This window comes from Squalius cephalus, assembly GCF_949319135.1.
Source record: "Squalius cephalus genome assembly, chromosome: 8".
NCBI lineage: Eukaryota > Metazoa > Chordata > Actinopteri > Cypriniformes > Leuciscidae > Squalius > Squalius cephalus.
This window is the reverse complement of record NC_137129.1, coordinates 3,432,012-3,504,100: the sequence shown is the minus strand read 5'-3', so window position 1 is coordinate 3,504,100 and position 72,089 is coordinate 3,432,012. Positions and strand designations below refer to the sequence as shown.

Sequence of the window (72,089 nt, the reverse complement as noted above, 5' to 3'; positions counted from 1 at the left end):
TCTTTCCACACAAAAACATCCATAAGCTCACATGGCAGTCACCTGATGGTAGGACCATCAACCAAATCGACCACATCATCATTAATGGTAAATGGCGCAGGTCACTGCAAGATGTTCGAGCCTACCGAGGTGCAGATGCCTATAGCGACCACTACCTAATCGCTGCCACCATTAAACTCAAGTTGAAGAAGTTAATCCCACAAGGCCATCGGCAGAAGAAACTGGACATTGCAAAACTCCAATACCCAAAGAAAAACAAGGAGTTTGTGTTGGAACTCAGAAACCGCTTCAGCACGCTAGAGGCTTCCTGTGAAATAGAAGAAGAACCCACCATAAACCTCATAAACAGCAAATGGAATGCTATCAAAACCATATACTCTGAAACAGCACAAAAAGTCCTGGGCTTTAAACAGAAAGGGGCCAAAGAATGGATATCCGCTAACACTTGGCTGAAAATCGAAGAGAGGAAACAGCTGAAGGCAAAGATGCTGAACACCAAGTCCCAACGACTCCTCGAGAAAACCAAGATGTCCTATAAAAACAAGGACAGAGAGGTGAAGAGGAGTGCTAGAAAAGACAAAAGGGTCTTTGTTGAACACCTGGCAAGTGAAGCCGAGAAAGCTGCAGCCTATGGAAATCTGGGCACAGTGTACAAAATCACAAAGCGACTCTGCGGCAGATGCACAAACCAAACTACCCATGTTATGGACAAGAATGGCAACATCTGTACATCAGAGAGTGAACAAGCAGCCAGATGGGTTCAACACTTCCAGGAAGTACTCAACCTCCCTGAGCCTGAACAACCAGCCAACATCACAATAACAGAGGATATCCTGGAAATTAACACCAACCCCCCTGACTTTGCTGAAGTTAAAGCTGCCATCCAAACCCTGAAAAGGGGCAAGGCATGTGGCATAGATGCTATCCATGCCGAGATGCTCAAGGTTGACATTCTAACATCAACAAGAGTGCTGACGGACCTATTCCAAAACATCTGGAACAGTAACACCATCCCTGAAGATTGGTCCAAAGGCCTCATTGTCAAAGTACCCAAGAAAGGCAACATTAAGAACTGTGACAACTGGCGTGGAATTACTCTTCTGTCTATCCCAAGCAAGGTGTTCTGCAGAGTCCTTCTCAACCGCATGGAGACAGCCATTGACACCAGAATTAGACAGGAGCAAGCAGGCTTCAGGAAGGGAAGAGGATGTATGGACCAGATATTTGCTTTGCGTAACATCATAGAGCAGTGCTTGGAATGGAATACACCCCTCTACATCAACTTTGTGGACTTTAGGAAGGCCTTCGACAGTGTCCATCGACACACCCTCTGGAAGATACTGCAATCCTATGGAATACCATCAAAGATCATCTCAATCATAAAAACATTCTATGAACATTTTAAGTGTTGTGTCATTATGGGAAATCACCTCTCTGAGTGGTTTCCTGTGCAGTCCGGAGTGAGACAAGGGTGCATCATCTCCCCTATCCTCTTCCTGGTCGCCATAGACTGGATCACAACCAACACCATAGCAGACAGACCCAGAGGCATCCAGTGGACTCTGCTCTCCCAGCTGGAAGATCTTGACTTCGCCGACGATCTTGCTCTCCTATCAACCAACCAGTACAACATGCAGGCTAAAACTGATAGGTTGAACAACTTTGCCAGTCAAGTTGGGCTCAGTATTAACACCTCCAAAACACAAGTGATGTGTGTCAACTCCATCCCCACAGCACCCATCCTTGTTAATGAGGAACCACTTGAGTGTGTGGAAAATTTCACCTATCTGGGCAGTCTCATCAGTAAGGACAGTGGGGCATCTAAAGATATCAAAGCAAGGCTCGGAAAGGCTCAGGGTGCCTTCTCCCAACTCCGCTCTATATGGAGATCAAAACAATACAGCCTTAAAACGAAGATGATCCTATATAACTGTAATGTAAAGTCTGTTCTGCTGTACGGTTCAGAGAGCTGGCCAGTTATCAAAACTGATATGAGGAGAATGGAAGTGTTCCATAATGGATGCCTCCGACGAATATGCCAGATATTTTGGCCTAATAAGATCTCAAACAATGAATTGTACAAGAAAACGGGAAGCTGGAGTATCACCAAGGAGATTACACGAAGACGCTTGAGATGGCTAGGACACGTGTTAAGGATGGAGCAGGACAGCATCACAAAAGTTGCCCTAAGATGGACACCACCTGGTAAAAGAAAACCAGGGAGACCCAAAACCACCTGGCGCAGAACTGTGACACAAGAGCTGGAACAGATGAACCTGTCATGGGGAGAGGCCCAACATGCTGCCAGGGACCGAATACAATGGAGAGTGCTCATTGAAGCCTTATGTCCCATAGGGGATGAAGAGAAATGATGATGATGATGATGAATCCAATAAGATATGTTTGACAGATAAGGGAATCTTACAAAACATACATAAATTTGGGTCTTCACCTTCAAACAAAAAAGCATGGGTCAAACTTGTGTGACCCACACGACATCTGGTGTAGATCAAGTCTAGTTTTAAGAGTGATAAAAAGTCTGTTTGTTATTTCCGGATGGGTTTCATACAACTTCTATTCTTGCACATATTCCACTCTTCCTGCCACTTATTTAATATGTATTGATTAATAATCGGTCTGATATCAGAGGGAGGAATTTCACATTCATTAACCTCCTGATTAAGAGCTAATAATAAATGATCTTCATGTTGGAGAGAATTGTGTGGCTCTCGCCTCAGACTTGTTTAATTCTCTAAAACTTAATGGAGGTTTAAGTGCCACCTCTTAAAATACGCCTTGGGGACTCAATTGTGTGTAAAACCTGAGGCTGACCTGCGAACTAGCATTATGTATCTGAAGCCCTGTGAACGGCATTGCTTGTGTGGAATCAGGTGTTTTTCTGAGATGCGTTTCTTCTGTACGAGTGTCTCTACAGGCGGAGAGCAACATGACGAGTGAACGCAGAGCTTTTAGCAGCTTGATGCCGATAGACATCGTCTCGGTCAGCGTGATACCATGTAATCATCACATATGATACTGCTGACCTTTCCCAGTTTCTAAACCTCTTAGAACAAGTCGCCAATTACATTATATGTGGCGTGTGACATTCAAAAGGTCAATATAAAGAATGTGAGCCTGGAAGCAGCGTTAGAGGCTTAGATTCAAAGCAACTCGCAAAACAACTTTGTTCTAACCATTTACTAATGGATCCACAACAGTCCACTGAAGTCCACCAGTTTTCTGGGGGGAAAATTCATCAGAATTAGGTGAGTTTCTACTTGAAACAACAAATACATATCTGCCAACGGGGTCAGAAAAATTCCCTTTGAATTATGTTTCTTTCTCTTCTTCTGCTGTTAGATATTCTGCTGGAGAAAGACACTACAACGTCTGATTTACAGCAAAATAATTCTATGATTCTATCCGTACGTAAAGTTTTTATGGAAACACTGGAATGTAAAGCATCTAAAATGTATACGAATTGTATTTATGAACAACTTTGTTGGCCCCAAACTTGTAAATGCATATGATAGTAAAATGTAACTTGAAATATTTTTATAATTTCAATTTCAATGTACAGGATTCCTGAAGATTTTTAGGCTCCTAAAGTTGTTCATAAGTAAGTGCCTTTGTTTTAGATGCAGTCATATTGTAGCGATATTGGGCGATTCCAGAATTTTATAAATGTGTGTGTGTGGGGGTGTGGGGCATTTTAGAATATTTTAGAAAATATTAACCACGATTTAAAAAATCTTTGCAATGCCCAGTACCCTAATATAGATGGTATTAAATGTGGCACTACACAAGAATCATGTATTTTGCATGGATTGGACCACACAGTTTTGTTCTAATAAATAAAAAACATCACATAGGCATTAATTAGTCATTTAACATGCTTTATTCTCAACACAAACATTGAATATGTGTGTGTGTGTGTGTGTGTGTGTGTGTGTGTGTGTGTGTGTGTGTGTGTGTGTGTGTGTACGTTCTCTGCATGAAATCTGTCTCTGACATGGTTTCTTCTTAAAGAAACCTTGGATGTCCTGTTGCTGTGTCTGACTTTGTCCTCTTTTCTTTCTCAACCCAGTGATTGACAGTGCTCTGATCCAATGGCGTTGGGCATTGTCAGGTTGACAGTAAATCTAGCCCAATGATGTTTAGGGGCGGTGCCACCCCGTGCCACCCCTCTAGACACGCCCCTGGGCTCCGCCCTCCTACGTACTTCTGCTCAATTTTAATTTTCCTTCAGTACGTCGTCTGGGTTTGCGGTATATTCGCAGGTTTTCTCCGGCCAATTTTTACCTGTCCAATCAGCAAACAGAGGGAGTGGCTGAGAACGATGACGTTGAGGTCGTGCGCTAGTTTGAGTTGTAGTTCAGTAATGGCGGCGGAGAAAGATGCGAGCGAAGCCATTCGGTCCGTTGTGGCAACGCTGCCGAATATCCAGAAGTTAAAGCCGTAGCAAGAACAATGTTTGCTGAGTTTTGTTGGTGGCCCTCCTCCCCATGTTTGATTTTCCAGCTCGCTCCGTTAGTGGTGAATGAGTTGGCTAAGGCGAACACTAGCGATTGGTTATGGTAGATCTAGAGTGGCTCTGGGTAGATCCAATAGTTTTAAACTTCAACAGAGTACCCGCCTTCAAGGAAGTTAACGCTTGTCAATGGAGAGTGGCCAGACTCTCTGTACACATGAAATGTACGAGAGTCTGGTAGGACCATGTGCGTTTATGACATGTTATGAATACTAATGAGATCAAGCTGCTGGTTCAGAGAGTCAGACAATATAGCTAATGCTCAGTTATGACCTGTAGAACAATGCAAAATGTCGAGTGCATGCCACTCTTTATTAGCGAACATTGCATTTACATGCAGAGAAAAAAAATCACAATTACTTCTGTACTTGCTATTTAATATATATAAAAAAACACATTAACATCACATACACTTTGTCTGGTTATCAAGTACAATACTGTGCATGCAAACATGCCCACTGTAAAAAGAAAAGTCAAAAGTTTTTGGCCATCAATCTCAGATTTCATCTGTTTTGTCCTTAATAACTATGCTAGCACTCGCCACCTATCTGTGACAGGTTTATATCCTCTCCTGCTTCTCCTTTTGGATCCTCCCAGTGCTTGCTAGTACAGAGAGTTCTGAAAGTTAGACTCATGGTATGAATGTCATGAATTTTCACTGTGCCACTGGCCGGATTGCTACGAGTAATTGCATTCCACTGGAAGCTCCTGACGCTCATTTGCTGCCTGTGGCAGATCTGGAGTCCAGATCGCAGTCCATCCCTGCCATATATCGCCCTCCCTTCTCTTCTAATGCACAATAAAACCCCAGAAATGATCCGGATGTCGACGCTGATGGCTGCAAAATCCCTCCACTGAGTAATGCTGCAGCACACACCAAAGTATATTACATTGATTATTCCAACAAGATGCTCTAGAAACGTTATGCCTTGAAGTTTGTTTTATAAGAGAAAAATGTGATGAATGTACTAATGAATCAGATTTCATTAAGGTTTACTTACTGCCAAGTATGCACACTATACTCTCAGTCGACAGAAAGGTCATGAATAAAGCAAACAAATAAGACATCCTGCTTATGTTGATCTAGATACATCATCTGTGTGTAAAAAAAAAGACTTACAACATTCATATCATCATTCTGTACTGACATTTTTATCAAGGGCAACCATTTGTGTGTCAGACCGTGATACGGCCCGATGCAATATATACAACAACACAATGCCAAGGATTCTGCCGAGAGAAGCAAAGGCTGATTTCGGAGGCAATGAACCTGTTTATTTGGCCTGTCAAAATCCTAAAACACGGCTCAGGGCTCATTTGGTTATTACGGCAATCACGCTCTTTAGTATTCCAGCAGTCGGTGAACTTTCCCAGCGCAGCTGAGGCTCCGATCTCTTTATTTGCTCTTCTCTCCAGAGAGCGTCACAGGACTTGTACTCTCTCCTCCATCCAGACACGCTCACCAGTGTCTTTCCGTCTCCCCTGCTCCGCCAACAGATGTTCAGTTATACTGATGACCCTTTCTTTCTGCTGTTTAATTACTCTTTGTCCTCTTTTTAATGAACCAGCCCGTGCGCTCGTGCCGCAGAGACGTCCCGCAAGAACACCTGAGCGCTTCTGCGGGAGTGTGTCTCTGCAATCGAAATTTGAGAATCACAGTATTCATTGATGCATGCAAGAATAAATACGAATCATAAGAGTTTCATAATGGAAGCTATAAGCACCAGGCCTTCGACAGACAGGTTATGGAAGCTTTTGTTGGGACTTTCTGATGTGATTGCGTGCAAAGAGTGACTGATGATATGAGCTCCTGAAAGGTTTCTGTTTACGCTTGATAGCTCTTCGAATTTATACTGACACCTAACGGCACGGATGCATGAAGTTGGCTTATTATGATGATTACGATGATGTTTGTTTATCTTCTGATTTTCATATATTTTTCACAAGCTCATACATTATACTACGCTGTACAAAATAAACCTGTGAAATTTGAAAACTGTATATGTCATTAACTGATATAATGTTAAAGAGGATCTATTATGCCCTTTTAGAAAGTCTTGATTTTGTTTTTGTGCTCTACTATAGTAGCCTAGATGTTTTCCTGCTTGAATGTTGATTATTCTCCTCATATTCTCCATTATTCCAGCTCCTCTCTTCACAGTCTGTCAGTAACGCTCTGTTTAGTTCCTGTCTCTATGAAGCCCCTCCTTCTGAAAAACACACTGTGCTCTGATTGGTCGGCTGGAGCAGTGTGTTGTGATTGGTCGAGCGCTTCGAATGTGTTTGGGAAATGTCCCGCCCCTTACATTAACCACCAGTTTAACACACTACTAACTAACTCAACCAGGCCCCGCCCCTTTATTCTGCGCATTAATGATTTAAATGAGGAATATTGTGACGTGTTTGTTCCCAAAAGAAAACTCAAGGCTACAATGGAGGCGTTTCAGGGAGTTCAGAAACACTGACACTGATATAGAGAATAACTAACTTTGCTTTGTAACTTTGCAGAGCTTTTTCCTGTTCAAACAGCAGCATTACACACTAAAGAAAACTGAACATGTAAAAAGCATCATAGGTCCTTTTTATTATTCCATCTACAGTAATAAAATCTGTTTTGTACCTTTATAATATACTAATAACCACCATAATAATACAGGTGGTAAAAGAGACACATAATTAATTAAAGCTGAGATAAATACTAATATATGTACACACACAAATACAAAACACCATGACAACACCTAATGCAAAAATAATGCAATAAACGTTAAATAAGCAACATAAAATGTAACTTAAACAAAATATACAGTACCATCAAATGTAAAGTGTCACGCAGGGAATTATGGGAATGTCAATTTACAGGTTTTACTATAGTATTTTTACATTCTTTACCATTAAAATTACATTTAGTTTTACAGTGTACACACATTAACATGCAGTAACTGATCATCTCATTTTCTATTTTTAATTAAATGTAGATATTTCTGATGTACAAAAAATGTTCCGGGGTTGAAAAAGAAAAATACTGAGATGTTGAAAAATAATAATAACTTCAGATGAAATCCAGCCTTCAGCCATTGTGTGTAACAAAGCAGCGAGAAATAGATTCACTCTGTTGATCAATATTAAAGTCCCTGTTAGGTTTTTCTTTTCTCCTTTTTTTTTCTCCATGTTGAAAGCATGGAAAATATATGTGCAACCTCCATATTACACAGTAAATATAAATTATTATCTTGTATAAATACTTTTAATGATCAAGTATGTAAGCTGATTGGTGGCAACATATCATATATATACATATACTGTATATATATCAACAAATCAATATATATCAATATATATATATCAGGCAAATCAACATATATATATATATTATATATAAAATAATTTTGTAAGATTTGCAATTTCAAAATTCCCATCCTAGAGTTCCTTCCCCTAAACGCTGCGTTGAACCATAAATTGCCATGTTGAACTGCTTATGTTTTGATGGTCACTGAGCCAGTCTTCAGAAGTCAACCTAAAACTGGTTCATTTACAGTCTCTGCGTATTAAAACTGCAATATGAGAAAGCAGAGAATCCACACTTCACAGTTATAAGCTTCTTAATCTGCCCCACTTATTTATTCTGCTTGTGTCTCAGTCAGCTTTAAAAATGCAGTGGGAATACTTAGATATTCATCATGGCAACAGTAATAAGTTTCCACATTATTAATTTCCAATAAGGGTGACCCTGGAATGGGAGAGTAACTGAGATCGCAGTCCTGCAATCTGCACTGTGCCCTTGAGATAGTCACAAACCTCATGTTGCTTGAAGGGAACTGTCCGTGTAATTAGTTTACTGCAATTTGCTTTGAATTTAAACGGACTGTTAACGTTTTGAAGACAGAAGCTTTTGTTCCAGCGGTGGTCTTATGTCCTGATCACACCAAGAATGATATAACGATCATGATAACTATATCAACATCCATATAGTTATCATGATGTCGATTATTATAAGTGTGTGCTGCAGTTTTGTCATTTGTCGCTTTAAATGCTCCAGAGCACGAGATGGATTCTGATTGCCAGTCAATGTTTTTTTTATTGTTCATCGGCTGTAAAAAAAAAAAAAAAGTTCTGAAAGTGATTCCATCTGTAATGTTATCATTATAGTTGTGATGTGGACACTGCATTCTTTTATAATTAGATTTTTTTATATATATTATTTTATATATAATAGAGAGAGTATATATACTGTTATCATTTTAGTTTTTTTATATTTCATCTATAAATTCTTTAGTACTGTAAATCAGTCACAAAAAAGCAAACTACAGCTACATGCTTTATTTTACTATACAAAAACAAAAAACAAACAGAAAAAGCTCACAAGATTGATATTTCATTGGTTCTCTCTTGTTTTTGCATGTGTTCATAATTTCTTTGTATGACAGCATGGCAGAAATGATGTCTGCACAATTTGACATGTTTCATTGCATTATCAGAAATAAAACAATCGACTCCAAACACAACTATGCAATATGCTTTAACATGTTTTTAATAACATTTGAATAAAGGGTGAAGATGTCAGTTTTCCTCGGCCGGACATCACTACTGGCCAGTACTGTACAGGGATGAGATGTCAGTCAGAGTCAGCTAAACTTGTCGGCCATTTTGCATGATGGAAACACATTCTGCCTAAAATAAAATGCATAAAATGAACTCATCTTATTCATTATAATACTGAATATAATTTAATATGTTCTGGCACCGGCTCAGATTTCACCAAAGATCAATGGATACATTTTGCCACATTTTTTTTCTAAAATGTTTGTTAAACAAGTTTAAATATAAGTGATATTGTATGCACGAATAAAAACTGTATGAAATGCGCTGCATTTAGAACAGCGTTCAACCAATATTAAGTATGTATTGTGTAAACACAGTGGTTGTGAAGTGTGTTTTACAAAACTGCACAGGATTTAAGCGAACCTAGAAATATTAACCCATGCACTTAAAATAAAAAATAAGCTAGTAAAATGAACTGGCATAAATCTAACCGTTCTCCTGGGTTAAATGGGTTAAAATAACCCACAGTTGGGTTCGTCCATATTCGACCCATCCGAAGGTTACAAAACAACCCAAATTGGGTCACTTTCAAGCCAGCGTTTTGTAGAGTGAATTCTTTGTCTTGTTTCTGTGCTAGAAAGGCATGTGGGTGCATCCAGTGTGTAATGAAGGAACTGATCACTCTGTGCACACGCCGTCTCGTACGCCGCTGAGAGAGCCTTTGCAATTACTGCTTCCAATTTCTGGCAGCTGCACTGGTGTAGAGACAAGCTTTTAAAAGCCACTTGGACATTCCGTTTAGGGAGGATTGTAACATGAGGGCTGCTGGCGCTACGAGCTTTCGACTTGGGAAATATTTTTATTTTCAGTATAGTTGCTGCACACAGACCAAATCACAATTCACAAACTGTACTAATCATGCAGCGTATAGTGTGAAAATACTTTAAATATCGTAAGGTATTTCCGGCAGATCTTCAAAGTAGGAATCCGAAATGCAATTTCACATCGTCGTATTATCGCAGCTCAAATGTACTTCTACTTTGTTTTTGTTTTTTTATGTAGATCTGGAAAAATCTAAGGTGACAAATTTTTATTGAACACTGAGTTGAACAAGAGGACAATTCTCGACTGTTCACCAATAATGCTGAATGACATCTAGAGGATGAAACCATCACATAAGAACCAAATGAAAAAGGTTTGGAACAATGTGTTGATGAGTCCCTGACATGATATCTCCAAAGAGATCCACAGGTCACGTCAATAACGGCAGAGTGACGAGCAACACAAAGAGGCGTATTGATCCCAGCCTTTCTTCTGCTGGCCTTCCTCAACACTCAGTCTCTTTGCTTTTCACATATCAATGCTCTGCTGTCATATGCATGTGCACATGGATTGTGCGGCATTCACAACTCAACTAAAAATGCCACATAAACACACATTTACTGTGTGTATGGATTTATTTAAGGAATAATCGAATTATTAGAACATAATGCACACCCAGTTTGAAATGCGATATGGAACTGTAATGCGGTCAAAACCTGCCTGGAACTACTTTAGCCGTGCGTTTCCTTGAAAATAAATGCATACAAATACATTATACATATATCAAGTAAAATCATGTCAAAATAGCACAGCCATCAAAATAGAAGTTAATTAGCCAGCTCATGCAAAATATTGAAACATGCCCACCACAGTTTTGCATTGGCTGTATGGCTAATCAACTTCTATTTTGATAGCTGTGTTAATTATTTTACGTAGTATTATATCTGCCTAACTGGCTGAGAAAAATATTCTACATATCAGTGAAATCATATGCATATTTAGGCAAAAAAAAAAAAAAAAAAAAAAACCGTGTTGGACATAATGAGATTCCTCTCTTGTGTGACTATACTGAATTTATTGAATTACAATTAATTATATTTCTTTTCCTGCCATTCAAATTCAATTACAATAAGGAACATCCTGCATGATGTTGCCAGTAATTCAAATTCATATTCAAAGACATTTACTCACATCTAAATGATATCTCAACAACAAAAACTCTGCCTTTATACCGTTTGTCTTTTTACATTCATCTCACGAGCACCCAACAAACAATACAATAAGCCACATGATCTCCGACTGCAACAATGCCAGAATATTCAGCTCATGCCTTTGCCATCTCTCCCTGCATTAGCCGTGCGGTGTTTAAAAAGCCCCGGTGCCGTCCGGGTCCCTTCTGCCACTCTTCTTTGGAATTACTGTTATCAGGTGCATATTCATTTCAGCTACAGAATGAAGGGAGGAGAGATGGAGTGATAACGGCGAGGAAGTGGGAAAGAGAGGTAGAGATATGAGCAGAAGTGAATATGTGCATTCTAATGAAGCACACAATAAAACGGTTCACATCCAGAGAGGTTGACATTTCCTTGACCTTCAGCCTTGGAAACAGCAGCCGACTGAAATGAAGAGAAAGAAGAGAGTGCTAATGAGGATGACACCGAGAGAAATGGCTCCCTTGGGCCACGTGTCAAACCTACAGCACACACCCCTCACCCTCATGACACTGATGCACAGCAACATGAGGAGATGTGATCAATGTGGAGACCTGGACACTCAAAGGGTGACAGCTTTATTTGAACTCGTATCAATAAAAGTGATTTGTCAAGATGGATTCGGATTTTTGGTAAAGCCTTTATCCGTTTGACCCAAAAGGGCAAAGTTTAGCTGGTTGACATGGACCAGTTCGCCCCTGCTGGTAGATGCAGAAACTACACCATTATACTGGCAAAAAGCATCTTTCTCAATGCCAGGCACTCAAAAGTGGCTGTGCATTATGATGAAATAATTATTTTAGAGAAATACCATAGTAAATGCCCATTTATTTCTTAAAAGTGGACTCATTACTGCCTGTATTAGTGAGCATCAGAAGCCATTGGAGTAACATCAACTCCCCTCTTCGATTGATTGGCTAGAGGAGGAGCTGTCAATCTAGAACTAGTGGACCAATGGTGACGCTTCAGCCCGCCCTAATTTACATGAAACTCCAACTGCAACATTTGGAAGAGCAAGCACAGAACATGGAAAGAAGAGCGCAGAGAAAAACAGCACAAGCATCCAAAAAAAATAAATATGAGCAGAAAATGCAAGAGAGCTCAAAGTACAGAGTAATAAAACCAAGGAAAACATAATTTTAAAGAAAACTTGAACATAAGTTTAAGTTTTGGCAAAATATTTTTTAATATGTTTCAAGTTTTTATTCATGCTTATTATTTTTTTATTCACGCTTATTATATTTTGATCCGTGACCACGTTGTTTGCTATTCTGATCATTTTGCATTATTTTTTTCAGTTGCATTATGTTTTTACATTTTTGAATCACGCTTATTATTTTTTGATCCATGGCCACAATACATTTGGCGGGATACTGATCCCATACAGGCACTGCAAGTCCGCACTTCAGAGTTCCACCTTTTGCATTTTACGTTATTAGAAAAAAAAAAAAACATTTAGAAAATCGATTTTTGACATTTATGAATCGATTCAGAATCGTCCACGTCCGCATCGCGATGCATCTAAGAATTGATTTTTTCCCACCCCACAGCACAGGAGCGTTACTAAGGTCTTGGGGAATAGTCGTTTTCCTGTGAATTATTAGCATTTACATGTCAGGTGACTGGCTCTCAAAAAAAGTAAGTAAAGATGAAGCCAAGATGGGAACATGCTGGTCATGTACTGGTGAGATGAATGTGAATGTTAACGGATAGCTTTCAATAGGCGTTATATACCGCCACAGTTCTAAGGATGATGTGAAAAGCTTTAAGCCTGGCTCATGAATATTAATTAGGTTATTTAAACTTTGCCCAGTAGATTTAACTGATTAACTGAAAGATGGATGGATGGGTGGATGGATGAATGCATGGATGGATGGATGGATGAGTGCATGGAAGAGTGGATGGATGGATGGATGGATGGATGAGTGCATGGAAGAGTGGATGGATGGATGGATGGATGGATGGATGGATGGATGGATGAGTGCATGGATGAGTGCATGGATGGATGGATGGATGGATGAGTGCATGGATGGATGGATGAGTGCATGGATGGATGGATGGGTGCATGGATGGATGGATGAGTGCATGGATGGATGGATGGGTGCATGGATGGATGGATGGATGGGTGGGTGCATGGATGGATGCATGGATGGATGGATGGATGGATGGATGGATGGATGGGTGCATGGATGGATGGATGAGTGCATGGATGGATGGATGGATGGATGGGTGCATGGATGGATGCATGGATGGATGGATGGATGGATGCATCCTGTAGTTTTATACCTAAATTCTGCTGCCGTAGAGGTTGCACTAAAACCTCAGACAAGTTGGGAAACTTGTATTGAAACATGTATTTACTTATATCCCTCATTAAGCACATTAACATCAATACGCATCATTGCAATGAACCTGTGATGACAAAATGCTGGAGCTCAGCCCTCCTGCAGCACTCGTTTGGGTTTCTGTGCTGGATTCAACTTGCCTAACTGCTTAGAAACATAAAATGCACAATAAGATACATGAATAAAATAATAAAAAAAACATTTCTGTGCACAAATTAAATTAGGTTTATTGCTCAAATCAATTTGGTATTAAAAAAAAAAATACACACCATCCCCTACAAAAATGTAAGTTTACCTAATGTACAGGCAATATACATGACACGACTGGTTTTTAATTAGGAATTATGACTTGCACTTGCAGAGCAGAATAGAAAACTAAATATGTCATGTGCCAAATAGACTCTGGCCTTCGGGCCTCTAGCTGTCAGTTTTCATTAGTTTTATCATCTATCATTCACTGTGTTGTATGAAAATACATATTATCAGAGGTCTGAAGCAGGGACCATCATTGCTACTATTCTGATTGCAACATTTTATCAGCGTATTTCACCCCTGGTTCAGTAGAGAAAATAATATTCTTTGAACTACAAACACAGAGACATTTTAAAGCAATTACACATCTGTATTCAGTTTCAAACAGGGTAACAAGAAATAAACAACACAACAGCCTAAAAAAAAGAACTTCATGTCAACATGTCGGCGTTGAAAATGGAATATAGACAGTGTCGAATACCATTGCTGTTGTTTTGTCCTCGTATCCAATCCATCATCATTACGAGAGAAATAAGAGCAGTGTTTGGGGAGACAGAGAGATGGGAAACATTCCATTGTAATGCAGCAAAAAACATGCGCTGCTCTCCAAATTTTCCATTTACTTCTACCCAGCGGGCACGCATGCCTGAGTCCAAGGATCAACAAATAAAGCCCATGTGGGCAAATTTAAGTCGTCACTTGGAGAAGCCCTGCAAGGCATTTATGAAGCCACAGCCAGACTTATAGACAATCATTTATTTGCCTAAGTGCAACACAAGCTCGGCACGCACTAGTGTATTGGTTTATCATCGGCGGCATCCATGACAGATGGCATGTTTTATTGTTTGTCACGTTTAGGGGAATGCATTGTCTGCATTTGGAAACACTCTTTAATATACGCCTCCTGCTGGTAAAGTCATGCACGAGGCCTGCGCGACCTTGTTATCTGCAATGAGAACATGATCTGGTGTTTTATTATAGTGGTAATTTTAGTCTTTGTCATAGTTTACTACAGATTAATTGTTTTATGCACAATAATGCTCTGTTTATTACTAGAGTTTCAGCAACACAGCCTGGGGATTTCATTCAACTTCGGATTCTTTTTCTTTAGTTATTTATCAAAGCAACTTTATCAACCTGATTTTTTTTATCATCTCAACTAGAGGTCCCTGGCTAAAATTTTAGATTTTGATCTTTTTTTTTTCTTTTTTTTCTGGTGAAACAAATACATAAATGAAGAAGCCAAAATATTAAATGCCATGGATGTATATTTACTGGGTAATTCAGAATTTTGTAGAGGAGAGTCAAAATGACAATTTTCACCTGCGATTTGGAGCCAAATGACTTTAGAAAGACGGCAGCATCATTATTTTATTTTCACACAGAGATTGGTAGGTCTCTTAGTTAAATCTGTTGACTTTAGCAATATTTGTTGCATTATATGCCAACGGTGAAAGTTGAAAAAAAAATTAAGAAAATGGCAAAAATCATTATTGTGTTTTTCCCCCCAAGTTTGCACGCCTGTAACTCAAGAAATATTAAAGATATCTTAATAAATATCCTTTTAGATTCTGGTTCTTAACAAACATTTATTTTGGTATCTTCATTCTAAAGGCCCAATATGGTTCAAGCCCAGAGATGTGGAGATCTTAATGCGGCTCCATGAGTAAAATGGCCAATTGTACACATATTTAGTCGTTAAAAACAAAGTGCGGGTCACTTTGCGTACAACTGAAACTTTTTTCTTTTAAAGAGGAATGTCTGAAGAACACAGAATGTTGAAACTAGAAATGTATCTAGTTTTTTTCTATCAACACAATTGCATAGAATATACCTGTCTGAGAGCCATAAATGTTATTTTTCCAAAGTTTGCATGCCTGAAACTCAACGGTAAATAATTTATAATAAATACTGCAATATTCCATAAAAAAACTATATATATATATATATATATATATATATATATATATATATATATATATATATATATACATATACATATACATATACATATACATATACAGGTGCTGGTCATATAATTAGAATATCATCAAAAAGTTGATTTATTTCAGTAATTCCGTTAAAAAAGTGAAACTTGTATATTATATAGACTCATTACATGCAAAGTGAGATATTTCAAGCCTTTATTTGTTATAATTTTGATGATTATGGCTTACAGCTTGTGAAAACCACAAAATCAAAATCTCAGAAAATTAGAATATTCCATGAAATCACACAGTAATTACACAGTGATGCCATGGTCATTGAACCAGGTTTTGGTTCTTTTGGCAGTGTGGGCCGGTGCAAATCCTGCTGGAGAATGAAGGAAGCATGAAGTGCTCTGGAAATGTCCTGGTCGACGTCTGCGTTGACTCTGGATTTAATAAAGCACAGTGGACCAAAGTCCTCTTTTCTGATGAGAGCAAATTTTGCATCTCATTTGGAAACCAAGGTCCCAGAGTCTGGAGGAAGAATGGAGAGGCACACAATCCAAGATGCTTGAAGTCCAGTGTGAAGTTTCCACAGTCTGTGTTGGTTTGGGGAGCCATGTCATCGGCTGGTGTTGGTCCACTGTGCTGTCCACTCAACGCAGCCGTCTACCAGGACATTTCCAGAGCACTTCATGCTTCCTTCAGCAGACAAGCTTTATGGAGATGCTGACTTCATTTTCCAGCAGGATTTGTACCGGCCCACACTGCCAAAATAACCAAAACCTGGTTCAATGACCATGGTATCACTGTGTAATTACTGTGTGATTTCATGTAATATTCTAATTTTCTGAGATTTTGTGGTTTTCACAAGCTGTAAGCCATAATCATCAAAATTATAACAAATAAAGGCTTCAAATATCTCACTTTGCATTTAATGAGTCTATATAATATACAAGTTTCACTTTTTTAATGGAATTACTGAAATAAATCAACTTTTTGATGATATTCTAATTATATGACCAGCACCTGTACATACATATATATGTAATCATTTTGATTTCATGGTGACTTTAAATATAAAAAATAGATCACAATACAAAAAGGTTATATTGGCCAATAACCAATATGGCAGCGATATATTGTGCATCCCTAAAAACAGTCACAGTGCAGATGCAGATGGGCCTCGTCCCAACAAACACGCTGACACTTTAATATCTGTTTTTCTCTTGGATTCACACTGCAAGTGGAAAGGGTCTCTGTGTTGCCTGGGTAACCGGCTGTCTCGAGCGCAGCGCTTCATGACCGGTCCCAGGAGCCGAGACCGGTCAGACTCGGTCCCATCTTCTCCATGGTTACGTACCCAAGGTCCCTATTTAATGAGAGCCAGCCTCAGCGGAGAGATGGCCCACATGTCACAAATAATCCCATCTGAAGAGCACTGTGTGAGGAAAGGGGAAAAAGCCACAAATCCAACTTATGTGATTCTGCCAAGAGAAGTGCACTGTTTCACTCTATATCAGTCCTCTCTCAGCCCTTCGCATCTGCAGTCCTAACACACACACACACACACACACACACACACACACACACACACACACATTCTTAGCTTTAAAAAGTGGGGAACATATCAGCCGAAAACCTTTGTCTGCACTTGATTGTACTTTTGATTTTAGATTTTTTTTTTTTTTTTTTTTTTTTTGAGCAGCTGTGAAAAAAGCCCTAAAACATTGAATGTAAATTTGACTTATATTATACATAGTTATACTAAGATATATTTGCTTCAGCTCATCATGGAATCGTTAATTATTCAGTATAAGCTGCCATCACCTGATCTGATATATTTACAAATCTATGGGAAAAAATATCAAAAATGTATTTGTAAATAATAATTTAACATAAATAATAATGTTATTACTATATTATCATTGGTACAGTTTGTTTTACAGTGTCCTTGCCACATCTGTTACACGTACTAATGACAGTAAATGATGTATAATTACATGCAACTAAACCTAAACCAATCCCTATTCCTAACCCTATAGTGTTGTTAATTAATATTACTCAGTATTTAAATTTTTAATTATACCGTAACAAAAACACATACTATATTATATAATAATAATAATAATAATGTGTAACCTTATTATTAATAACAATAAACATTAATACAAATAATAAGTCATATTAATATATACAGTACGTATATGGGGGACCAAAAGTCTGAGACCAGAATGCTTTAACACAAAATCACAAATGATACTATCAGCATAAAAATGAAAAACTGAACAGAAAAAAAAAAAGATATTATTATTTGTTTGGCTCTCTGTTGTGTTGAATGACAGAAGCACTTGAGCTTCATGAAAACTTGATAATCATGTGATTCAGCATTTAAGAAAATGTATGAAAAGCAACACATAAAAAGTGCAGATCTTATTCATTTCCAATATCTTTTTTTTTTTCTTTCTTTTTTTTTCCTTAAAATGTTTACAAATTGAAACTTAAACAGGAAAAATGTCCAATGTGGTTTCAGGCCTTTGAGCTCCATGCATGCGATTAAACCTCCAGTAACACGAGAGGAAGGACAAGTAGAGGAGATTTGAGCTAATGATAGTGATTTCACTGACTGCACTGCCAGCAAAGTCTAAAATGAGCAAATGGGAGACCGTTTCTGTCATCTATACCTGTGGAAATGAGTAAATGACTGGGTGCAAACAGAGTCTTGCATGGATCATTGGACACCCTTGAAATCTGCACCTCCCTCCCTCTACCTTAGACAGGATCCTTTAAGCTCTCTACAGTTAATGTGTCTTAGACCTTTATCTCAGGAATCTATTCACTGTCTCGGAGTAAATGCTTTAAGGAGAATCGGATTCATCACACAAGCTACAAACCAAACCAAGTTCCGGTTTAGCTTAGTTCCCAATGTATCGATTGCTTGTGCTGATCACAGCTTGGACAGATTATGCAAAAATACCAGGATGTCAATCCATTCCCTGTCAAGGCATGATTTTACCTAAAAACAAGTATTTAGTTTGTGTCTGGAGAGAACAAAGTCTATAAAAAGAAAGTGTCAGGCACTAGGAAAAAGCCTAGTGATCATATGGGGGTCATGGACAATCAGGACTTCCAGGACTTTCATTTAAAAAACGTACCGTCTTGGCTAACGATTTTGTGTAATCAATGGACTGGAGGAAAAAAATAATTCTTTCATGCAATATTTTTTGTATGAAAAACTGTGCTCATCAGAGTATGCAAACCATAATTTTTAAACATTAATAGCACAAAGTTTTATCAGCTCTGTCACTTTATAGTTGGTCACAGAAGGAGGATAAAAGCTTGGTTTTGCAGATCTCTTGTAGAGACATTTAAAGGTTCAAATGAAATGCATTTTTAAATATTCAGATAAAGTGGTTTTGCACATGCCTAAGGTGCTTCAAAAGGGTTGAGATGATTTTGGAATTACAAAAATATATGTCCATATCACATTTGCAAAATGACAGGGTTATTCAATTAAAATTTCAAAGCAAATGTTTATGAAACTCATTAGAAGTGACACTGTGGAGTTCGAATATGTCAGCATAAAATGACTCATTAGATGAAGCATGACATCATTACACCAGTTCAAAGTGAAGCCGCTAGCTTGAAGCGCACGACAGAAAGTCTCCCAGCACACACAGCACAGCATTAAAACAAGCATGTGCATATGAGCAAAGGGCATTGAAGTCCATGTTGCTGTTAAAAAACAACTTATTTTTTAAAGATTCAAATCTACAAGTGTATGAACATAAGATTATGACACCAAGAAAAAAACTTCAAAGATGTTTTTTATTCTACCAGACCGTCAAGTGCGTTTAAAACCACAGCAGACCTCTCATCGTGTAATCTAACTTGCTCTCTATCTCGCTCTCTTTCCATCCACTCCATCTAAGATGGCGTTTTATTCATCACAGTGAAGTGCATTATCATAGCTGTCCAACCGAGGTAATTTTGGTCATTTAATGTTTAGAGAGAAGATAACTCAGCAATGGTATTTTTATGGAGCCGCAGCACTCCTCTCCAATCAAAAGAAAAGGTTAATGGGTTAAATATCTGGCACACGCTGGGCTCGAACGAAGGAGAATCCTTCAGAGTCCGGCCTCACGTTAAAATATTCCAATTAATTCTTCAGCAGCCAAGAAAAAAAAAAAAAAACACACACACAAAAGGATTAAAATAAATGAAAACATATAATGTATTCCTCAGCATTTATCTGCTTATTTCATGACAATCTCCAGTGTATTCTTGTAATTCTGATGTGGGAAGAGCCTTCTCAGACCAATCAGGTCCATTTTGTCCACTTTATTCAGAATTTATATGTAAGGATGCAGATCCTTGCTACACCAGGTTGACATATTTTAATTCTCTATGGCTAATTTAGGGCTTCGCATTAGTCTCTGTTGTTCCGTTCTGTCAGGTTATGACAATTAAAGGCAATCTTACAAGGTGGATTAAATTCAGATGCATGCTCTGGCCAGAGGATTCCTCTAATCCCCTATTAAGACCCCTGAAAGAAAAGCTTGTCTTAACAAGGGATTTTCTGCCTCAGGCTCTTAAGATACTTAAACATAAGTTAAACGTTCAGGGCTTTCAGCAGAAAATGGGCTATAGCAATAAATGAAGCATACTGTACATACCTATGCATTCACTCATCCATAATGTTCTGGGAATATTAGTTTTCGGTTCTAAAAAATTAAACCACTAAAGCACATTTTTAGGAGCTGGTTCACCAACGAGAACCATCCACTAATGTTAATGTAATGTTGAGTTTGCTAGGGTGGTATAGCCTACTGTATGTGAGCATCTGCCTTCTCTCTATCTCTCTTTTACTATTACGCCAAGGTCTAAACTTACTTTAGTACTCACAAAAGCTCGGACATACTGCCTAAAATCTCCTTTTGTGTTTGACGGGAGAAAAACAACATAGGGTTGAGTATATGATGACAATATTTTAATTTACAGGTGAACTAGTAATTGGGTTATTTGTTTAACCCAACCGTTGGGTTACACATATTGGGTCAATATGTTGGGTTATTTTCCAAAAATATTGGGTCATTTTTTTAAATCGTTTGGTAATTTCCAGAAATAAAAATAAATATTTAACTCAACTGTTGGGTTATTTTAACCCAACTAAAGTTTAACCCAATGCATCGGGTTAAAATAACCCACAGTTGGGAAGGTGCTATACCAACCCATAATTGGGTTATTTGTTGGGTTATGTTTAACCCAACATTTTTAAGTGAGTACTTACAATCTTGCAATTTACTGTAAATGTAGTTTACAGTTCAGAGTCGTTTCAGCCTTTATGAAATGTAATAATCATTTGCTTTTAACATATCAAAACATTAAGACTGATTCTCCAGATGGACATATTACATAAGGAATCACCCACACATGCATGTCTAGTCTGGCACTTCAGTGCATTTGCATTCTATCCTAAATGACAAGACATTTAAGACTTCAAACAACAAGCGCCATATGCTAGAGAGACAAAAAGGCCACTTTGAAGCGAGCTGGAGTTGTTGTTCTGTTTGAAGGTAGTCTGTACACAGGGGAGAAAGGGAAGGAAAGAGGGACTGGCCCTCACAGGGGTCACCTGGGGGTCACGAGCATCAGCTGAAGAAGAATGTGCTGTTTGGCCTTCAGAGGAATCACAGTGACACATGATGCTCTCACAAACAAGCTTCTCTCTTCTTCTGCCAGGAACACGGAATGAAAAACTTTTTTTACAAAAAAAAATACACTGAACGTTTCTCATGAAATGTTTCCCAATAGAATTATATGAACAAACAAATAAGTCTGTACTTTTAATCGAGTTCATGTGTAGAGCCCCTGGTGATACTTCCAGCAAAGTTTCATGTTGTGTCGAGCCTTCTTAGTGTTTTAAAAATAGCGATTTTTGATGCTATCATAGACGAGCCCCATTCACTCCCATTCACAAGGCATTTAACCTAAAACGAAAATACAGTCAAACTTAAAAGTGGCGTTTCCATTCTAATTATGCTTTTAAATGAAAGTTTGCCTTAAGTAGATTAACAAAAAGACCCTAGGTTGCATTTTGGCGAGAGTTACCCTTTAAGGGAGCTCTGTCCCTAATTAAAATATTTCATTTGTTTATATCCAAAAACGTTGCTCCTTGAAAATGTCAAATTAAGATGCATTTGGTAGAAGCAGATAAGAAAATGTTTCATGCACTCCACAACCATGCATCATGGTGCAAAGATCTCGAAGAATGAAAATAAGAGAATGTGAGAATGAAATATAGCCTCAGTATGTGGTTATTACACTCTGCGATACTTGATTCTGATTGGTCAGTTGCAGAATAATGGTCTTAATTAATACTTATATTCCGCAAGGATGCATTACATTGATTAAAAGTCACAGTAACGATTTTTACACAATCACAGACTTTCATTTAAAAAAAAAAAAACACTGTTATTTTGAACTTTAGAGCCCTGAAAAAAAAAAAAAAATGTTTTCCACAAACATACTGAGCAGCACAACTGTTTTCAACATTGATAATAATCAGAAATGTTTCTTCATCATATTAGAATGATTTCTGAAGGATCATGTGGCACTGAAGACTGGAGTAATGATGCTGAAAATTCAGCTTTGATCACAGGAATAATCTACAATATATTCAAATAGAAAAGAGCTATATTGAATTGTAATAATGTTTCACAATGTTTCCTTTTTTACTGTATATTTTGGGCAGGCTTGGTGAGCATATAAGAGACTTAAATAATCATTTTACTGACACCACATTTTTGAACGATTTCGCCTTAACCCAGAAACCATGTAAACAACAAATGGAACTGGGACATGAATTTACATAATACAAAAATGCAGAGAAAGAGACTTCGCTTCTGCCTTTCAGAAGACACGGCCCTGATATACAATCATGAAAAGGTCAGGGATCCATCGCCTCTAATCTTTGATTTTACTTATTATAAATGTTGATGAGAAACATGTCAAGAGAACATGAGACCCACAAAACACACACATGTCATGACAGCATGAACAGTACAGTATGAAATCCATTAGAGTCAAGGTTTTCAATGCATAAAAAGAGCTCTCAGGGATAAGGGAAATAAAGGAGCCGTCTTGTGTGCTTGATTTCATTCAGAGCCACTCTCAGTCATTAGCACGGCATCTGAACTCTTACTGAGCGTAATTAATGAGGCTGAAGCCGGCGTGTGAATGGCGAAGCTCTCAGCTTGACGTCAGCTTCTTCCCCGCAGCGGCCGAGGTGCTCACGTCGCTCACTATTTACACCAGCAAAATGCTAAATTCTAATTAGCTGACAGAGATAATTAGTATATTAAATCATGACGCTTTTTTCGCTCTCTGACTCTTTCGACCGCAAAGTACATTTGCAGTAAACACATAAGTCTTTCAATCATGACAGACTTGAAAGGCCGAAAATAAATGAATAAATAAACACGCCATTGACTTCTAAAGCTCTGAAAGTCAGCGTGATGTTTAGCCCTCTCACCTCTGGAAACAGCTGGAACGCTGATGTCAGCACATCGTGAGCCACAGGGGAGATCACGCTTTAACTCAACACCTGTACTTTCAATATGCATGCCATATTCATTTTGTTTTGATTTCAAAGTTTGAGAGGTTTTCTGGTGCAATGCAACCCATGGAGTTTGTCATTAAATTTGCTTTAAATCATAATTTAGTTCTAAATTCAATATACTGGCAAGTTGCTCAACTGATAAAAGGCTACTTGTTGTCCTTTAATTTGGCATATTTATGTTGCAAATCATGCACTCCCTCCTATAACTGCAAATATGAAACTCAAACTCACACTGAATCTTTTAAAAATACATATAGGGATTTGCATTATTGGTTATCGCCCAATATTACATCATTTTTTTTAATGAAGTGGTTTCATTTCATATTGGATATATACAGTAGTGGCCAAAAGTGATGTCCAGAGGGGATATTTGTTTCTAATGACCCTACAAGTTTGATTAAGCCATACAATTTGAGGAAAATGCTTTATATTTTAAATGTAAGGGAAGAACAAAACACGAAACTTGGTTAAGGTATTTATCTGACAAAATGATTAGGTAAAAAATGCTACAGGTTTTATTTTACTATGCAAAAAAAAAAAACATAATCAGTTATTAATGTTTATCTGGTTCTCTCTTGTTTTTGCATGTGTTCATAATTTCTTTGTAACATTTAGATCACATTTAAATCTCAAAATAATAGAAATTTTTCATACTGTACATTATAATGTCTAATGTCACGAGCACTAAAACAACTGACAGTCTTAGTTTTTAACATCCAATTTATTTTGGGGACTATATAAAATAAAATAAAATACAATTTGAGACTTAAACTTGCAATTGCAAGAAAACAAGTCAGAATTACAGGTTTCTGACTTTATAACCCACAATTGCAAGTTTATATCTTACAATTCTGAGAAAAGAAGTCAGAACTGTGAGATATAAACTCACATTTGCAAGAAAAAAAATGTAAATGATCTTTTAAATTGTTACATTCTGTGGAGGAAACAACCTCCAATAGTGTTATTGCCATTCTTACTCCATAATATATTGTATATAAAAGAAAAAAAGTCCATTAAATGAATCAGTTATTGCAAGGAAAAAAAGATTATCTGATTCACATGAAAAATTGTTCCCTTCAAATCTTATGACACCAATTTTTTTTTTTTTTAACAAACAAACATGTTTAGGTGATATTTTGCTCCATAGACAGTGAATGTAGGGCATGTTCTGTCAGAGAGACACACCTAAAGAGGCACAATGCATTTCTGTCCCAGAACACCCTGCACCCATGGTAAAAGCACAGCTAATATCTGCTCTAATGATCCTGTATCACCAAAAGAACAAGCAGGGAACATTGGCATTTATCTTCTGATAGAGGAACAGAATAGAAAACATAATACAGCATGCGGAGACGTTCTCATCTAATTAACCTCTTAACACGGCCACAGTACGTTTTGTGCCCAAGCTTCATCTATCTCAATCCTTGATCAGAGATCAAGGCAAATGTGACTTCGGTCTCCCAAAAGGCAGTGGATACACAGAGATATGACACATGAAAGCTAGGGATGATCTCTCAAGAGAAGAAGAAACCAGGTTAACATCTCAGCTCGTGTAGCATTAGCTCCCCAGACTGAACACGGAGGCGGTTGGGAGACATTCATCAACTCGCAAACAAACAAATGACAAGTTCTGAGCTTCAGTAGATCCAGGGAAATAAACCGGATCTTCAAAAGAGGGTCCGTGACTCCTAGGGACTTCCACAGAAGTACAACAGGGGGTCCGCCCGGATACAGTCTGATCTCAAAAGAAATGGAAATAAAATATGCATTAAACAAGTTAACTTCAGCCGTTTGAATGGCGTCTATCCAGTTGCAACGATATCAATTTTCATTATCCGCTATAATTATGGTTTATATGAAAGACTCTGTCAGCACAGAACTATCCGCATCTCTAAACACCTCTGTGCTCGTAGCAAACTCACATCACATCTGCTGAAATCTTTATTTAGCTTTGCTGAAGTAATAAAAAATGAGTAAACAAATGTGTGAAAAACAACTGATGGAACAAAGCAGAAACCAACGAGACAAATCACGGGGGATTTGATCACGGCGCTGACTTGCATTCTGAATCAAGTATTTTCCAGAGAAAGCCCAAGAGAAGGATGCACCGTCCCAGACCTTGATTTTAGAAGAGTTTGACAAGGCAGGGTTTTTACACTCATTGCCCTCCATGCTCAGTCTCCCGAAGAGTCCGGGTAAAGTGATTTATTTCAAATTTAAAACAGCTTCTTCAAACAGCCCTGAAATGAAATCCCGCAGCTCCTCAGGTCCTTAACCCTGTCTGTTTTGTTCCGCTCAATTGAGGTGAGCCACTCTTCATCTCCTCAGTACATGCATACGAGACATTACAACATAAAAAAAAAGACTACAGCTGCCATAATTTCCACTTTATGTGAAAAGAAATGGTGAGAAAATTTCCATCAACAGTGCTTCTTTTTGTCTAATGAATGATAAAGTGCACTCATAAAGGGAAATATAGTGCTTCTCTGGACTGTTGCCCTCATGTTTGAGTACAATAACACTGGTGTTTGAGGGTATGATCTACAGACTGAATACTAGTACAGTAGAGGCAAACAGAACATGCTAACAGCCGGTCCCTGACGCCGTGGAGCACTACAAATAATGCACGAAGAAAAGGTCACAAAACAGTTTTCACGATGCAAGTCTAAACACAGGCCTTTTGATGCATAAACACAAAGCACCGCCTTGAATAAATGGGCCTGCCATAAAATGCATAAATGCAATTAATATTAATTATGTCTTTGTGTGTGTGTGTGTGTGTGTGTGTGTGTGTGTGTGTGTATGTGTAAAATATATGGTTTATCAGATGTACATATTTTTATGAAAATATGAGCAACTTCATTCAACTCGGGTAAAATTTCACCTGAGGGAAGATCATTAGCATGGAATTTGCATTAGAGGTAAGAGAGAACGACAAGTTATGTGAATTTATGTGAAGTTATGCAATAAATATGTGAACTGATTCTTCATTTTTACTTCAATGTGATGAATGTAGATCCAAGTTTACATCAATATTTGCAAGGATTATACAGTTCTACTGATTGAATTGCATTACAGCTGTTTTATGCATGCAATAAAATCATAAAATCAAACATTTGAAAATGAAATGTGTTTTACACAATATTGTATATGTACTGTTGGCATGCATGTCACTAGTTGTTTTTTTTATATATAATATTTTGCCATAATAGCTGTATATTATACACTTGACACTCATGAACACGATGGATGGATGGATGGATGGATGGATGGATGGATGGATGGATGGATGGATGGATGGATGGATGGATGGATGGATGGATGGATGGATGGATGGATGGATGGATGGATGGATGGATGGATGGATGGATGGATGGATGGATGGATGGATGGATGGATGGATGGATGGATGGATGGATGGAAGAGTGGATGGATGAGTGCATGAATGAGTGCATGGAAGAATGGATGAGTGCATGGAAGAGTGGATGGATGGATGGATGGATGGATGGATGGATGGATGGATGGATGGATGGATGCATGGTCCCTGTAGTTTTATACCTAAATTCTGCTGCCATAGAGGTTGCACTAAAACCTCAGACAAGTTGGGAAACTTGTATTGAAACATGTATTTACTTATATCCCTCATGCATGTTCAAGGCAGTTCATCTGAAGCCTAAAGATAAAGATTAAAAATATAATATTTTATGGGAAAAAAATAACATACAATATTGTATATGTACTGTAGGCATGCATGTCACTAGTCAACTTGTCATGCATGCAATTTGCTTGGATGCTCTACTCCCAAATGAACTTACAGGAAAGCCTTGCAAACCAAAGTCCAGTCCAAAACTGCACTGGTGGATGTCCATGGCACAAATCTGTGTGATGTATGAGCACCATGAATAACCTAGAGATTGTGCTCATGGGTGAACAGTCACAATCCTCCCGTCACTTTCTGTACAGCTGCGCTCTAATCGAGGCACTGTTCAACAACATGTGGCTCCATTACAAATTCATGGAGAACTGCTTTATCATACTCAGCATGTGATAATTGCTGTGTCACATTGTGCAAAACTTGAAGTGCTATGACCCAAGGTGTTCACTCTATATATTGAAGTTTCAAGAGGCATTTCAAGCCTCAAGAATGGGAGCAGTGAGGGTCCTTCAGGAAATTACACCCAGCGTCTGAAGAAATGTTATATGTGATGCAACTCTCACTATTCAGATTTCGTAGTTCAGTCTAAAAGACAACACAAAGGCTCAACAACAAAGGTTTTTACTTTAACTGACCTGAAAGAAGGGGAAAAAATCCTAATAATTTAATTAATTTGTTTGTTTGTTTATTCATGCAAGCATTGTGCATTTATTTACTATAGTCGTTTTGTGCTATTTTGTGTTTCTTTAAAAATGCACAAAGTCGATACGAAACAAAAACTCATTTTGTAAATGCATGTTATTGATCTTTTTGTGAATGAATCACCTATGCATGTTTTTTTATGACGTATGCCAGACTTCTCCAATCATTTTGTCCTCATAAACGATGTATTCTTACTGACTGCAAACTTGCATTCAGACCTGCCTCCGTTCAAAAACCCATGGATAGAACCAAGTTCCCGCCTTACATTTTTTTCCGATAATTCATTTCAATCAGATGTACGTCACAATATAGAAGAAAACATGTTCATATTTCCATTACTTCACAACTTTAAATATATTTTTTGTATAATATTTTGCCATAATAGCTGTATATTATACACTTGACACTCATGAACACATGACATTAACCCATGTATGTTCAAGGCAGTTCATCTGAAGCCTAAAGATAAAGTATTAAAAATATTATATTTTATGGGGAACATAATTATAATTTCAGCAACATCAACAACGTCTTACAGATAAGCCTATAGCACCAAGACAGATGCATGTGAGAAAAGATTGTGAAAGCATGATGCATAAATGTCAAAATGCATAAATGCTTTATCCTGATATTTCAGAATGCCATAAAGATTAGCCTGATAGCTTAACTTGCTTTAACTAATTAGCCAATATTTGGTAACACTTTATTTGATCCTGACAAAGTTGTAAATATATTAAAAAAAAATTGTAGAATGTTTTACAAGTAAATACCATTTCATTATTTCATTAAAATATCACATGTAATGCAATGTGTGAAGACCCGTTCACACCAACAACGAGAACTATAAAGATACGTATGGCAACAATTATATTAGCGTCCACACCAACGCATGCACTGCAGTTTTGTCATCTACACCTTTAAATGCTCGAACTCTTTAAATTCGGGTGGATTAAAATTGGCTGTCAAAATTCAGCTGGAAAAAAATTTAATTAGAATGATTATTAAAACTTTATAGTTATCGTTAAAGTGAATGGATCTTTACATACTGTTTCTTTGTAATTGTTTGTGAAATTTACTAGCAATTGCTAAGTGAAAATAGTTTCAAAATAAAATAAAAAATCAATATGAATAATTCCAAGCAATTCAATCTAATCCAAACCAAACCCAAACCTTAACCCTATACCAACCCAATTTTCGAATCCAAGTCATTATCCAATCACAGCCAGCCTTCACAGAGGGCTTTCTGGGCAGTTCACTAAAGCCCCTTTCACACAGAGATTCCGGAAAATACACGGATAAAGTGACCCGGGTTCGTTTGATTTTGGTTCATTCACACTGCCAGTGATTTTCCGGGATCAGAGACACACACAACCCGTAAAAATCCTGTAAAGACACGTGACATCGACGTGACATGTAATGTCTCAGCAGCTTCTCAAGTTTGCTTATGAGCTGCGATTTCTCTCTCTCGAGAAACCACTCTTGTGCATTTTTTACTCTGATTCGATCAAAGCGCATTACGTACCGTTTCACAGCTGGCAAACGATCCCGGCTTCAGCGTCATCACTACGACACGGCATTGATGACGGCTTTTGTTCACACAGCGCGCGTTCCGGGATTGAACACGCCAATGTTACTAGGTCCCCAACCCGGCATCGATGCCGGCATCAATCCCGGGTCGTGTTTGCGTTCACACAGAAGACGTTCTGGCAATTTCCCTGCAATTTGCCAGGATCGTCACACTGTGTGAAAGGGGCTCAAGATGTGGCATGACAACAACATATAAAATTCAGCACCGGCCCATTTGAGCAAGCGTTGGTTCTGTCAACAGGCCTGAACAAGCCTCACACCTATCATTGAGTCCTGCAAGAGAGTGAAAAAAAATCCCAAAATGCTGACTCCAAGCATTCATCTCCACTATAGATGTGGATGTCATATTTTACTCCTAACGCAGGCAGATAGGATAAGACAGGAGCTCTGTTCATTCACCGTTCTGCTGCCCTGGCACCTGTGGGAAAAGCAGTCTGGCATCCCTCCATCTCCACCTCTCCTCCTGTCCCCGGTGTAAAAAGGTGTCGTCCACTAGTTGAACCCGGCCCACGGCACACAGTCAGAGGTGATGTGACAGATGGAAAAAGCTGTTTGTTTGGCTTGTGCTCAGTTTTGGAGCTGTCAGGTAAATCCTGGCCCTGCTTCCCTGCTCCTGACAGATGTGGCCATTAGTTTTTACACACTGGCATACCAACCAGTTTAGAGTGGCAACATCCTCTGACTGAGGAGTGAGAGAGCTCTGACTCACACTGCTAAACTCCCTCACAAACAACAGCAGGAAAAACTCAGCTAAACCAACGTTTAAGCTCATTTCTCTGGCCTTTTCAAACCTAACCAATCAATAAATTAACACTGCTAGACATATATCACTGCGCAACATTCTTCGAGAAGGGAGAAATTCAAAACAATGTCTTATAGGAGCAGTTCATACAAAAATCAACCTTGCGTTGTTTCCAACCCCTTTGTTATTATTTTAATAAATGTGACCCTGGACCAAAAAAACAGTCACATGGGTCAATTTTTTGAAATTGAGATTTATTCATCATCTGAAATAAACTTTCCATTGATGTGTGGTTTGTTAGGATAGGACAATATTTGGTCGAGATACAACTATTGAAATCTGGAATCTGAGGGTGCCAAAAAAAAAAAAAAAATCAAAATATTGAGAACATCGTCTTGTTGTTGTTCATTTATGTTCACGATTGTGCTGCATTCACTCACAAAAAAGAGCATTCACTCTTTACTTAATATCCTAATGATTTTTGGCATAAAAGAAAAATCGATAATTTTGACCCATACAATGTACCTATTATGATCACCATGGCTTTATTTATTTGATCAGAAATACAGTTAAAGGAATAGTTCCCTTTAAAATGAAAATTCTGTCATCATATACCCACCCTCATGTTATTTCAAACCTGTATGAATTTCTTTCTTCTGCTGAACAGAAAGGAAGATATTTAGAAGAATGTCAGTAACCAGGCAGTTTCTGGGTCCCATTGACTTCCATAGTAGGAAAAAAATATACTATATTTTGTAATCACGATCTGCTCGAAAAATGTCATGGAAGTCCATTGGTCAAAAAGTGTGGGAATACTGTTATTCAAATAAACATGACTCAGTTTTAAAACAAAATGAATAAGCACAGCACAACTAATATTTATATTCTTCCAGATGTTAATACTATTTCATCCTATATTTACAACACAGATGATGTTGTGAACATGACCATTTCTGTCATAGCCTAAGCAGTCTAAGACTAACAACAACTCAATTCAAAAACCCATGGGAAAAGTGATTGAGTGATTCACATAGATGACAGTGACACACAGGCACCATTGGCTGGTAAAAGCATTAGTCTGAAGTGTTATGGTTCAGAGCGCAGGGCACCTGCTTCCTAAAGAGGTTTCTTCAAGGCATGTTTGAACACAAAATGACCAGTCGCCTTGAAGCCCACTGGGTGAATCATGAGGTTTAAGAGATCTGAGCCTCCAGGCTCATGCAAACCACTGCTAAACACACACACACAGACCTCCAATGCAAGTATCCAGGAGAAAACAGATATTTAAGCAAGGAAATTCTCTTAACTTTTGGCTAATATTCTAAAATCTAATTTTTCTAAATTGATTGAGTATTAAAATTCAATTAATTCCAAACTAAATACACATATCACCTGCAATTCATTAACTATTTACACAAAGATGAACATGAAATGGCTACATTCTTTCAGCACCAAACACCGTACCACCGAGGTTCAAGTCCAATAAGACCGTGTCCTATCCCGGGAGCCACTTAATTCTCTTTTCTTTAGAAAAAGACCAGATTAATTTCACAATAATTTCCAGGATATTCTGTTTCATCACACATCTGTTCAAATCTTTGTGGAAGTAAACCCTGGATCCATGCTGTGAGGATAATTACCTCCTTCAACCAAATGTAATAACCTGTTAAAAAAGACTAGAATTAGAAAAGGTCAATGAAAAAGCTGAAATAACAGGAAGTAACATTTCTTCTGGATGTCAAATGTAATTGCCCAAATGCCCCAGTGCTCCCCCTTGTGTTGGTTTAATGTTTTATCTACATTAAAAAGTGACGTCTAGAGGGGATATTTGTTTTTAATGACCCTACTAGTTTGACCAAACCATCAAAATACAAGGACATTCAGTACAACTTTAATATTTTACCTCATTATATTCAATTTAAAATTTTAATGTAGCTTGCTTCATAATTTAATTTGTCAGAACACAACCCTAGTTTTGAATGTCCGTCAATGGAGAAAGATGTTTTTTTTGTCCACCACTATCCAGCCACACTTTGACCCCTTGATTTCAACACAATTGCAAAGAGAAATTTCGTCACCAGGTTACATCCATGTCGATCACCCAATCAAATCAGACACAGCACTAGAGACTTACAGCAGTGCAGACAATGAGGCTCACGATGCACCAGCCCTAAAAAGGACCAGGAAAAATGGGCACGCCAGTGTCATTTCCATATCTGTGCAGTTTTGCATGCAGTTTCGGCTTAAAGAGGAGTCATTACCAGCAAATTAGCAGCGTTTGCATACCATGAAAGGTGCTTGTTTTTACGCAGTCCACTATCATTTCCCATAATTGAAGACAAGCGTGCCATTTTCTTCTCATTTGCAAGATAATTTGATGGAGGGGAAAATGTTATCATTTCAGGGGGGCGCGTGGAATCTGTTTGCTTTTGCGCAATTTTCCTGTACGGCTCGTCGACACAGAGCCCTCGCGCAATAAAAGAAATGTCAATGAAAAGAAAAAGTAAAAGAATGAATCTGCCAGGATGCTCTGCTATGTGTCTCTAATTACCTTGGAAATCAAGTCAATATGGAATTAGAATGCAAATGGCCACACAGGATAAGACGCCACTTGCGCTGGCCTGATCAAAAGCTGCTTGTGTTGTGAAAGTAATTCACGGTGAAATGCATATGCAAGAGGCAATCAAGGGCTACTACACCAGCATAAAGCATCGAGAGCAACAATTACAAGCACAGAAGGCTGACGAGGTCTAATTCGACAACGCAATTGCAGCAAGTTTCCTTAATTAACAATCACAAACGAGACAGAACAGTGAGACAAATTGATTTCTAAAGAGGTGTTTGAATAGCGATTGTGGATGGGTCGAGGAGGCTTTTTATATTTGAATTTGTAAGAAAGATGTCAATGACTCGAGACGAAAGGGTTCATGGCCGTTCAATCTAGCCTGTGTGTTTCCATCTTTCTCAGGATTGAAACATTGTGGATCCATTACTCTACACAAGCGCCACTGCTCATTTCAGTTCTGTCTTGTGTATTTGATTGGATATAATGACAACACGATAAGAAAGAAGAATGTGGCCGAGAATAGACTTGTGTCGCTGTATAGGGAATTGTTAAGCCTGTGATTATTGGTGTGTGTGTGTGTGCCCGACACTTTATTTCCTTTGTTTTCCAGGTTTCGAAAAATCACAATGTCTCATTAACACCTACAATATGCCATACCAACACAATCTGTGATAACACCCTTATGTAATTTAACCAAACACTGAATAAATTGACTGTTTGCATCTGTTGCATGCTTAATGACAGAATGGACAGAGTAATATGCCTTCAAATTCATCTTTATTTAATCTTTAATAAGTCCTTAATAGAGAAGTTTCATGCATAGAACTTCTCCAAACTTTATTCAAAACAACTTTATTCTAAAAATCCATAAAATAAAATAAATTAAAATAAAATCTTCAATTCCAGGTAATTCAGGCTCACTGTATATGTGGTAAACTAGGATATTCTGGGCTCAATACAAGTGCACTTTTAACATAATGTTGATTACCACAAAAAACCAATGGCACAAACAATGGAAGTGAAATCTGTAAACATTATAGTGGACTAAAAACACAGTTAAAGGACAGACTCAGATAACCTTTGACCTGTGGTCACTAACGGTCAGCATGATCCCCTGAGCTGTAGGAGACAGGTCATTGAATTGTGGCTCGCTCAATGCCAGGCATCTTGGTCCTAACGTGGTGACGGCAACAGAAGCCAGCAGCAAACTGTGATGGTGATGATGATAATGTTACAGTGCAGTATTCCTGTAACCCTGTCACTTCTTTCTACATTCACAGTGAACTCTGCCTTCCACCGAGTGTGTGCACATATTTGTGGAGAGGACATACTTCATACGGTCTCGCTCTCTAAGAGAAAAAAAAGCATGTAATGGTTCATTGGCTGGAGAGCAGACACACACACACACACACACACTCTTCCAAAGAGACACCTGAGTGTTTGTTGACCTACATAGGAAACCTTATGGTGGGTTTCATACAGATAATCACATGTGCACTGCTATGATGCAATATAGATCAATTCAAAGAAGTGCCCAGAGCATTTTATCTTTTACAACCCAATACATCACATTCCCTTTCTCTCTACTTAACATGATATATATATATATATATTTAATTATATATATGGTCTAGATAGTCTAATCTGGAATGAAATGAAATGACAGACATTTGATCTGCAAAACATTTGACTCGTCTGACCAAATTTAGACATGATTTGTTTATTTTCAGCCATTTTACTTAGTAATAATACAAATGAATTACCCCAAATCCCAAATCTGAGGGAGCATGTGCTTCTCACAACGCTTCTGCAATCAGTTTATAATTGTAAGTCATTAGTGGTCTGTTGTAATATGGACTGACAAACCTTCCTGTACTGTTACTTGTTTAAAAGATTAACTCAATTAGACGACACTGTTATCACTAGTGATGCTGGCTGAAGTGTGTATTATTAGGCTAGGCACACAGCAATACATCTGCACATTGTTATACAACCAGACTGTTAATTATACAGAAATAAATAATGTGCATTCACAATACTCCACATTTACTGAAAAAAACAAGGATTCGCTGCACAATAATAATGTGAGCTCCTCGGAAATGATGCAAGGCGGAGGCCATCGGGTCGCTGCACGTCAGTCAGATTCTGGTCTTGTTTTCTGCTTAATGCTGCAGTACAAATGTTATCATGTGACGAGTAATGCATTTCAAAGTAATGCAAACTGTGCAAACATCTGGGTTTTACAGGACTTCACATGACCTGTGTTAGAATAGACTCTTTTAATACTATAATAATTACTATACATAGTGGTGCCTTAATTCCTTAAAACAGTTGTTCTAAAGACTAATGTACTAAAGACTAATATAATTAAAGCTGCAAGCAGCATTTAGCAGGGTTCAAGGCCTTTAAGCAGATAAGGCAATTTACTAATGAAATATATTGTTTTTAAAGCTTTTTAACAGTTATAGTGCCACCTATGGTCCGATCTCCATAAAATGTTGTTCAGAATGTTATGTCACATATGCTCACATACCGGTATGTGTTTTCATTAAGGATTTATAGGCTTTTGAGTGTTTTTTTGCCACACCCATTTTCAAAATGATCCTGTTATTGCTACCCAAAGGGTAAAGTTCAACTTTTTTTTTGACAATTATTGATCTTGACAGTCCAGAGAATTGTACTGCACTGGTTTGGTTCTGATCGGGCGATCTAGTTCGCTGATCTGATCTAGTTTGCAAAAGTAGGTTTTTAACATAATCGCTAGTATTTAACGAACAAATTGATTGACAGCAGTGGTTCTTGAGGCAAAGTTGTTCAGCATGAGAAGATCTATCAACTGATATGAATCACGTGATTGCAGGTTTTGGACAAAATTCGACATAGCAGAAAATTTTTCCTGCCTAAATAGAAATTGGAGATACACATTTTGTCTGCCTTGAGCCATGGATCACAGTGGTGTAAGGAGTTTATGTCCTTGAGTCTAGGACAAACGGTCTAAGAGTTATGAGCAATTTTGTACTTTTGGTTGCTGTAGCGCCACCTATGGGCCAATCGGGGTCATACTCTGATAGGTTCTCCCCAAATTGAGGCCTACCATCTGCCGAGGTTTCAAGTCTCTAGGCCTTACGGTTTGGCCTGCACGATCAGTTTTACAAATCCTTACAATTACAATAGGGTTTCAGCATTTCATGCTTGAACCCCTTATAAACAGCACTTCAGATGAGATCAATCCGCTGGTTGGTCCAGTTATGCCGTCCCATCGCAACGTCACATGTCTTTTTTGATGCACATTGAGGAATTTATTTGGTAAATGTGTTTCCATCGTAGTTTATGTTTTCGTATCGGATAAAAAAAAAAATCGATGCAAGTTTTTTATGTGCATTTTTAGAATTTATGCTCATCTTACCGTTTCCATCCAGCGTTTTTTTTTTTTTATGTGATATCTCAAAACGTGCATAAAAATAGGTGGATGGAAACAACTATTGTCATATTCATTACCATGCTAAATTCTTCAGAGAGTTGTCACAATATAAATGTATTAATCAAAAGACGTTTGGTTAAAGCATGTTCAAATTCAGTTTTTGACCATGATTGTCATACATGTGAACTGCTATGCCAATTCCTTTGTTGTTTGAGATTTCTTCGGTTGATAATGTCTACACCCTCGTCTTGTATTTCTGCAGCCAGTATCATTATTATCACTTGCCCCTTGATCTGAAACTCCTGCCATCTTACTGTCTAATTGTAATCCAGGTCTGACTGAGAGCTGTAGGGAAATGAGTGGAGTCACAGCGTTCTCATCCTCTTATCAAAGAGCCAAAAGCCACGCTTTAATTAAGGTGAAATGAAGATCAAACCCGTACAGTTTAGTATCATATCCTCAACCTAATTTAGACACTGTTTCAGGAACCGAGAAAGAAGGCTGCGAGTTCAAGAACTCTCCAACAAAGACCAGCCGTTGTTTACAGCGAGTGCCAAAACATGAGACGGGCCACATGCTCCCAAATGCGCTTCCATGACTGTAATTGCTTATAATTCACTTGAGTGCTTTTAATGAAGGAATCAAACCTGTCGGGGTGATCGGGGTGAACTCGGTTCTGAACTTTCCCCGGCTGCCTTAGTTATTCTATCCATGTGCGTCTCCTGTGGCTGAGGCTCGATACACAAAGCATGACGAAATTCACGGGGTGATTGAAAGAGCACCTTCCGTTCCGCAGAGGAGTTTCAGCAGCTTCCAGGATTCAATCAATCGGAGCGTTAAGTGTAATTCAGGTCACACAGCACGTACACACCCTGGCCCGCTTCGACTGTTCCGCACAACAGCCTCTACACGTGTTGTAGATCTCGTTTCGTGTGGTCACAGGATCGAGGACACACTGGGTACATGCTCTTTCTAGCTTTTAGCCATCCGAGGTCACGAAACAATGGGACTGACCTTGGATCAGAGGTTACCAGGGTTGGGGAAAACCATTGAAGAGGTTTAATTTGAATTTAATCGACCACGTCCCACAGGAAGATGAAGTGGGATTTGAATTGGAATGACAAAAAGTCTAATAATTAAATAGATTGAAAAAAAAAATGTTAATAATAATAGTCATCATAACAACACATCATAACAACATAGACACACACACACACACACACACACACACACACACACACACACACACACACACACACACACACACACACACACACACACACACACACACACACACACACACACACACACACACACACACACACACACACACACACACACACAGAGAGAGAGAGGGAGTGAGAGAGAGATAATTGATCATTAAATTGATGTAAAACACACACATACATAAATGTAAATGTATATATTTTTATATTAAAATAACTATATTTTGGGGACAAATTTGTACCCAGAAGTGACCAAAATCTCCAAGAAACTCCCTTCATGGATGTCCTCATTTCTAAATCTGGTATAAAAACAAAGTAATTAAAGGTTTTTTAAAAAAGTAAAAAAGCAGAAAGTTGTGTGTGACGGGCAGGTTTAGGGGTCGGGTTAGTGTAAGGGGAGAGAATATACAGTTTGTACAGTATAAAAACCATTACGGCTATGGAATGTCCCCATTTAGATAGCTTAGTAAACACACACACACACACATAATCTAATGATGGCAAATTAAATGTGAGAACGGAGACTTACAGAATATATAACTTCACAAAAACACATAGCAATATGACTTCTCAGTCCCACTATTCGAACTCCCAAATTGTGTTCAAAATACTGAGGGATTATTCACAGAATTCATTTTCATATCCAGCACAGCCAGCCAATGAGGCTTGACTTGTTGTCTGAAGGTAAAGAACCGCACTGGCCATTTATTCAGGCAAAGACGATCAACCATAAAACTATCATCACATATTCTTGAAAGACATTCTATTATAAATGAAGGATATTAATTAAAGGCTGTTGTAAACCATCTGTCTTGATCACAAGCTGAAAATTGAATAATTCGACCGATGAAGTCAGTGCCATCTACATAATTATGTTTTACAGAAAACTTTAACATCATTTGGGTGTATAACAGACCATTCCAGCTGCTACTTTACAGAAAGACACCTAGAGGAATGAAAAGTTTTGTCATGCAAATAATTGTAGAATTCCTTTTTTTTAATAACACTTTTCAATGACTCATGTAAAAGCATTTGTTGTGTCATCTCTTACACACACCCTAAACAATTCAATTGCAAGCTCAATCTCTCAATTCAAAACACTCATTCTCCATTCTTTCTTCAAATTACTATTTTTTAATTCACTTATTTATTCATTCATTGTCACATGCATTCATATTCATTTATTACACTGCAGATGCACGTGAAAGGGAATGAGATATGGGTCAGGGATTTGCACAGCGCATTTGAAAAGGAATAGGAGATTGACTCTGGATTGAAAGACGAGCACTGACCTCAACGTTTCCTGTGAAGGAAACTTGGTCAAAACATTTCAAAGGAAGAATATATGTGTGGTGTGCTCACAGTGAGGGGGAAAAAATGAACATCAAACTCCAACAATTCTAAAATGCTCTTTTTTGTTCTTCCTCTAGTCATGTAAGGTTAACACTTGACTTTAAGACTGTCTCGCTGAGTTTGAGCGGATAATTTGAGGATTTCTGTGGTCTTTCACGTCGTTCTCTGCGTGCTATACGGCAGAATTGGTCTTAGGAACTGTAGAGTGCAATTAAAATTTGAAGCAAGCGTTTCTTGATTGGAGTTGATTTTTTTTTTTTTGGTTGTCACCGAAAGGCATATTTGTCAAATCAAAGAGATTAGCACAAAATTGAATTCATGTAGCTCCCTCAGCATCTATGTGTAAAAAAAATAAATAAAATGTTAAAAATTGAATTGCCTTGTTTTCCAGTCTGATGCAAGTCAATGACAAACAAGATGAAAACAAGTCTCCAGGCGTAATTGCAAGTAAAAAGTAAAATTACATTAAAACAGGAGCTCAGACAAAAACGGGCTGTTTTCTTGGTGGGAAAACAGGTGCGTTTCTGACTATTCTTTATGAAGTCGAGTTAAAAAGTTTCTGGCTATAAACTTCAGGGAGATAATGTCTCAGCCTCCGTTTATTTTACCTAGATTCTCTCAGAAAGCCACCATACCATGGGTATTCACTTTAAAAGTATTTTTCTTTTTCTGTTCCCAGGGTTTTTAAAGGCCTGCTGCTTGGAGCAGGGAGACGTGTGTAAAAGAAGTCTTTCTACTTCGCCAGAATGTGTTGAAAGGCACAAAACACAGGCTCTAATGTAAAAAGTGCTCTACCCACTCTACCGTTTTTCAAACAGAATTCACAATAGTTGTATTGCAAGGATAAAGTATATTTCAGATCATTTTGAAAATGATATTATTATTCCTCTGTTCCATCAAGGTCCGTCCACCTTGACTTTGACTGATTGTGTTTATCAAGGACTGCTGAATAAATCACGCTATAGGGTCACTTCTCATTATTAGGTATCTGACCCTATAGGTTTTAAAACTATTAAACCCCATTCAGGTCTCAGTCTCACAACCACTGACTGTTGTTCAAACTCTTTGACAGTCACTATTCTTTCTTTAAAATAAAACATTCTCTGAAAGTGCTCTAAGACTGTCAGAGGAAGACAAATACAGGGATTGTGAGCCCATGGTTTGGCTGTCAGAATGAGTGGCATTGAGCTGGCTGTGAGACACCTTGATAAAACTACAATTATTCTCATGAGACTGTGGCCTGAGGTGATACATGCATCAGTTTAAGGTGAGGGATAGACATTTTAACACCAGTGATTTCGACTGCAGGTCCCGGATCTAGACCTAGAGCATCTCGGGGATGCACACAAAAAATGTGGTTATTACTGTAAAAACATTTTGGTTACACTTTATTTAAGGTGTCATTGTTACAGTGTAATTATATATTTAAGTACTGAGTAATATTAAGAAACTACATGTACTTACTATAGGGTTAGGGTAGGATTTGGTTGAGGGTTAGTTGCATGTAATTCTGCATAATTTACTGTTATTACTATGGTAAGTACATGTAACAAGTGTTACCAAAATTTCACATATATTTTAACTTAAAAACTTGCATTCTGTTGTTTCGTTAAATTTGCCTGTACAAGTCATTTCAACTTAAATATTATATTAAACTGAGTTCAATTCTCAAATTTATTTTAGTAATACATAGTTCCACAAAATCACAATAGCATGGCAAATGCTCTTTTCTTCATTCCATGATATATATACAATGCTAATCTCCATGCATACTTCGACTCACAGACCTGTGACATCAATACAAATATTAGTCAAGTCAAGTCTCCTTCATTTATAAAGCGCTTTTAACAATATGGACTGTTTCAAAGCAGCTTAATAAAGTTATTGTCCAACTGAAGTTAGTTTTGATGAACAATCATTAGCTATTAACTTAGGGGCCGCTAACACGACACCGCTCTAACAGAAAACCCTTAATGCAATCCGGCCGCTCATTTGCACAAAACGATGGCTTGAGAATGCAAACCATGAAATAGGATCCAAGGTACAAGCCTTGAAAAATGTATAATACAGAAATTACCAACAAGTGCGAGATCACCTAAATGTTTCTTACGCAGATCCACATACAAAGAACAGTCATAGAAGTAATACTTCTCGTCTTCTATCACAGAGCTCTTCAAAGTTAGCTCACAATAGTTACAGATTCTCTCTGCCATTGGTGTATTACTTCATCTGCCTGTTTCTATGGCTAAACGATGACCTGAGCATCTGAACAGGAACAGATCGTACCAGCTGAGTGTTATATATAAATGTAGTTCTCGTGTATTAAGGACTTGCATTGTGAAAATATATATATATATATATATATATATATATATATATATATATATATATATATATATATATATATATATATATATATATATATATATACAGTACCAGTCAAAAGTTTGGAAACATTACTATTTTTAATGTTTTTGAAAGAAGTCTCTTATGCTCATCAAGCCTGCAGTTAAAAAAAAAAAAAAAAACAGTAATATTATGAAATATTATTACAATTTAAAATAATGGTTCTCTTTTTTAATATATTTTAAAATGTAATTTATTTTTGTGATGCAAAGCTGAATTTTCATCAGCAAGTACTCCAGTCTTTGGTGTCTTATGATCCTTCAGAAATCATTCTACAGCAGAACTATAATGATAACGGCATGGAGGAATGAGATTATTGAAATCACCTTCAGAAAGATTTTTTCCAGCTGATGAACAATAAAAACATTGACAGCCAATCAGAATCCATCCTGCTTTAAAGAGCTCGAGCATTTAAAGTTGAAGACGACAAAACTGCAGCGCATGCTTATAATAAACAGAACGATATCGTCTGCTGTGTGGATGCTAATATAGTTATCCTTATAGTTATCGTTCTTGGTGCACGGGCCTTTGTACTTACTAATTACCAACGTAATAGACAGGTTTATTAGATTTCAACAGCTTCTTAAACCTAGATTGAAGGAATGGTTCACCCACAAAGTAACAATCTTTTGTCGTTTACTCATTTTAAACCCATATAACTTTCTCTCTTCCATGGAACATAAAAGGTCGATTTTTGAACTACTTTAATGGTGCTTTTTTTGTCATTATTTTGACAGGCACGGTCTCCATTCACTTTCATTTCAATGAAAAAGAAATTGGAAAAAGGATATTCTTTAAAAAAACTCACCGCTTCTGATCCAAGGAAAAGAGAAAGTCATATGGGTTTTTCATTTTTGCCTGAAATGAGCCTTTAAGACATCATTACTTTATTAAGGAAGATACTGTTTATCTGATGCATGAGTTGTTTTCACTTAATTTTAGATATAACCTAATATAATTACTATAAAATTAAAGCACTTTGTTCTTAAACACCTGAAACAACCCATCAAAAAAAAAAAATATATATATATATATATGCAGTTCTGAAAGTAAGAGGTGATGCAGAGAGAGGCAAACCACTGTGGCTTTTCATCATCGTTCACCATCTCCGTCCATGAAAAGCGCGGAAATTACAGAGGGTGCACAAGGCCAGTCTCATGCAGACAGAGCCAGAAAATACACCGGCAAAGCTGTACAGTGACTGTGTCAAACCTGGCTTAATGCATTATCCCTGCGGAAGACTCACTTTTAAAGAGCCGAATAAAGAGGATTAGGCGCTTTTTGTTTGGAGATATTTTTCTCCTGTGTAATAATTTGCCTCAAAATGAGATACTGCCAGACACTTGAAAGTGAAAATGACTTTGTGAGAAGAATTTACAGCTCAACTAGTCATAAATACATCATGTGTGTGTGTGTGTATATATATATATATATATATATATATATATATATATATATATATATATATATATATATATATATATATATATATATATATACACACACATGATGTACTCATGAGAATCATGAGAAATTGAACAGGTGTTCCTAATAATCCTTTAGGTGAGTGTGTATATATATATATATATATATATATATATATATATATATATATATATATATATATATATATATATATATATATACATACACACACTCACCTAAAGGATTATTAGGAACACCTGTTCAATTTCTCATTAATGCAATTATCTAATCAACCAATCACATGGCAGTTGCTTCAATGCATTTAGGGGTGTGGTCCTGGTCAAGACAATCTCCTGAACTCCAAACTGAATGTCAGAATGGGAAAGAAAGGTGATTTAAGCAATTTTGAGCGTGGCATGCTTGTTGGTGCCAGACGGGCCGGTCTGAGTATTTCACAATCTGCTCAGTTACTGGGATTTTCACGCACAACCATTTCTAGGGTTTACAAAGAATGGTGTGAAAAGGGAAAAACATCCAGTATGCGGCAGTCCTGTGGGCGAAAATGCCTTGTTGATGCTAGAGGTCAGAGGAGAATGGGCCGACTGATTCAAGCTGATAGAAGAGCAACTTTGACTGAAATCACCACTCGTTACAACCGAGGTATGCAGCAAAGCATTTGTGAAGCCACAACACGCACAACCTTGAGACGGATGGGCTACAACAGCAGAAGACCCCACCGGGTACCACTCATCTCCACTACAAATAGGAAAAAGAGGCTACAATTTGCACGAGCTCACCAAAATTGGACAGATTAAGACTGGAAAAATGTTGCCTGGTCTGATGAGTCTCGATTTCTGTTGAGACATTCAGATGGTAGAGTCAGAATTTGGCGTAAACAGAATGAGAACATGGATCTATCATGCCTTGTTACCACTGTGCAGGCTGGTGGTGGTGGTGTAATGGTGTGGGGGATGTTTTCTTGGCACACTTTAGGCCCCTTAGTGCCAATTGGGCATCGTTTAAATGCCACGGCCTACCTGAGCATTGTTTCTGACCATGTCCATCCCTTTATGACCACCATGTACCCATCCTCTGATGGCTACTTCCAGCAGGATAATGCACCACGTCACAAAGCTCGAATCATTTCAAATTGGTTTCTTGAACATGACAATGAGTTCACTGTACTAAAATGGCCCCCACAGTCACCAGATCTCAACCCAATAGAGCATCTTTGGGATGTGGTGGAACGGGAGCTTCGTGCCCTGGATGTGTATCCCACAAATCTCCATCAACTGCAAGATGCTATCCTATCAATATGAGCCAACATTTCTAAATAATGCTTTCAGCACCTTGTTGAATCAATGCCACGTAGAATTAAGGCAGTTCTGAAGGCGAAAGGGGGTCAAACACAGTATTAGTATGGTGTTCCTAATAATCCTTTAGGTGAGTGTGTATATATATATATATATATATATATATATATATTTATAGTGGTCAAAAGTGATGTCCTGCGGGGGGATATTTGTTTTTAATGACCCTACAGGTTCGATTAAACCATGCGGAATGAGGAAAATACTTTATATTTTAATGTTTTAAATATTTGAAATATGAGGGAAGAACAAAATACTAAATTGGTTTAAAATATTTACCTATCAAAATTAAGCTACAGGTTTTATTTTACTATGCAAAAAAAGCTCACAGGAAAAAGCATACATTGACTACAACATAATTAGTTATTAATATTTCATTGGTTCTCTCTTGTTTTTGCAATTGTTCATGATTTGTATGACAGCCTGTATGGCCAAAAGGCACAATTTGGCATGTTTCATTGCATTTTCACAAATAAAACAATTGACTCCAAGCACAACTTTCTGACAAAATCTTTAACCTAATAACATTTAGATCACACTTCTTCATATTAGGGTCCAATTCTCACTATTAATTTACTATTAACTATGACTTTTGCCTCAAACTCCTAATGGCTGCTTATTAATAGTTAAGGTAGTTGTTAAAGGGGGGGTGAAATGCTCATTTTCACTCAATCTCCTGTTAATCTTGAGTACCTATAGAGTAATATTGCATCCTTCATATCTCCAAAAAGTATTTTGTTTTATTATATTAATAACAGAAAGATAGACTGTGCCGAGTCTTTCCGGAAAAAACCGAGCGGCTGGAGGCGGGCCCTGTGGGCGAAGCTTAGCTGTGCTAACGCGCCGAGCTAGTGACAACACACAGAGACATTTGTTCAGTTCAACAGTTTTACTCACCGTCCGGTTCCAACGCACGACCGCGAATCTTTATCATTGCGACTGCTCGATCCTAAGCATTAGACGATCTGCAAATCCGTGGATCTGGGCTTTGTTTATAAAACAATCATCGTCGAAATGCAGGGAACAAACAGTCTAACAGTTACACAACTCCGTTTATGCTCAGGAAAACAAACTCCATCCACGGGTTCCTTAACGCTGGGTTCTTTGGGAATCTGTGCAGGGTTGTCTTGCCCTGGCAACCAAAAACACACTTCTTTGGTGACATTGACTTACCAAAAGCCGGGCAGGGCGCTTTGATGGCGAACTGCTTTCGCTCTCTTGCTCTGGTCTAAGAGTGCGCGCGCGGCCGCGATCTTACCGGAGAAGTGCCCTTAGGACCCATATAAGGAAATTCCGTTACATCTGACGTCACACATACCCATACTCGAAAAAAACTTTCCGAAACTTGTGACAAACCGGAAGGAGTATTTTTGGAACAAAAATACTCCTTCAAACGTACAACTTAGTTTTTGAAACTTTGTCCATGTTTAGCATGGGAATCCAACTCTTTACCAGTGTAAAAAACTCAGTATGCATGAAATAGCATTTCACCCCCCCTTTAAGTTTAGGTATTGGGTGGATTATGAGATGTAGAATATCATGCAGAATAAGGAATTAATATGTGCTTTATAAGTACTAATAAACAGCCAAAATCATGCTAATAAGGAACTGGTTCATAGTGAGAATTGGACCCTAAACTAAAGTGTTACCAATATTTAAATAATAGTGAAGATGTCAATTTGACTAGGCCAGACATCACTTTTTGCCAGTACTATACAATACAGTATATATATATAAATTACTTGTGGTAGAGGTTACTTTACTTTTTAAATGATCCAACGTCCAGAGCTGCCAAACGAATTATCTATTTTTAGTTATCCAAGAGAAGGATGACTCACGCACACACACACACACACACACACACACACTAAAACAGCACAGCCAAGGTTTGGCAAATGCAAGCTCATTTATTGTCCACCAACATATATCTCACCAGTATCTATCTAGGTTTGTCCATTTCCCCTTGATAAGACCATGCTTTAAATGATTAGTTTATGTAGAGTACATCATCGCTTTGCTTTTGTGAAAGTGTCAGAGAATGCACACAACTTACATACAGACAGAGTTAATGCTTAAGTGTGATACATTTACTCTCACTTAAATGCATTGAAAGACTTTGAAAAAAGCTCAACAGCTGTGCCATATTTCAGCATGGTCGACTGAACAACATGGAAAAACACTCAAAGTGGAGCTTTTTAAGAATATGCAGAGCAGATAAATCACACCATTTTGTCCCAAGAAACACACCAGAGCCATATTTAGCTCAATTGTTCATTGTTTTAGTGGCTGCAACCTCTGTTTTTATCCTATAAAACCCACATTCTCTACAGATTTATTCCGAAGTGACACAAATGATCTACCATCCTCCTCTTAGCCATTATCTGATGGGTGAAATTAAATGTCAAAGATGTGTCATGTCACACAGAATCGCCATCACTCGTGACTCCAGACGCATGACCTCGAGGCTCTGATCAAGATAACCAGGTGTCCACTCCCCTTAACACAACCGCTTCAAAGCAAACCCATCCATTTATCCGGATCGCCATGTTCGCTTTGAAAAGTGCTTCACCTAAAGCTTTTCTTTCATTCTCTGTCTAACCTCCTGAACTCCTGTGATTCCTGCATCAATATTAATACCAAAAATACAAATACAAACAACGTTGGGTTTCATAAAGTCATGTCTAAACTCAACATAAAATCAAAATTGAACCTATTTACTTAAACACATACTGTGCATGATCCAACTGTGAAGAAAATAGACATGCACTGATATAAAAATGCTGATACCCATTTACATGTTGTGGGCAAGAACTTAAAACATCATATTTTGTCTAAATAAAGAAAAAAAAATATCAATAATTAAAAGGGAATTTATGCAGTGTGAAAAAAATGTTTTGCTAAACATTTGATTCATTAAATTATTTGTGTATTAAAAATGTTGGATGACAGCAAAGGTAATCTAAATGTAAAAATAGGGAAAATATGCATGCACAATTAAATATATATACTGATAAATAAATAAAAATCTCTACAGTATTAGCCAGTAACCGATATTGAACCAAAATATTATGAATAAGGAAAAAGTCCAATTTTTTTCTTGAATATGCTTATTTGCTCGGAAATATGCTTGATTGCCAGATTACATGCATGTATGCATGCATATCCAAGCAAATAATGAGTTAAACGGGTTAAACTTGTTAACTCACAATAAGTCAGCTATACATGAATCACATTTCAGCTAATAACTTACATTGACATTTCTGGTGACAGTGTGGGGGTTTAGAGAAAACATCAGGGATTGTCAAGTGGAAGGACACACACAATCTTATGTTTTTAATTATGATTCTGGGTCAGGTTCATTAATGATAATTGCAGTGATGAGTGTCATGAAAGGCAGAAACCCAATCTAAAGCTCTATTCTTTCAAGGCAATGGCTCATCTGCAGTTAGAAGACTCAAGGATGACTAGGATGTCATCGAACATCCTGAAAATAATTGAAGTCGATGTAACTTAGTAAAAATGCCACTCACAGGACCTTCCGCTGAAAAAACCGAGGGCCTGAAAATATTATTGATTATGCAATCTTCAAAAATGAAAGTGAGCTTCAAATTCATTTGTATCATGTGTTGGCAATAGCAACCATGGAGAGACACTGATTGGTCACAGTCATTCATGCAACTTAAATGTCAAACTATTGATTAACTCTTTCCCCACCAGCGTAAAAAAAAAGAAAAAAGAAAGAAGCAGTTGCCAGCCAGGGCCAGCATTTTTGATCATTTTCACAAAACTTTCATGGCCCCCAGAATATTTTATTGTAAAAATATTTAAACATGCAATATATCAAAAGAAAGAACAGAACCTCTGCTTTAAATTAAAAAAAGTGTTTTATTCTAGGCTCATGCAATCTTTTTTTATCAACACCTGAATGTTGGTAAGTTTCATAAAAAAGTGTTGTTTTTCCAAAGATTAATGTGCATACGCTTTTATTGCTCTTTTTTTTGCCTGTGTTTTGATCAGGAGAGTCTGTGCTCTTTCAGAATATGTGAAACAGCGCCACCTACGGTATAACAGTGAAAATACAGAAGGCCGGAAAATTCCGACAAAGGCGGGGAAAGAGTTAATAGCATTTTTCAAATTCTTGTATAACTGATATAGTATTGAGAGATGGCAAGGAATATTTGTAATCTGTACAAATTACTTAAACTAATTAATGATCCAGGCATTTTTTTGTTTGTTCGATTCATTTTAATTTCACAATACAACGACCTCATGAGCTTCTCAAATAAAAACAAAGGGTATTTCCGCAGAGCAAACAATTAAACTCAAACAAGTGCAAATATATGGAGTTGCTTACACATCTTTGTTCATGAACAGGGGTTTGAATGGGACGGTGTTAATGAGATGCCGTGATGAGAGTCTGCACCGGTGATGCTCTGACTGGAGTAGGTAAGACTGTAAGTGCAAAAGCATTAAACGTTTAAAAGATCTCCTCTGGAAAATGCGAAAAGAAAAGAAAGCCTTGGGGTTTTATATGTGAATGAATTAGAATCAAATCCGGTTACGGCATGCGTGTCACGCCCTTTAACCACAACACAAGAAAATACAGCAGAACAAAAAGACAAATGCTGTTTGTAGAGAAGTGATCACAGGCTGGTCTGTGAACTTCCCCTTGCCTTTGTCTTTATATAGTTCTCTGGTCTTTCAAAGTAATCGCATGCAAATTTATTTGACAAGTTTCATAGCGTATTTTTTCAAATGTCAAATAAGGCAAGGATGAGCAAATTTCATGTGGGTGGTACTGTATTATTTATTTTTGTATTATATATATATTTTTTTTGTATTATATATTTATTATCTATCATTTTTGAAGGAATATGAAGCCTGCGTCCATCCAAACAACTGAAAATGACATACACCGTAAACTATGTGTTTTTGCCAAATTCAGATTATCTTTCCCTGCCATCACACAATTTCCCTGTACAGTCACAAAGTTTATATACATTCGATAAAATGATTTAAAGTGATAGTTCACCCCAAAATAAAAATTCTGTCATCATTTACTCACCCTCAAGTTGTCTTCAACACAAAGAAGATATTTTGAAGAATGTTGGTAATCAAACGATTAATGGTAGCCATTGACTTCCATAGTAGGAAAAAAATATATGGCTACCGTAAACTGTCTAGTTCCCAACATTCTTTAAAACATCTTCTTTTGTGTTCAACAGAAGAAAGAAACTCATTAATGGTGTCTAAAGTCTTATTTTAAACATCTGTGTTTTAGATGTAATTTCAGTATTTACAGGTAGTAGTCTGTTATTTTATTGCTGTACAAATCAGAAATGTCTGTTTTTCTCCTATAATTCCCTGCTGATTCACCTCCTGTTTCCTGACAAAGACTCAAGTTGTAATTATATTCCATGCAAATCGTCGTCTCAGAGCTTGCATTGAGGAATTGAACCAAAAGTGGGTTGAAACTTGAAAGTCTTTTTTTGGCCACTGCTAAGTGCCGTAGGGCTACTCACTTTTACAGGTAATGAGCGGTTGGGTATTTAGCACAAAGGATTTTAGCTTCAAACAACAGAAAACTTTTAAATAAAATGACCACATACACACTGCAAAGTTTTTTGAGAGACAACCACATTTACATAGCAGTGATTCTCTAAATGATAGTTCCAGTAAGGAATAAAGGAGACGCATATGAACATGATGGTCTGATGGATGATGCAGCGATACAAATTTGGCACGACAAGGACTAAAACAATGGGATTAGATTAGGATTAAGATTAGATTAAGAATTAGATTACAGTTTGGAATCAGTTAGATTAATTCATGCTTTTGAAGGAAGTCTCTTGTGCTCACCAAGGCTGCATTTACTTAACCAAAAATACAGTGAAATGTGTAATATTGTGAAACAAACCTTCTATTTTAAAGTGTAATTTATTCCTGTGATCTAAGCTGAATTTTCACATGATCCTTCAGAAATCATTCTAATATGCTGATTTGATGCTCAAGAAACATTTATATGATTATTATCGGTGTTGAAAACAGGCGTGCTGCTTCATACTTTTGTAGAAACCGTGATGCATTTGTTTTCAGGATCCTTTGATGATTAAAAAGTTAAAAGAAAGAACAGCATATATTTGAAATAGAAATCTTTTTTAACATTCTAAATCTCTTTACTGTCACTTTTTCAAATTTAATGCTGAATAAAAGAAAAAACATCTTAGCGACCTCAAGCTTTTGTAGTGTAGTGAGGTTGAGTAACAAGAACAAGAGACAAAATGAGGTCATTCTGTGTATCACGCACTCTTCAACTGCTGATTCAAGTGACGTCTTCACATACAGGTCCAATGGTACTGTTGAGAACTTGAACTCAAGTACTTTAATTTCAATCCACGTTTAATGGCTCTTTTCGGCAAAACTCATGGCAATGCTGTGCGTGTAATCAAGCCTCCTCTTAGCATCAGACATAAGTGTCATGCGTGCAGCAAGAGGGACGCGCGATTGATTTACTGTCCTCTTTAGGTTTGAACTTTGCATCTTATCTGAGATGCCTGCGGCTCTAAGGTCATTCAATCCATGTTAATCACGTGAATTTCCTAAAAGCCCAACAGAGAACATTCACACTTCAGCTTATCTCAGGCCTTTGGGAAATCTCATCATCAGCTCAATAACACAGTGTTCATAGTCAGGCAGTAAATGACTGTGCTGATCTGATCAGCCTCAACACTGACTTCCTGCAAACACTGTCAATCAATTTTCTGTCCCTATTCCAATGGAAAGTGCGCCTGACAGGTCTATTTATTTGGTTTGTGAAAACTAAAATGCCAAAGAAAATAAGCAAAAGACCAAGTTAACTCACATCAACAAGAGATGTGATAAAGCAATATACATTCATATCTGCTAGCTGCCATTTCTGACAAATATATATACAGTGAGGAAAATAAGTATTTGAACACCCTGCTATTTTGCAAGTTCTCCCACTTGGAAATCATGGAGGGGTCTGAAATTGTCATCGTAGGTGCATGTCCACTGTGAGAGAATCCAGAAATCACAATATATGATTTTTTAACTATTTATTTGTATGATACAGCTGCAAATAAGTATTTGAACACCTGTCTATCAGCTAGAATTCTGACCCTCAAAGACCTGTTAGTCTGCCTTTAAAATGTCCACCTCCACTCCATTTATTATCCTAAATTAGATGCACCTGTTTGAGGTCGTTAGCTGCATAAAGACACCTGTCCACCCCATACAATCAGTAAGAATCTAACTATTAACATGGCCAAGACCAAAGAGCTGTCCAAAGACACTAGAGACAAAATTGTACACCTCCACAAGGCTGGAAAGGGCTACGGGGAAATTGCCAAGCAGCTTGGTGAAAAAAGGTCCATTGTTGGAGCAATCATTAAAAAATGGAAGAAGCTAAACATGACTGTCAATCTCCCTCGGACTGGGGCTCCATGCAAGATCTCACCTCGTGGGGTCTCAATGATCCTAAGAAAGGTGAGAAATCAGCCCAGAACTACACGGGAGGAGCTGGTCAATGACCTGAAAAGAGCTGGGACCACCGTTTCCAAGGTTACTGTTGGTAATACACTAAGACGTCATGGTTTGAAATCATGCATGGCACGGAAGGTTCCCCTGCTTAAACCAGCACATGTCAAGGCCCGTCTTAAGTTTGCCAATGACCATTTGGATGATCCAGAGGAGTCATGGGAGAAAGTCATGTGGTCAGATGAGACCAAAATAGAACTTTTTGGTTATAATTCCACTAAATGTGTTTGGAGGAAGAAGAATGATGAGTACCATCCCAAGAACACCATCCCTACTGTGAAGCATGGGGGGGGGGGTAGCATCATGCTTTGGGGGGGTTTTTCTGCACATGGGACAGGGCGACTGCACTGTATTAAGGAGAGGATGACCGGGGCCATGTATTGCGAGATTTTGGGGAACAACCTCCTTCCCTCAGTTAGAGCATTGAAGATCGAGGCTGGGTCTTCCAACATGACAATGACCCGAAGCACACAGCCAGGATAACCAAGGAGTGGCTCTGTAAGAAGCATATCAAGGTTCTGGCGTGGCCTAGCCAGTCTCCAGACCTAAACCCAATAGAGAATCTTTGGAGGGAGCTCAAACTCCGTGTTTCTCAGCGACAGCCCAGAAACCTGACTGATCTAGAGAAGATCTGTGTGGAGGAGTGGGCCAAAATCCCTCCTGCAGTGTGTGCAAACCTAATGAAAAACTACAGGAAACGTTTGACCTCTGTAATTGCAAACAAAGGCTACTGTACCAAATATTAACATTGATTTTCTCAGGTGTTCAAGTACTTATTTGCAGCTGTATCATACAAATAAATAGTTAAAAAAATCATACATTGTGATTTCTGGATTTTTTTTTTTAGATTATGTCTCTCACAGTGGACATTCACCTACGATGACAATTTCAGACCCCTCCATGATTTCTAAGTGGGAGAACTTGCAAAATAGCAGGGTGTTCAAATACTTATTTTCCTCACTGTATATATATATATATATATATATATATATATATATATATATATATATATATATATATATATATATATATATATATATATATATATATATATATATATATATATATATATATATATATATATGAAGAGTTCAGATGCAAAAGCCTCTAAGTGCCATCTGAAATCTTCTTCTAGAATGATCATTTTTATCAAGCTTGTATATTTAAGTGAAGTAATTTCACTTAAAACGACAAGTAATAAGTAATTTGCATTGCCATTTAAGTGAAATTACTGAACTTAAATATATAAGCTTGATAAAAATGATCATTCTATAAGAAATTTTCAGATGGCACATAGAGTCTTTTGCATCTGAACTCTTCATATATATATATATATATATATATATATATATATATATACATATATATATATATATATATATATATATATATATATATATACATATATACATATATACATATACATATATATACAGGTGCTGGTCATAAAATTAGAATATCATCAAAAAGTTGATTTATTTCAGTAATTTCGTTAAAAAAGTTAAACTTGTATATTATATAGACTCATTACATGCAAAGTGAGATATCTCAAGCCTTTATTTGTTATAATCTTGATGATTATGGCTTACAGCTTGTGAAAACCACAAAATCAAAATCTCAGAAAATTAGAATATTACATGAAATCACACAGTAATTACACAATAATCCCATGGTCATTGAACCAGGTTTTGGTTATTTTGCCAGTGTGGGCCGGTGCAAATCCTGCTGGAAAATGAAGTCAGCATCTCCATAAAGCTTGGAGGAAGGAAGCTGCTGAAGGAAGCTGAAGGAAGCATGAAGTGCTCTGGAAATGTCCTGGTAGACGGCTGCGTTGAGTGGACAGCACAGTGGACCAACACCAGCCGATGACATGGATCCCCAAACCAACACAGACTGTGGAAACTTCACACTGGACTTCAAGCATCTTGGATTGTGTGCCTCTCCATTCTTCCTCCAGACTCTGGGACCTTGGTTTCCAAATGAGATGCAAAATTTGCTCTCATCAGAAAAGAGGACTTTGGTCCATTGTGCTTTATTAAAGGACAAGTTCGGTATTTTACACTTAAAGCCCTGTTTACAGATCGTTTCTGATGAAATAGAATGGTTGAGATAAAAATGTGGACACATGCTGCTGTCCCGAGAATTTTAGGTTTATTTCGCTTCTCCCCCCCACCTACAGAATGGCAGCCTATGGGCACTGGAACAATCCTTCCTAAAACGCATTAAACTTTCGATTACAAAGACGTGAAACTCACCGAGTGGTCAGGGGTGTTCACTGATATGCTCACACAAAAATCGCTGCAAAAGATGCTTTCCAACAGGTTTTATCGTAGTTTTTGTCCAACTCCATTGACTTGAATTGGATGGGCTGTGTGCAGTACGGTATTACTCCGCCGCTTCTTCTTCTGCTTCTTCTGTGTATTCAATTAAATGCCAGTGGTTTGCTTGCAATTGGCAAAGGTGCATTATCGCCACCAACTGGGCTGGAGTGTTTATTATTCAAGCTCTCAACGGAAGAATGTACGGGTGTGAGACGTTTGGAAAAATAGGTCCACAGTTTTACAACGAATGGTAAAACACCTGTTGGAAAGCATCTTTTGCAGCGATTTTTGTGTGAGCATATCAGTGGACACCCCTGACCACTCGGTGAGTTTCATGTCTTTGTAAACGAAAGTTTCATGCGTTTTATGAAGGATTGTTCCAGTGCCCATAGGCTGCCATTCTGTAGGTGGGGGGGAAAGCGAAATAAACCTAAAATTCTCGGGACAGCAGCATGTGACCAAATTTTAATCTTAACCGTTCTATTTCATCAGAAACGATCTGTAAACAGGGCTTTAAGTGTAAAATACCGAACTTGTCCTTTAAATCCAGAGTCAACGCAGCCGTCTACCAGGACATGTCCAGAGCACTTCATGCGTCCTTCATTTTCCAGCAGGATTTGCACCGGCCCACACTGCCAAAAGAACCAAAACCTGGTTCAATGACCATGGTATCACTGTGTAATTACTGTGTGATTTCATGCAATATTCAAATTTTCTGATATTTTGATTTTGTGGTTTTCATAAGCTGTAAGCCATAATCATCAAAATTATAACAAATAAAGGCTTGAGATATCTCACTTTGCATGTAATGAGTCTATATAATATACAAGTTTCACTTTTTTAACGGAATTACTGAAATAAATCAACTTTTTGATGATATTCTAATTTTATGACCAGCACCTGTATATACATACATACATATATATATATATATATATATATATATATATATATATATATATATATATATATATATATATATATATATATATATATATATATATATATATATATATATATATATATATATGGGTGTGTGTTTCCCTACATTTTGTCCACAGTTTTTTTTTTTCATCTGAAGCTTGTTAACCCATAAAAATGTATTAATCAGTGCTTTTCACATAAACATGATTTTTGTCATACATTTCGATTAAACAATACATTGATTTCAACTAAATATCTAGGGCTGCATGTCTCTGATTGTCCCATTCCAGTATTTGTCCTCTTTATAGATTCTAGTAAATACAGAATTGATATGGCCTGCACAGGAATCTTTATTACCAGCTTTTTACCCGTTCGTTTGCCAATTACAGCACTGGACCTCAGCCATTGCGACAAATGAAAATTGATAGCCTGATCAATCTGGTAATAAAAACCATAAAAGTTATATTTAATTTCCATATGACCTAGTACACTTTTTTTTGTACTGACTCAATGCATAAATGTTTTGAAAACTTGTGGCCATTCAATATTTCATGACGCATGCACCGTAATAAAAGACAAAATGGGTGAAATTACTAAAAGTGCATGGTGAGATTGCATGGTTGATGTAACAGATAATTACGAAGCACATATGAAAATCAGTCCTCATGGTGAAATGTTTTTTTGTGCATCACGGCTTCTTAAGAACTTGCTTGTTGCCAAGCAACTTGTTCTGTGAAGAACATTTCTGAGCAATAGTAACGGAGTATATATGAACACACTATAGGTTTTTGATCTTGCTTGAAATAACAGGGTATGCTCTTAAATCAGGCGACAGCACTAGGGAAAAATGTAGATTTTTGTCCTGATTTTTAAAAAAGAAAAATGTTCACACCTCCAAATAAACTAAACTAAACTTTTTTTTTTTTTTCAGTGAACAAACAAGGTAAAAATGTAATCCTCTTAAAGGTTCTTGCAGTCTTCCCAAACTTTTGGTTCAGCCTCGCCATTTTCTCCAGGCGTCATGTACAGTATGGCTAGAGTCAAGTGCGCTTGTAAAATAAGCATCCTACATTTTCTTGGGTCTCCGTTTACTATTCCTTTACATGCAACATCCAATTTTCTCGGCCAGTGATGTCGGTAAATCGTGGGCCTGTGCAATTCAATAAAGAGCACTTAAAATGCTGAGTGGCTCATGAATTATTCAGGAAACATCAGCCTGCATACCCACAGAGCCAAACCCACGTCTGAACGTCCATCGGAGCGCAGAAGCTCGCTTTCCAAGATCTATATATCTCTGCACACAATAAGCTGATGTGGCATGAAAAAGTTTCTGATCACCACACACTCCGGAGGACCCCAGTCATCCACTGGACCCGACATCCAGACGAGCTGCTCTTAAACACAGTTATTGTGGGAAGTGGTCTCATGAATAAATCAGAGCTCAGACTTCCACTGGGATCTGGGATGGACTTCACAGGGACAAAAACAAAGACGGGGATCCCTTAGTTCCCTCATGCAAGATTTTAAATCAATGAATTACATGATAGTAGCAGTGGGCGATATGACCAGGGCTTGACATTAACACACGCAAACCCGCCAAATGCAGGTTTGGCCACTTTTGACATTTTTCAATTGTAATCTTTTAAAAGGGCATCGGGAAATAATAAACTATGTGCTAAGTAGTTGTCAAAAATAAAGAGATTTTTCGATACCGATACAAAAATATCTGAAACGCTTCCAATACTCATTTTCTGCAGAATAGATACAGGATACCAGCTGCTCTTTCTCTCTCCGACAGCGAGTTACACACAAACCCGCCTCTCCTCACTCACTCGTTCCATTTGCTCTGGATGAATATTGTTGGTGTTACAGTTGGTGAATTTCGATGTGTGATTGCGCATAATTTTACCATAATTACCGCAGATTGTGTGCTCACACCCAAAGAGTGCACACATAAAGCCGCCTAGCAGCACTAAATTGAGCTCTTTTACGCTGCTTATTGCACTTAAACAGTCAAATACACACAAAATAATGTCAAATTGCCAGTCTTGTCGAGTATTCATGTAAACACAGTCAGTTATGTTTTAAGTTAATGTAAACAGTTGAGAAAGAAAACGCATGTGTAACAGTATAATGGATCCATCAGGTCTTAAAGTGACAGCAGCCTAATAAATTTGCTGCCAAATTATGAGTTGATATTAAAAATATCTATATGGCAGTTTTTCCCCATGTCAAAATTGAGGCCAGTGAAAATGCTGGGTGGCTAGTAACTTTGGAAAACCACTAGCCACAGCCAAACCCTGACCAAGATCTTATTTCATGATATAAGGAATTTTATTTCATGTAGTTATTTTTAAGTCTTTTTTTTTTTAATAACAATAACAAAGAAGCAAATTACAAACAATAGGACAAATGTATAGCAAAACATATGAATTGAGTTAAGTTTTTCATGTACAATATATTTCAGGTATTAGAAATACTACAGAAATTGAATAATAATCAAATGTAAAAACAAAATACTGCATAGTCTTCACTGTAATTTTTCTTATTAAAGCTACTAAATTATTCAGTCTAGATCAGCAAGTTATTCTCTCTTTTGTTTGATTAACATTAACGACACAGAGAGCATCAGGTATAATAATAGTCCGCTGTCACTTTAAGACCGAATGCACAGATCAGTTATACTGATACACATCCGGTTTACACCCAACTGTTTACCATCCTCACCATGGGCATTTTGACATAATTGTGTGTGTGTAATCGACCATTCAAGCGTAATAAGAACTGAATTCGTGATCACATGCTGAGAGACGCTAGCCTGGAAATCCAGACCTAAATGTGAAAGATTAATGGTCTGGCATCGACTAATGAAAATCGGCCAGCTCGAGGGGCGGCACCAAGCATGCATTTGAAAATCTCACTGCACGCAATTGGATAACACTACGACCAATCACAACAAGCCCCATACGCTTAGCTACCAGCGGAGCTAACTGGTAGATTAGACTCTTGCCGTATCCGGTCGGCAAAACAGCAAAAACGCCCTTCTTACAAAGGAAGGATTTGAGCGGCGTCTTCTGTTCCTCTTTTAGATAAAAAGCCAAGTCTAACTCGTTCATTGTAGCGGCCAAAGCCGTTTCAAACAACTGGTGTTCATCCATAGCCATCTTGCAATGTTTACTAATGACTTCGACGTCACAGCGCTGTCGTCATCTCGCCTCTGGCCCGCCTATATCAGATAACCCGATGTGATTGGTGCAGCTCGGATACAAGGGCATATTTAATGAGCATCATTACTCGACGCCAGAGTAAACTCGCTGAGCAAATTCAACTTGTGCTCTCGTGAGAACTCTGGATTTCCAAGGTAGAGAGATGCTGCTTTTTCTTCAGCTGTGTGTCAGTCAACACGAGCACCGCATTGAGTTCTTTTTACAAATGATTGCGCTTAACTCATATTTACATCAATCACTCCTGCTCTTTATTGTCTCATTCATGCGTTTCATCTCTCTAAAGCAGTGGTATTCAAATGGTATTCAAATTGCGCCGTTTTGCCGTTTCTACAAGTGAGCAGCGTGTCAAAACAATGGAGCAGTTCACACCACAAGCGCTCGTGGTCGTTTATGGTAATGATGTTTTGGAGCTATATCTATAATATTTGTATCTAGAGCCAAACGCGCTTCATTCAAGCCCTTTCAGCTCGTGCGCGCTGCTTGATGTAAAGAGCCGCATTAAGAGCTGCAGATGACGTGGTTATTTTAACACAGTGAGCAGCAAATTTGAATAAGTTGTGAACATTACTTGGTTCAGGAATGAGAATAAATGTCCTTGAGCAATTTATGCACATCTATGAACACGCAATGATTTATACATGCATATTTATATGTGTGCTTTGTATTGTTTACACCATGGAAACAGAGTCATCCATTATAAATACAGTGACATTCAACAGTAGTATCCGTATCAAGCGAGGCTTGTTTTTGACTTTATGCTCGCGTAGTTATAGCCCTTCATTGCCATTTCTCTCAGACCATGTAAATGCAACTTTCGGCCAGGCATCCTTCCAGAGACCTTAAAGGTAATATGCCCACGAGGAAATCCATTCATGTAGTAAAACTACTGCTCTTTGATCTACCACTCTTGGATAGAGACATGACAATGCTTTATCTCCACTGCATGCCAAGGAGGCAATGTATCCATGGCAACAGGGAACATGTCAGATGATAAATTGTCTGGCCCTATGGTGGTGAGCGCTCTTTGACTATAGAGCAAAGTTAAACCAAGGTTTGTTTTCCTCATGAGTCTTTACATATGTCTTCCTGCTGAGGATATAGCAAAGTTTTCAAAGACACTGAAGTGGCATTTACTTATTCTTGTCTTAGTGCACATATAATAATAATAATATATCTATAATTATATGTATATATATATATATATATATATATATATATGTGTGTGTGTGTGTGTGTGTGTATACATACATATACATATACATAGTACTTACAGATAGGTTTACTATAAATTACAGCCTTGTTTTTAATATACATATTAAATTTTGTAGTTATACAATTTAATATTTTATATAATTGAATATAATACAATATAAATAAAACGTTTTCAAACTGCAGTACTATACACTCACCTAAAGGATTATTAGGAACACCATACTAATACTGTGTTTGACCCCCTTTCGCCTTCAGAACTGCCTTAATTCTACGTGGCATTGATTCAACAAGGTGCTGAAAGCATTCTTTAGAAATGTTGGCCCATATTGATAGGATAGCATCTTGCAGTTGATGGAGATTTGTGGGATGCACATCCAGGGCACGAAGCTCCCGTTCCACCACATCCCAAAGATGCTCTATTGGGTTGAGATCTGGTGACTGTGGGGGCCATTTTAGTACAGTGAACTCATTGTCATGTTCAAGAAACCAATTTGAAATGATTCAAGCTTTGTGACATGGTGCATTATCCTGCTGGAAGTAGCCATCAGAGGATGGGTACATGGTGGTCATAAAGGGATGGACATGGTCAGAAACAATGCTCAGGTAGGCCGTGGCATTTAAACGATGCCCAATTGGCACTAAGGGGCCTAAAGTGTGCCAAGAAAACATCCCCCACACCATTACACCACCACCACCAGCCTGCACAGTGGTAACAAGGCATGATGGATCCATGTTCTCATTCTGTTTACGCCAAATTCTGACTCTACCATCTGAATGTCTCAACAGAAATCGAGACTCATCAGACCAGGCAACATTTTTCCAGTCTTCAACTGTCCAATTTTGGTGAACTTGTGCAAATTGTAGCCTCTTTTTCCTATTTGTAGTGGAGATGAGCGGTACCCGGTGGGGTCTTCTGCTGTTGTAGCCCATCCGTCTCAAGGTTGTGCGTGTTGTGGCTTCACAAATGCTTTGCTGCATACCTCGGTTGTAACGAGTGGTTATTTCAGTCAAAGTTGCTCTTCTATCAGCTTGAATCAGTCGACCCATTCTCCTCTGACCTCTAGCATCAACAAGGCATTTTCGCCCACAGGACTGCCGCATACTGGATGTTTTTCCTTTTTCACACCATTCTTTAGAAATGGTTGCGCGTGAAAATCCCAGTAACTGAGCAGATTGTGAAATACTCAGACCGGCCCGTCTGGCACCAACAACCATGCCACGCTCAAAATTGCTTAAATCACCTTTCTTTCCCATTCTGACATTCAGTTTGGAGTTCAGGAGATTGTCTTGACCAGGACCACACCCCTAAATGCATTGAAGCAACTGCCATGTGATTGGTTGATTAGATAATTGCATTAATGAGAAATTGAACAGTTGTTCCTAATAATCCTTTAGGTGAGTGTATATACACACACATTCACACATCACACACACTGTAAACAAGTTGCTGCCTTCAATTTTTAAGTACAATCAACCTGTATGTTTAAGTCATTTCAAATTAAATTACATTAAACTGACTTTAAAAAAAAAAGTTGAATCTTGTATAACATAAAAAAAGTTGAAAATTGCTTAACTTATTTTGATGAGTTAAGGCAATGTAAAAACATATGTTGTCATAACGTATTGTTCATATCATTTTTTTTACAATGCATTATTTTTTTACAATGCATAACTTTTTTCTTTCTTTTTTTTTTTTGCATTTATGACGCATTTTACAAACCACTGATCCCAGAGACTGATCTTAATTCCAGGTGAACTTAAGTTCACTTAATTCCAGGTGTAAACAGTCAAACTTACATGAAGCTCTCAAACTACCTCAGCGGCTTCATAAGTCAGATTCATAAGGTTTGCTTAAGCTTTTCTCCTATTCATAATTCAGGACACCTCTGGCTGAGGGGCTTAAATAAGGTTATTCTTAGAGAAATGTAAGACTCGGACATGGCTAAAGGCTGCGCCTCCCCTGATGTCAGAGGAAGGATTAGTACGATGTATATTGACACGGGAGTCCGACTTGTCGGGCATATTGATAAGTGCATGCAGGATTAAAGCAGTCTGCATCTGATGACTAACCTTGATATTGTAAATGATGTTTTAAAGAGACCATAACATTGATTTGCAGATGAAATTCAAAGCATAAGCAGCATCCTTTGTAGTCTTTGTAAAACTGGACAAAGAGTGAGAGAAACAGCGGACATGAGAGAACAAGAAAGTGAGAGATAGAAAAGAAAGTAGGCTTGTATGACTTGATCTTGTTTTCATGTTCTGCCTCCCACTGTGTCCTCTGCTAAACTATAGTTTATGGAGGCACTGGGGCTGTTCATCACTGTCAATGATGAACACATTAAGAAACTCAGCAGGGATCACCGGCTCATTTCCATACATTTACAGACACTGACCTGAGCTAAGCTGACAGTGTGTGCTGAGCATCTTTCTTCAGCCGCACACACACACACACACACACACAGTTATAAAAGAGCAGAGGATGACATCAGAAGCATTATCAGGGTACTTATTTAAATGACAAAATACATGAAAACATTAAGTAATATCACACAATCAAGAGATTTTTTTATTTATAGTACACCTATATGTTGTGCAGCACTTTATTTTTCCAAAAATGTGATGTTTTATTGTAAAGGAATTATTGCATTTTCATTTGAAACATTTTAAAACATTGATTAATTGATTGATTGATTAAAGTTTAATTCATTTGATTATCACGTTTTTGATGATACATTTGTTTTAAATAAAAAATAAAATCCAGAAAAGTTCAAATGTTAATAAATTACTACATAACCTTTTTAACATTCATGTGTGTAGACATGCTTTTTTGGTGACTGAAATTAAATCTAAATCTTGGTGACTGAAAGTCATTAAAAAGGAAGCCAGAAAAATGTATGAAAAAAAGAAAAATTTGGGAAAAAACAGATTTCATTGGGCCCCTGATGTAAAGCATGTGATATATAGAGTCACAAATATGAACTGAATTACGGGGCCATAGATATCACTAAATTGATCTAGGCTTCAGTTACAGCAATCAATATGATAATGATCAAACCGGCCTTAGACTTTAACAACTGTAGATCCCTAAATCTGTAAACGCTCCCCTCAACAAGATTAATACCCATCTCTGGACAACACAAACACATAAAACACCCTGAAAAAGACAGAGATTACCTCTGGTGATGTTTATAATATGGCAATCTAATTTCAATACTGACATAATTTATGTGCATTAATCCTGTTTACAGATTTTAGTGGCACATCAATAATTCATCATATTTAGTTGGCAAACCTGCACTGACAAACCAGGTAACCCTCCAAATTTCTAGCAGATGAAATTCTTGTTTTGGCAGACTCTCTTAGATACAAAAAAACACACCCTGTATGAGTTTTTAATGTTGATATTATACAAGCAAGAATGCAATTTTTCTTGAATTTCCACAAACAAAAGGGTAATATTAAAGGGAGCCTATCATGCCCCTTTTTACAAGATGTAATATAAGTGTCAGGTGTCCCCAGAATGTGTCTGAAGTTTCAGCTCATTTGAGATTAACATTAACATTAACACTCACTCGGGGCGGGGTCTATGCTAACAGGGCGGAGTCCATCAGCAGTTGTGGGCGGGCCCTAAACACATAAGCCGTCACATAAGCTGCAATCTGCAAACAGCTTGTTCTGAGACACTGCTTATGTTTTATTGGGACTAAAACAAATAGGAGTGGATGGATTTATGATCAAACACCATGTAAAAGTGAATTTTGCATAATAGGTCTCCTTTAAGTGATGTACATTTTAAACACAGTATTGTTTGCTTTAGTTTGCAAAGAAATAATAGTTCAAACGAAAGCCACAGCAGAGCTGTTGTGTGTCTCCATTCGTTAGCAAACGAATCTGCGGCTTTGGTCAAATCAGAAGAGTCAATTATTCAATGACCCATTCATAAATACAGTTAGCCACTGAATGAATGGTGGCGGATTTAGTTTAATATTTAAAGTATCACTTTGTTTTTACCATCATTTCATATTTCTATACTGAACATGTTTTATTTAAAACCTCTCATGATATTGTAATGGCATTCATGCCAACCTCTGATCGGCATTAAACAGTGTGTAAATGCATATAGAGGCATTTATTGTATTAATAATTATATTAATAGAATTTTAAGGAATTTGACTGGAAGGTATGACTGCAGTGTAAGTGGACGAGAGGGATGTTACGCAGAAGGATGTTAAATGCCTCAGCGGGTTTGGCATTCTAAAAAAGTTTGGGAACAACAAACTGAACGTGGATATATTTATGAAATCCTCGCTCGGCTGGTATGTGTCACCAAGGCCAGACAATTGGAAAGCAGAGAAGCAGAAAAATATGGATGTGACTAGTCTAGGCAACATGCATAAATAACCAAAGTAATTTACAAACATTTACAAGTATAATTGTAAGTCTTATTAAATGCAGCTTGATATACATTTGTGGTGTGGCCAGAGACAGGTCCGCTCAACTAATAAATGAAGTGTAAACTCATCCTGAGAACAATGCACTGCGAGAGAGACACCAGGGAGCATGAAACCTACCACAAATCATGGCCATTTCTTCAGAAAACACCGAGAGACTTTGAACTTGAACCTCTGACTGTGTCCTGCACCCTCAGATCCATCAATAGACGTCTTATGGGTCACTCCAGCAACCCTTAACAGTGGGAAAGAGAGGTGAAAGGTTGTAATGAAGCCTTCATTTCACTTGACAGGTGGGCGGAGGGTCGACAAGTAAATTACTTTAATTTATTCCTTTTAATTTGCTGCAACTTCAAGCCGATTTAATTAGTGCTCCAGGGTCTGATCACGTGATCGCACTGTCCAGCGCACTTGCTGCCGTCTCCGGGATCCCACAGAGATCCCACAGAGATCCCGAGCTCTAATTCATAGTGCCGTCAGGTCCAACTTTGCTCTCTGATCTCATCCGGAGGAGTCATATTCTCTGAGTGTGTGTGGCTCAGTCACGTCAAACACAAAGCACAGACGCTGAGAGGATGTGTGTGTTTGCAGGAAAAGATCGAACATGTGCAACAACAACATGTGTAAGATTGCTTGCTGGGGGGGGGGGGGGGAGATACTGGATAGAGCGCTTATGGTGTGTTTAAAGGATTAATTCACTTCAGAATTAAAACATCCAAGATGTTCATGTCTTTCTTTCTTCAGTTGAAAAGAAATTAAGGTTTTTGAGGAAAACATTCCAGGATTTTTCTCCATATAGTGGACAACGGGTTGAAGGTAAAAATGTGAGTTTCAGTGCAGCTTCAAAGTCTCGACACGATCCCAGCCGAGGAATAAGGGTCTTATCCAGCAAAACAATCAGTCATTTTATATAAAATAAATAAATATATAATACTTTTTAACCACAAATCAAATGCTCGTCTTGCACTAGCACTGCGATGCGCCACATACATAATCACGTTGAAAGATCAAAAAGTTAGGTTAGAGTGATCTTATTTTTCTCCTTCAACTTCAAAATCGTCTGACATTGTTGTTTTAATTTTTCTTTATTTTTTGTAAATGCCGTTTGACTTAGTCTTTGCACGTTCACTTTGTAAACACTATACTTTCAACGTGATTACGTCATGGGATGGGATTACATGCCTGTATATTGCGATTAAAATTGCAATATGCTACATATTTTACTATGATTATGGTTACTACGATTGTGAGCTTCATCGCATCAATACAAAGTATTGTGTTTACATGAGCTAAACTGTAATTGCAATATTGCCTAAATCTCATTATAATGGCATTATGAGGGTTCATGTACACACAGTGGATGTTTTACATGCTCACTGCTCATGGTGTGGCTGTCACAGCTGTTACTTCTACACAAGTTACAGGACTGTTTCTCTGTGTGTCGGCATGTTGACTCCACTCTCGCTGTGCTGTCAGGACAGAGGCACAGGAGAAGAAACCAAGGATATGTGGTTCAGGGTTATGTAAATAGATTTTTTGGAATTAGCCCTGATTTTAACCCAAGGTTTTCAATGTTCTTGGTCAACATATTAAATCATTCAGTTTTATGACTGCTAAATTTCACTCTTCAAAACACATGATGATCTTGGATTATTATTTTATATATATAAATTGATCAAATATATATATAAAATAATAATCCAAGATCATCATGTGTTTTGAAGAGTGAAAATATGTTATATAATCCAAGATCATCATAAATGTTTTTTTTTTTTTTAATAAATGTATTTCAATTAATATCAATTCATTTTATTGTAGGGATGCACGGATATAAAAAAATAGACTAATACTGTTATTTTCATATGTCTGATATTAAAATTCCACACTATTTTGTCTAAATAAATGGTTTAAAAACTAAAATCAGTGGTGTTATATGAATTTACTGTAGGCATCACTATATTATAATGTACAGCATGAAAAAAAAGGATGTTTATTTTGAGATTTGATTTAACAGTGTCATAAAACTAGATAAACCTTAAGTGAGCGTTGGATGACAGCAAAGGTGTAAAATGTATGTAAATGTAAAAATAGAGAAAATTAGCATGCACAATTAAATATCAAATATCAGCCAACATTAATTAAAAAATAAAACCTCTACAATCAGCCAATGGTACGATATGTTCTGCATCCCTAAATATATATTTTTGGTCACTATAGCTATAATCGCATCGGAAGTCAAGACAGAACCAACAGCTTGATATTCTATTTCAACAAACACTTATGAAATGAAAATAAACTGGAAAAGAGGAAACCCTAATAAACCCAACAAACCTGAATAAAATCCACAATATGCCTGCTCTGAAAACTGTGTATTTGCATCTCAATGACTGAAAGTGATTCAAAGTGGCTGTGAACTCTAGCAGGATCTGTGTGTGTGTCTGAGCTGTGCTGACACATACAGATGAGCTGATTTACTTCACATTTTGACCGCTTGACTGCTCAGTCAGATCTAGATCAGCTGCTCATCCAGATTCCAGGGTGGCTTTGAATGCAGACCAACAACATCATCCTGCATTATAATAGCATTTAAGTGACAGCAACTACAGGTAACCAGCAGCAGACAGGCTTGCAGTCTGAAATAAATGACGTCTTTAATCTGGCGTTTGATCTAATCTTGCACTATTGATCTTTTGAGATGCATTACAGAATTTTACACATTCAATCTCAGCTGAATGCAAGCAGATATTACACTAGTGAGAAACACAATGAGGGAGATAAATGGCTAAATCTAAACCTCAACTTTCATCCTGCACAAGCCTCTTTTAACCATATTTTAGTGATTCAGATATTTCTTTACAGTGGCATCTTCATAAATTGCATGTAAGAAACAAGATTTCTATCCACAGTTTATACTCCGTATGCACAATTTTTAGACGTCAGTAACACTCTAGGGTGAATTTGGAAAGCAGGCAGAGAGCAAATTTAATTTTAAAATGTTTGTGTGCAGTGTCTATTGAACACAGCAGCAATAAATCATCAAATGATGATCAAATAATAGAGCATATATACAGATGCATAACTCTACATGTACACGACGAACTGTCATCAGACACTTTGGAGAGAATTATGTCAAGATATGGGAACAAGAACACTATTTATGAAGATCGATATTCGGAAGGAATACCTTCAATTCTTGTCCAAAAAACATACATGTTATTTATATATATATATATATATATATATATATATATATATATATATATATATATATATATATATATATATATATATATATATATATATATATATATTCTATGTTGTATAGAGTAAAAAATAAAAGAAAAGGCCTGCTTAGATTAGATTATGAGGAAGTGCTGATTTTTAAGAATTAGCTTATTTTTATCACCCAAAAGGTCTGAATCGAAATAGAAAGCACTGTTTTGCTAAATGCGTGAGACTCATGTCCTATATAAGAGAGCATATAGGAACTCATGCACAAACGGTTTCTTCCATTTTAACAACTCTAGTCCGCTCACATCATAATCGTGTAGGATTAAACTGTGGCAGAAGCAGACAGCTGAGTGAGTTTGCTTAAAGTCAGCAAAATCTCACAAAAATATACAATAGCGAGCTGCAAAAGCAGCCAAAAATATTTCTGACTAGAGTCAAATAGAGTAAATTCAGTGCAAATTTAATATGGCTCATCATTCTCATGTGTTGAGCATAATGTAAACTTACTCATGCCAGAGGGACCCAAAGTCAAACTCCACACACGTATTTAAAGAGCCAAGACCCAGATAAGGAGAATAATTAGCTTTGGCAGAGACAGGAACTTCCTTTTAGCAAGTCAAATTACACAGTCTCCCCCCAACCGTTTATTTGTTGTGAAAATCCAATTCCTCGCTAATTTTGGGCCTACTTGACTTTCATGAGCACATTCTTATAAATGTTTAAAAAAGCGTCTGAATTTGATACACAGGATTCTAGATGAAAGACAAAATTAAAGTCTCAGTTCCGCAAACAACTAAGCCTAAACAAACCAATTCATAACAACATATGTGCATGAATGAATGAATCTTAAAAGAGATAATCTGGTCAGTCATATTTTTTTTATGATAAATGGCACTCTTTATGTAAGTCTCTCTCTCTCTCTCTCTCTCTCTCTCTCTCTCTCTCTCTCTCTCTCTCTCTCTCTCTCTCTCTCTCTCTCTCTCTCTCTCTCTCTCTCTCTCTCTCTCTCTCTCTCTCTCTCTCTCTCTCTCTCTCTCTCTCTCTCTCTCTCTCAAAAAAAAATGCTATTACTTTATAATTTGTTTAGTAGAAAACAATGTTTCAAAGTAAAGACAGGATTTAAAGGGATAGTTCACTTTGAAATTAAATTTTGGTATGTTTTAGCTTACCTCTAGGGCATCCAAGATGTAGGTGTCTTTGTTTCCGCAGTAGTTTCAGTTTTGATATTTTTAGGTCAAACCGTTCTTGTCTGTCAGTCATATAATGCAGGTCTGTGGTCACTGTCTCAAAGAGCATGCACAGAGAAGTCCAAATTAAACAATTCCCCATCGTAAGTACACATTGATGACCTAAGACACGAAACGAGCGGTTTGTGTGAGAAAACGAACAGTATTCATATCGTTTTCACCTTTACACAACCACATCCAAGTGATCTGAGGGCGCGCGCGCTTCCTGGTGTGTGACGTGTGCGCGCGTTCTGGCTTAGTCTGCGCAAGCGCCGGAAAGTGTACAAGAGGTAAAAACGATATAAATACTGTTTGTTTTCTCACACAAACCGCTCGTTTCGTGTCTTGGGCCATCAATGTGTACTTACGATGGGGAATTGTTTAATTTGGACTTCTCTGTGCATGCTCTTTGAGATAGTGACCACAGACCTGCATTATATGACTGACAGACAAGAACGGTTTGACCTAAAAATATCAAAATTGAAACTACTGCGGAAACAAAGACACCTACATCTTGGATGCCCTTGAGGTAAGCTAAAACATACCAAAATTTAATTTCAAAGTGAACTATCCCTTTAAGCTTAACCTTAGACATCATCATCATCTACAGTATCATGCAAACTAAAGTGACATAAAACCCAAAGGGCAGGTATAATGCGCATCAAAAGGTTAAATCCATTAAATCCAGATATTGCTCCTTAAAGAATTTAGTAAAAAAATAAATAAATCTGCATGCTTACTAGCTATTGGAAATTTGAACCAATATCAGGGAAAAAACATCAGTTCATCTATAATGAATGAAAGAAACAAAAAAAGATCACTCTTAAAAGGTTTGTGTCTTTGTAGGTCATACTGCAGTGGTTTATCACCATGAAATCAAAATTGACAATTCTTGTTTTTTTTTTTATGGAATATTGCAGTATTTATAATAAATTATTTATCCATGCACAATCAGATCATTATTTAAATTCATGTTCCATCATAATCTTGAATGAAAATAACTTCCCCGTCCTCTCGTAGCATCATCGCTTCTCTTGAGCAACCTGTCACTCACATGAGATCCACCAATAGCAAACCACAACCATCCAATCAATTCCTCATGGACAAAGTCAAGCCCCGCCCCTAAGATCACTGCAACTTCCATTTCATGGCAACTTTAATGTAACACCCTTTGATCCAATAACCTGCCTTGTACTGTACATAGTGGGGGGGGAAAGTCACAACACCGGACTCAGATCAGTAGAGAGATCAGTTTGTGCATTGACATTGGCAGTCAGGCTGGAGCATGAGGAGACTCACAGAGCAAACAGAAGCTTGCATTACGCATTTAATTAAACTCCAGCCTGGTGACATCCTGCATTAGTCAGGCTGTCGAGATGCCACCCAGATAAATGAGCTGTGGATTTTTGAAACTTTGTTCATGATAACTTCTCATTAATACTCAGAGTAATTAATGCTGGCATTCAGCGCACGGGAGCCACTAATTACAGCACTGCCTCCTCACACACACCTGATGACAAATGTGCTCTCAAACGCTCTCAGAACCGCAAAGAATCATGGGTTTGGCAGAAGATCACGCACAGTTCATTATCTCTCTCAACACTGAAGAAGAAGAAGACACAGCCAGATTTTAGGAACGGGTTAAAGATGTTCTATTACATCTTTAAAGAGTTAAAGAGATGTTTTACACACATGCTGATGCCTTTGCCTTGTTGAATAATCTTGTGGTCCATCAAGCATATAAAGACGTTTCTTAGTGGAATGAACATTTCAACACAACAAAGTCATTCTGGTTCTGCTTGATTCATGTTTCTTTTGTCTCTAGTGTAAATGCAGCTATCGCTGATGTAACAAGACAGGAAAAATTTGTGGAAATCTGGATATTTCCATTGGTTTAGTGAATTTAAATATGAAAAAAAGTATTTATATAATTTTAATTATTTTAGCTGAGAGAACATTTCTTCCATTTGCAAGGAAAAACTGGCATTATAAAATAATAAATCAAAGACTGGATCATTATTATCAAATCACTGGAATAATCAAGAGCCTGTGAATCGGAACATATTTAGGGAATGCGAATTATATAATGTCTTCATACTGCAAACACAAATTCGCAATTCAAACCGATCTGCAGACATGTTAGCTGGATGGTTTGATTTTATTATCTTTATAATAAGTTGGATGGGCCGAATTTTAACAAGCTGTAATCAAGGGAGCAATGAGGGGAAAGGGCTGTGGAGACAAAATCTGACACAGGAAATTAACTCCTTATTTGAGTGTAGACCCATGACTGAAAATATGTTGCTTAATAGCTTAATTGCATGATAAATTGGCATTTGCTGCAAAAAAAAAAAAGAAAAAAAAAGGGGGTTTGGTTTCATTTTGAAATCATAATTGAAACGATGATAAATAGCTCTGGAAATTTGAGTCAACAGTTGTAGATAAATGTCCGGGACAGTGTCTCCTTTTACAACCAAACCCCGGCATTGTCAGCGCACTATTTATTAGCTCAGCTCACAAATGTCAAATCTATATACTGTGCAGTGTCACTAGCGCTTACTAGTCGTTTTTCACTGCTGCGATCATGGCCTCTGGAATCCCAGATAAACGGGTCGTCATCTCATCCGGGGCCGGCTCCTTCATCTCTGAGGTCAAAGAGCTTATTACCTCTCGGAGAGCTTTATAAATAACAGTACTCCAGAAGAATCAAATAAATAAATAACAAGAACGAAAAATACTGCTGAAGAATGAGTAGACTTCTCCCTCCGAAAAGTATCAATTGCTTTTTCTACTCATGACCTTCCACAAAATTATTGCAGTCAGTAGCAAAGTGACATACACTGTAAAAATGTTTTGTAGGGTAACAAAATATATATATATTTCATGCTAGATTATGACGTCAGGAGGCCCTGAGCACGAACACCACCTCACATGTGCCTACAATTTATTATTTGGTCTTTTTGGAGAACCGTACAGGCCTATACAAGCGCATTCAGGTTTATATAATACATTTTTTTCTTTTAATGGCAAAATTCCATGTTCACAAATGTAAAATTTCCTGTAGAAAAAATCCCAGCTTTATATAATTCAAGAAAGAAATGGAGCTTTATGTTGTAAATGTTTCAATAACTTTAAAGTGCCCTGAAATCTCAATACTAAATTTGCATACTGTCATGTAGGCCTACTGAATTAAATGACGAACTTTTTAAAGTTGTTCGCTTGCTATTTATTTACCGAGTATTCGAACTTCATTCTCATTTTCTCTACGCGTTTCTTCCGGACGCAGATAATGACTTCCGGTCACTTTGATGCCCGCGTGAACTCTCGTTTTCTGTCACGCTTCTTGCAGTGTTTGTTCGTTTGTTGAAACGAAGCGATTCAGTTTTCACCGTGTAAAAAACCCACATGAATTATGACATCTGTATCATACAGGATTTAATGACACGTATACTGTACGAGTTCGAACAAACTGAACACAACACGCTGTGTGTTATTTACGTTCATCACAGCACACTCAATCCACACTTACCACAAGAGTTTAAAAAACACAAGCAATGGTATAAACCGCATTACAAACACTTAAATAGCTCATTAAAATAAAAGAGTAGTGTTGCCTCACCTGACTTGCTTCCGTCCAAGAAGAGTGAGTTCCTCAACGCCATTAAAGATAAGTTTTCTCTCCAGCTGGCATTTATCCATTAAAGCAAACGAGTTTATTTTCCTTTTAATAGATCCGCTTGGCTGTGGTTTAATTGTGTCTATGGTGAATTGTTTTAAACTTGCTGGCTTGCTTTGTCCAAGCATGTTCCCTCATCTGAGTGCTGAGCAATATTTCGTTTGTTTTTATTATTTTGCAATTAATGCAATAACTGCCAAATCAACAAAAATGAACAAAAATAAATGTGCATTGTTTGCTTATCAGCGCCCACTGCAAATTATTTATTTTTTATTCATGTGCTAATTAAAATAACTTCCAGCCACATCTTTTCCTTGATGACGTGTTTACTGCCGCGAGGGCGGGGCAACCTGTCACTCAAATGAGATCAACCAAAGGCAAACCACAACCATCCAATCAATTCCCTATGGACAAAATTTACAATACATTTTTTTCTTGTTCCAGAAGCCATTTCACTCGTATATACTTCACAATAGGGAAGAGAAGACTAGCACAACTTCCTTTTAATGTTGACGTTAACACTTAGAAAGGGTAGTTTGCTTTTTACAGAGTGTAG

General features: G+C 37.5%; 1 long non-coding RNA gene across 2 annotated transcripts; it reads right to left on the bottom strand.

Moving 5' to 3' along the window:
* Window positions 1-16,895: 16,895 nt before the first annotated feature.
* On the bottom strand, window positions 16,896-71,800 carry LOC307162747. 2 transcript variants are annotated; one of them, XR_013821974.1, is made up of 3 exons: window positions 71,477-71,800; window positions 63,521-63,635; window positions 16,896-17,072 (listed from the first exon to the last, which is right to left on the bottom strand). It is a non-coding gene; the product is annotated as an uncharacterized lncRNA (long non-coding RNA). The 2 variants fall into 2 exon arrangements; XR_013821975.1 differs by lacking the exon at window positions 16,896-17,072 and adding an exon at window positions 24,950-24,987.
* Window positions 71,801-72,089: the final 289 nt, after the last annotated feature.